Source organism: Solanum dulcamara, chromosome 9 (genome assembly GCF_947179165.1).
Source record: "Solanum dulcamara chromosome 9, daSolDulc1.2, whole genome shotgun sequence".
In the NCBI taxonomy this organism is placed as follows: Eukaryota; Viridiplantae; Streptophyta; class Magnoliopsida; order Solanales; family Solanaceae; genus Solanum; species Solanum dulcamara.
The window spans coordinates 36656705-36728793 of NC_077245.1; the positions used below are offsets into that span (position 1 = coordinate 36656705).

The 72089-nt window shown below is 36.5% G+C and overlaps 2 protein-coding genes across 7 annotated transcripts; one reads left to right on the top strand and one right to left on the bottom strand.

The window, feature by feature from the left end:
* The first annotated feature begins 25583 nt into the window (after positions 1 to 25583).
* LOC129903651 (uncharacterized) lies at positions 25584 to 26051 on the top strand. Its single transcript, XM_055979197.1, has one exon. It carries the CDS (start codon positions 25584 to 25586, stop codon positions 26049 to 26051), a length of 468 nt encoding a protein of 155 aa, XP_055835172.1.
* A 6281-nt stretch (positions 26052 to 32332) lies between these two features.
* LOC129904565 (uncharacterized) lies at positions 32333 to 37681 on the bottom strand. 6 transcript variants are annotated; one of them, XR_008770451.1, is made up of 8 exons: positions 37499 to 37681; positions 35774 to 35997; positions 34518 to 34757; positions 34235 to 34437; positions 33949 to 34036; positions 33761 to 33862; positions 32979 to 33546; positions 32333 to 32629 (listed from the first exon to the last, which is right to left on the bottom strand). XR_008770451.1 is itself a non-coding variant. In XM_055980123.1 (7 exons), exons 3-6 carry the CDS (start codon positions 34270 to 34272, stop codon positions 33193 to 33195), a joined length of 582 nt encoding a protein of 193 aa, XP_055836098.1. In that variant the 5' UTR covers positions 34273 to 34437; positions 34518 to 34757; positions 37499 to 37679; the 3' UTR covers positions 32333 to 32629; positions 33153 to 33192. The 6 variants fall into 6 exon arrangements, 1 of the variants encoding a protein (XP_055836098.1); XR_008770452.1 differs by lacking the exon at positions 35774 to 35997 and adding an exon at positions 36338 to 36496; XR_008770453.1 differs by lacking the exon at positions 35774 to 35997 and adding an exon at positions 37157 to 37208.
* Positions 37682 to 72089: the final 34408 nt, after the last annotated feature.

The following is a 72089-nucleotide window of genomic DNA, read 5'->3' on the forward strand; positions in this document are numbered from 1 at the left end:
CATTCAAAGCACTAATGCATACTCTTTTTCCCGCATGATATACCATGTAGGGACTGACATTGCTCCACATTCACCTCCTCGTAGCTAGTTTGAGCATTGAAGGCTACATAGTTGGTGAGTTCCCATGTTTCAGTAACAATAATCCCTTTTCTTTTCTAGCTCATGTTATGTAAAGACCTTTGGATCCCTTTTTGGTACTTTTGACACTTATTATGAGGGTGAGATAGGGACATGTCTTAGTCCCCGCCAAGTCTATGATGTAGTGGTATTGTTGGACATGTAAGAGCAAAGTTTGACTATTTTTGTTATCATTTAAATGTTTCCCTTAGTACCATTTTTGCCTTTTTCTTCCTCTTATTCTTGAATGTCATTACCTATATAAATCTATGTCAATGCTAAGAGGCTTGGGTTAGGTACCTCCGGATGTCTCATTCGCCGTATCGCATCTAGGCCCTAAGCTTGGGTCATGACCTTGATTTTACAAGAATACACATTGAGTTGGAGGTCAATGATTGGGTGTATTTCAAAGTTCTACCCATGAATAGAGTTATGAGGTTTGTAAGAAATGGGAATTTTAGTCCACGTTACATTGGTCCTTACCAGATATAAAGAGGATTGGCAATGCTGCCTATGAGTTAGAGCTTGCACAAGAATTAGATGCCTTTCATCCAGTGTTTCATATCTCCATGCTTAAGAAGGGCTTAGGAGATCCTTCACTCATTATTCCGAAAGAAAACATTGGGGTGAAAGATAGTTTATCCTCTGAGGAGATTCTTATCCAGATTCTTGATTGTGAGGTTCATAAATTGAGAACCCAAGAGGTTGCTTCAGCCAAAGACTTGTGGAGAAACTAGTTTGTTGAAGAGGCTATGGGAGCTTGAGGAGGATAAGAAATCCAAGTAACCGCATCTATCCATCCCACCTAGCATAGATATTGAAGGTAATACTCATATTCCTATCTTTGATGTTAGTTCCTTTTTGAGTTGAGCAGTTATCCTTGAGTTTAATGGTTTGATTTATTGCATTGCATTTCTTCCTTGAGTGAAATCGCTTGGTCATCATACAAGGATGAATGATCCCAAGGGAGAGAAATTGTAACTCCTCTAAAGCTCCTAGCCTAAAATAACTTTGAAAAGAGCTGAAGAAATGAAGTTGTAGGTAACGGGGTTTCACGGTCCCTTTTCACGAGCCGTGAAGGGAGACCAAAGTTTAGCACAAGTTGGAAATTTCCAAACAAAGGTCCACGGACCCCTCCACAGGTCGTGATGGTTTCCACGAGTCATGGAGTTGACCCTTGAACCTCACCCTCCCCAAGATTTAATAACCCCAACTTTACTCGTGCCTATATGGTTTGTGAAGGTCTATACAACCCATATAGTGCTCTATGGAAGGTAACATTCAAGAGACAATCTTTCCCTAATCTTCACGGAAACCTCCACAAACTGTAGAAGTCTTCATGGGCCATTGAAGAGTTTATGGACCTTGACCCTCAAGAACATTCTCCAATATCACTTCATGGACACCTTCACGGTCTATGAAGGGCTATATGTCCTATGAAAGGCCTCTTGTGAATTGCCCTGCCTAATTTTAATGAGAGGCATTCCAATTTTTTCTACCTTTTTCCAATTTAACCAAATACATCTACACGACAAGATCAACAAACTTGGATTTGATACAAGATTTTTCACGACCCTTACATGTTGTAAGTGGCACCCATACTAACACTCCAGTTTGAGAACCATTATCTAACCCAAATTTACCAAGCCAAGAGCCCAAACATGCATTTAGACAAATGAAAATAGTCTTTAACACTTAAAAATATTAATTTCCATAAACTCAAACAAGATATAAAGTGTAAAATACTGTGTATTAAAACTCTCTAGAATCTAAAAGTCATTGTACCAAAATTCTAGTGAAGTCTAGAAATAAAGGGATGCAACCCCAAAAGAAAACAATAAACTAAATGTCTGAAAGTCTATCTCCGCAAAGATGGATAAAGAACTAAGAGGAATCCATGGAAGCTTGAACAAATGGCTCACCCTTAGATTCAAGTAGAATAAATTGGGCTCATAGTTGAGGTCTTTTAGCAGTCACCTGAATATGCCCTTTAATCAAAAAAAATAGAGCAAGTGCAAAATCGGTACACAAACAGAGTGTGCTGGTAGAATCGCACGGCTAATTCTAGTAGATAAAATATTAATACGGAACCACAACTTAATAAATAATATAAAACATAATTACATCACAAATATAGAAACACCGGACTCCCAATACTTATATTCAATTTATTATACACAATGAGTATGATCAATCACAACACAACAACTAATTCATTCGCTCATGGAATCCAAACCCAAATTATTAGTGTACTAGCATGGTGCCCATTCCATTGTTAGTGTACCGAGGTGGTACGCATTCCCAAATGTTAGTTTACTAGTACAGTACCCATTTCTAAAGGTTAGTGTACAGACGCGATACCCGATCCAATAGGAAATCACATATCACAATCACAACCACAATGAATATCAAACACATTTATAAAACCAAGTAAAGTATTCTTGCATATAGTTTGATCAAAATTACCATTTCAATTCATGTTCTTACCTTTTCCTAATTATATATCATGTATGCAATATTAAAGAAGTACTTAACAAGCACATATAACATAAATGGGAAAAACCCAATCATCACCTACCTAGAATCAAGCCTGAATGCTCTAAAGAATCTGGGCCTTCCCTTTTTTAAGTGCCTTAGCTTGTCCTTAATCTAAAACAAACAACGAATACAAAAAAAGCAATGAACAATGCCTAAATTACATGAATTATCACGACCCAACCACGTAGGCCACGACTGGGGTCTAACCTGGACCCCCCCCCTATGCGTATCTATCAGCTACACCTAAGTTGAACCATGTGTGATGTGATACTATACCCAAAAGCCTCAATAGTTGAAAACTTTTTCATGTACATATAGCCTCTTTCATTTGTATTATATCATGAAAGGGCACGCAAGCCGACGAGGCTGTCATAACATAAAAACATTTACAACCTGCCGTATAGGCACAGTTGAGACAAACTTATAAACAACCTACATATACATATGTCTATAGACCTCTAAGAATAGTAACAGCAACATATGGCAGGACAGGGCCCCTGCCGTACCCCTGGATAATTAAATACATATATATTACATGACTAGTATCAAAAGTTAGGCTCCAGAACAGTGGAGAGCTCCCAATATCATTGAGTGGAAACCCTAAGCTGGCGGATCTCCAAACTGAAAATTTGTACCTGCGGGCATGAAACGCAGCCCCCCGAAGAATGAGGGGTTAGTACTATATATGTACTGAGTATATAAAGCATAAAAATACATAACTGAGCTGACAACTAAAGTACGGATGCAGGAAACAAATATAACAGTTAACGAATTTCTCTACCTATATCTTATGACATGAGAGCATGTAGACCTTCCTTACATACCATACATGGCCCGCTATGGGACTTGGTGCTACAAGTGTGTAACTATATTTCCCCATGCATTCCTACAGACTGTATCCAGCCCTTCAGTGAGGGACTCAATAAAGATGTCATTTCATCATTTATCATGCCTGGCCCTTCATGGGACGCGGTGAATGATCATTGCATCATATATCATGCCCGGCCATTCATGCGATACGGTGAATAATCATTTTATCATATATCATGCCAGACCCTTCATGGGACACGGTGAATTTATCATTTTATCGTTTATCATGTCTGGCCCATCATGGGACGTGGTGAATTTATCATGCCTAGCCCTTCATGGGATGCGTTAAATTTATCATGCCCAGCTCTTCATGGGACGTAGTAAATTTATCATGCCTGGCCCTTCATGGGATGCGGTGAATAATCAATCCATCATATATTATGCTCGGCCCTTCATAGGACGTGGTGAGTGATGTATTAACAGCCTGCACGAGTAGAGTAATGAGGAACTATATGCAATTAGCTCATCATTTAAGACTCGGTATAACAATCGTCATAGACTATCATTTGAGGATCGAAATGATCATCATCTCACGTATCCTCAAACTGCCATTAGGGGCCACATCGACGGAGTCTCAAGAGTTCTAGACTTTTATTAAGGTAATACCAAACGGCTTATGCAATCAGAGACACTTGTCATTATAGAGTTCTTATGAATGGGAGCTCATACATTCAATTAATATTCATCATACAGGGACTCGAGGGTAGAAGTTCAACTACTTCAAGAACTTTGATATTAAGAAATGAATAGGAGTTATAGTTCATGCTTCCCATACATCCGATTACTATTTTCTGTATAGAAGGCTCAAGGATGATAGCTCAGTTACCTTAAGAGACTTAGCATTTAGAAGTGAACATGAGCCAATAGGCTCTACATATATTACATTTTATCCTATAGAAGCCTTAAAAAGGCAATATCTCAACTATTACAGGAGTTCTACCATTACGAAGTGGATAAGAATTATGGACTGTACTCGGAGCTTTACGAATGGAATTATCCCCAAGTTCCATATACAAACCATTCATAACTTATATCTAAGACATGCTAAAATAAAGAAGAATAACTTTACATACTTATGCCAAAGACATGCCAAGAGAAGGAATAAGCTTTACATACTTATTCCAAAAACACGCCAAAAGAAAGCTTCACATACCTCTTACGGCTCTTTATCTCATTCGTCTCGTCGTCCTCTGAACCTAAGTAATATAAAAGCAACATGAATATTAATAACCCTTGGCTTTCCATCATCTTAGGTTATGTATGAGTATTCATAGAACTCAACTCTTCGCTCGCCTCCTCAATTAGTTCTTTAACTAGTTTAAAGAGTTACCGGAAATTGGGCAGCATCTCCCCTATAATATGCCCTATCCAAATTCCCAATTACATACCTAATTACTACATCCAACCAACAACAACAACCTGCAGCTCATATACAAGTAAAACATGGCAACATTACACAATATAAACTCTACCCAACTTGCTGAAAATTGTAATACCAAATTAGGGTTTTTAGTCTTTGTTTCGCAAAACCTTTAATTATATGAAAAGAGGGATCGTTTAGCTTCAACCAGCAGCATCCACACCCCTTTTAAAATAAATTTAGTCCCTGCAACACATCACCACACACCTGCAGCAGCACCCCACACGCACAACATCCTATTTTGTCTATAATTTAACTACGACGACTTCACTTTCGATTGTTTCTATCGTCAAGCATCTCCACGACTTTTTTTATACTTCCATCAGTAAAAAAGGTATATAATACACTACATAACAACCTCATAAAGTCCAAATTTAAAGGATAAGTCTTACCTTACCCGAAATCAGCCAAAACACACCAAAACTTGCCTCGGAACTTCTCTAGTCGCACTGAAACTGTGTGGACTGTTTGCTGTCCGTTTTGGCTGCACCAAGTCATGATTTTATACTTCTAATACCTCCATATAGTCGCGGTATATGCTGGATAATTAATTTACGGAACAAAATTGGGACTTACCTATTTTTTCCTCCTAGCCGCCACACTTTTCTCTCTTAGCTTAGGGTTTTCATTTCTTTGTGTTGCTGAAGTTTTTGGTGCTTTGCTACAGGTTTTTGGATAATTAACTGAAGCTAAGAGTCATTTTAACATGTATATATGGACTGCCTTGGAGGTGACATGTGTCATCCCCTTAGGGTGACACGTGTCATCCCCTTAGGGTGACACGTGTCATCCCCTTAAAGGTGACACGTGTCGAGCCATAATTGGCCACCGTATCATGCTGCCAACTAGGGGATGCCACGTGGTAGTGGGGTCCACCCCCCCAATCAGCTACATCACCTACTTGACCCTAAGTAGGTGCATCACCTGCTTGCTTGAGGTGCTGCCACGTGTCTTCATTTTCCCTTCCTCGTGGGTTCGTAATCTCATCTTATTTTAGGAGCCTATGTAATCCATGCTACGTAATCTTGGTATGTCCTTAAGCAACTCAAGTGTATAAGACTTCTAAATTAGTAGCTTACGTAGGTAAATCGATTCCTACAACTCATTACTTGGCCTTCAATTCCTTCCGGATTCTTATGACTCTATTTCCAACCTTCTCTACTATAGGGTATCACATTCTCCTTTTCTTGGAGTCGTTTGATAGTATCGTAGCTTATCCGGCTCACATGATGCCTTCTAAGAACCTTAAAATCCTTCCCAGAACTTAGGAAGCTTACGAAGCATTCCAAGGTACCAAAGTACGGGTGTAACATGAATTATACTCAAATCGTAATCCTTGGCCAATTTCATGATCATTCCACTCAACTAGGGCTTTTACCAACATTAATTTCAGGTCAAAAACCCTCCTCTAAGGTAATCCCCATAGATCCTAAGGTCCAATAATCGAATTATAATTTATAGGAGTAATCAACTTACCTTTACCGAAGGATTTGGTAGAAAACTAAAGAAAATAGGCCTAAATAATATCTTGCTCTCCAAGAATGAAATTATAGAAGTATAAATCATTTTAGGACTTTTTCTAACTTAAACCCGTGATTGTCCTTCTATAGAAACCACCATCCAACTATAGCATCCCTATCATAGCGGCTTGTAAAGAGTCAAAAACTCCAAAATCCTTCTTCAAATCCTCATTTTGCAACACAACCTCAAACCTTAACATTCTAAAATTACCCCTTCATGCCAGGTTTGATATCCGGGAGTTATACTTACCCGAATTCACTTTTGAATAGCCCTATAGACGTTTTAACATCTTATCTATCATAAAATCAAACCCAATCTTAAATATTATAAGGCTGAAGCCTCGAACGATGTGATCACAGATACGATTTTACTAACCATCACACCGCATCCATTTTATTTGATCTCGAATCCACATATTCTTATATATTTATATATGGTGTCCCTCCAATGAGTATGAGTATGGAGCCCTTAGTTGAGCCATTGCGTGTTTTGACCCGGTAGGTGATTCTTTAGTAGTGGATCAGGTCTTTAGATCTGGTGTGGTGACTATCTAGGGGCGTGACACTAGGGTTGATCTCATCTTTCTTGATATGGTGGATTTTGATTTTATTCGGTACATGGAATGGTTATTCCCTCATCATGCGGTCTTGAATTGCTATTCCAAAATCGTTACCTTAGCCATGCCTGGTATTCCGCCGGTAGTGTGGCAGGGCTCTTGTAGTCGTATGCCGATTAGGGTGATCTCTTTTTTTAGGCCTAAAGGTTTGTGGCTAGCAGATATTTGGCATACTTGGCTTGTGTTACAGATGTGATAGGGAGGGCCCTATAGTTGATTCAGTACCTACAGTCTGAGAGTTTGCAGATGTGTTTCCTGCTGATCTGTCTGGACTCCCTCCTAACCGTGATATTGACTTCGTCATTGATGTAGAGCCAGATACTCATCCTATTTCCATCCCACCATACCATATGGCCCCCGTAGAGCTCAAGGAGCTCAGTGTTCAGCTTCAGGATTTCTTAGATAAGGGATTCATTTGGCCTAGTGTATTGCCTTGGGGTGCCCCAGTCATGTTCGTTAAGAAGAAGGACGGTACTCTGTGGATGTGTATTGGTTACAAGTAGTTGAACAAGGTGACGGTAAAGAACCGTTACCCCATTCCTAGGATTGATAACTTATTCGACCAGCTTTAGGGTGTCGTGGTATTTTCTAAGATGGATTTGAGATTTGGCTAGCACTAGTTGAGGATTAGGGTAGAAGACGTCCCTAAGACCTTATTTAGGACTTGTTACGGACACTATGAGTCCTTAGTGATATGTTTTGGGTTGACTAATACCCCAACCACTTTCATGGACTTGATGACCTGGGTGTTTATGCTGTACGTGGGCTTATTTGTCATAGTCTTCATTGATGATATTGTAGTATACTCGTGGAGCCGGGACGAGCATGAGCAACATTTAAGAGTAGTACTCCAGACTTTGAGAGATCAGCGACTTTATGCCAAGTTCTAAAAGTGCGAGTTTTGGCTGGAGTCTGTATAATTCTTGGGGCACGTGGTGTCCAAGGATGGCATTATTTTGAAATAACAAGCTTAAGTTCGACAAGACAATTTATCATAATTTATGTTAAATTTCATTGAGATGTTTGGAGAATAACGGAAATTTGGTGGTTATATCAAGTAATAACTTTATAATTTCAATTAAAATTATTTGACGGAAGTTAGAGGCCAAGGGGTGCCTTGAAACAAAAATCTTAAGTGGCATATTTATTGATAGAAAGTTTTGATATAATCTTTTTTATATAATGACTTGGGAGGACCATACCTACCAATACATATGGAGTTAGGGGTCCTATTACACATCAAATAAAATAACTATAAGTCTAGTTTTCTATGCTTAAAACCGCCCATCAATTCAATGTTGGAGTAAAAATGTAAGACCATTTTACCGCAGCCTGTTCGGGCAAACTAGGTCACGGATCCGGGTCAGGTTTGGCCGACTTTAAAGGTGATTTTACTTTAAAAAGGGTCAGTTTAACATTTTCACAAAGTTAAAATGTCAGCATCCATTGAAGAGTTCTCTAGGACCTTTGAGGTAAGAAAACACCCTCTTCTAGCTTGATTCTTCATTGGCTCAATTCAAAGAAATGTTTTCCTCATCACAAGTTTTGTTTTATGCTATTTCTTATCATTTTACATTTTGGTTGAAGTAATTTCTTTTGTAATCTAGTTAATTTAATTACATGGTTGATCTACATTGTGGTAAGGTTCTGCACCTACTTTGCTTAGAATCTCATGGCTTAAAGTTGGAAATCGATCCTTACGACCTAGGATTATTTTTGTGTATTTTCTTAAAGTTGCGGAGTTAAGATGGTGTTGAAACTTTTAGGCAAATTTTTGTGCTCAACAAATAGAAAAATTTTGGTTAAGGTAAGTTTCTTCCAATCACCCCCCTCGTGTTTTTACATTTTTTTTCATTTTGTCAATTTTGAGCTACGAGGCAGCGTTTGAGTGTCGTGTTTCAAGGAAGCCTAGTTTTTGTGTTGTTATGAGCTATTTTGATATATATATTAATGGTAATAAAGTTATGGGAGGATGGATAATTGGTGCACAACTTTTTGGTGTTGCATACGAAGTTTAGTTGGAGCTGCATAGAAGTGGACCTGGGTAGCTCTACCCTACGCATCGACTCTCCCTCCTAACCTACCTCATAGGGGACCTCCCAGTGCACCCTAATGAACCCCCTGCGGTCCTGGGCCTGGCTTCTGCCTCTAAATGGAGGTACTAGTGCTGCCGCATGTCTAGCTACTTGTGGAGTTGGTAACACTAGCCTGCGGTTAGGGTAATCACAGGACCAATGATCTAACACCCTACACTCATAGGACCCCTATGAATGTCAGCTAAAAGCTGGGGATCGACCACCATGGTCAGAAGAACCCGTCTGCGAACTACCTCGACCCTGACTTGGACCTGCACTAGATCCAACCTGACAGTATTGATCACCCTCTAAAGTCTAAAAAGAGTCCAGGAAAAGGCAGTTGGACTGACCCGGCAGAAATCCCTGGCGAGATCTATCATAGGACTCCCTTGGTAGAAAGAGGAGCCCATCATGGCTATCTTCCTACCTAGCTCTCTTTCCACTGTCCCCTTGGGCCTCGCGAAGGAGTTGCTCGAGCGTGTGGGTATGGTCTACCACCTCTAGAAATGAGTAGCCCACTAAGACTAAAGAATGGCCTCAATCCATAGCTGGAGCCTCAATCCTCTAATAAAGCACCAAACTCTCTCCTTCTCTATGGGTAAGATCATGGTGACATATCTGGAGAGCTAATAAAATTAGCCCTCATACTCCGATATTATCATGGAGCCCAGCTCCAACCGTGAAAACTGATCTCAGAGCTGATCTCTGATACTTCTGGGAATAAACCAGTCCAAGAAAGCCTCTAAAAACTCATCCCACATCATCGATGGGGACCCAGCTGGCCTAGTCTCTAAGTATGTATGCCACCACTGTCGGACAGGACCGTCTAGCTGATAAGCAGTAAAGTTGGCTCTTCTCAACTCCACTAGACCCAGGTCTGCAGCTACTCTCGGTAAGTGAGTAGAAACTCATGGGCATCCTCACCCAGAGCCCTAGAAAACCTCAACGGTGATAGCCTAAGGAACACCCCGAGTATCTTCTGCTCTCAAAGCAGCATAATGCCCTCCAAATCATTAGGCTCAGCGGTGGGTGCCGGTGGCTACTGAACAAATACTACCATTGGTGTAGGCTGATCCTGCGACACTAGAGAAATGAGAGTTGAGGCCTCCTACATACCCCCAATGGCAGCCATAATTAAGGTGAACATTGCTTGTAAAGCTGGGATGGTCCCTGGCCTACCGCCTGCAGATGTACTGGAGCTACTGGTAGCTCCAACTCTAGCTTGGAAGTCTGCTCTCAGTTCTAAGCTAGTATTGCAGCCCTGGCACGACCCCAAGGTCGGCCTCTACTTATGATGCATGTACAAGCCATCTTATAAAAAAAGGGTACAAGTAAAACTTTCAAAAACAGATAAGACAAAAACTGCACGATAGGGATACAAAAGCTACACGCTTCTAAAAGCATCATGTAGCCTCTAGAAGATAAGTCACAAACATTTCCACGCCGATCTGCAAGAATCTAACTAAATCCGTCGGGCTCTCATGAACCCGATAGGTATGCTCGTGCATAAGTATAAGGTAACCATTCGCACGGACTCCCATAAGCTCAGAAGGTGCAAGAAAAGCTGAAGTAAAATAAATGGAGCCAAAAGGATTCTAATAATATCACAATTTCCTAGACTTGAACTGAACCATTCTCAAACTCTAATACCTCAACCCAAAGTTGAGGGCAGATGACTTGAACCGAAGATTTATCAAGAAATCAAAAATTGAACCACGAGTAAGCTGGACTACATACTTCAATCGAGTAAATATAGCTAATGAGTCGATACGAGTAAGCTAAGCCACAAAATTTAACCCGGTAACTATAGCCAAGGGGTCAAACACAGGTAAGCTAGACCACGAACTTCAACTAGGTAACTATAGGTAAGGAGACTAAACACAAGTAAGCTAGACCACGAACTTTAATTGGGTGACTGTAACCAAGGAACCGGACACAAATAAGCTAGGCCACATGTTTAACCTAGGTATCTATAGCCAAGGGATCGAACCAAATTAGAATCAGCAACCAACTGAGCGTCAAGGGGAGTACTCCCAAACTGAGTGCCATTAATATATCACTCTAACCCGAACAATATACAACTAGAATCTCATAAAGACTCCCAAAATCAAGAAACAAGCGATATAAGACCGATAGGAGAATAAGGCAAGATGGAGGTAAGGTCACAAACTATGTTACTGCCTAGCTAAAGCTTAGACTATCAGACTTAAGTTTGTTATATCAGTCTACAGGGACTTAACCATCTGAAAAGACGTCAGAGAAGTTTTAAGGCCCAACGGTACCAAAATCGTGCAAGTCTAAAGCAATCACCACTCTAAGCCTAGAATAAGGCCCAACATGCTTTGAAATATATAACCACGGGCAAAGCATACAACACAAGGTGGGGATGAATGACAATATTAGGAATCATGCTTAAATAGTCCAACAAATTTCCCAAAATAGCACCTAGGATATGCATTCTAGTAATTTAGCATGCTCGATAACCTAACCCCTCCAACTCATACAATTTAGGATACAATTTCCTAAAAATGCTGAATTTCACGAGGGAAAACCATAGCCTACCTATAGGCCAACCGCGCATGCTCCAACACTGGAGCTTTTCCCTTCTGAACGGCCTCCAAATGCTACCACGCTATCAATAATAGAATCATAATGTAAATATGGTCATTATGAAACTATAATTATCAAATTAGGAGATGGGGTAATTTCAGAGTTAAAAATTAGGAATTATAGGACCCGCTCTGTAATTCGAAGAATTGACTTCGACAATAGGCACTAACTACTACCTCCAACTCATGTTCCACAAGGGAACACAATTCATACACCAAAACAGAAAACCTAACATGCATAAATGATCAAATTCTTGGTCTAAAAACTTAGAAACATAGGGGGAAAAGGGAATTTTACCTCAAAGGAAGCCTCAACTCCTATTTCTGAACACACCACTAGGTTTCCCTCAAACATTTACACAATTTAACCTTTTGATTCGCCCAAGAATTGAAGGAGAAAACAAGATTTAAATCTAGAGGGAAAATCTAGAAAATTAGGTCTTAAGAATGACCCTCCGATGTCACTTCAACGACCCTCGATGATCGCTTAAGAGACACCACCTAAAAATCGGGCATCGCTTTAGAGACACCTGGTCACTTAAGGGTGGTGAGACTTTACGGAGTTCCTATAGCTATTATCTCTAACGAAGGAACCCGAGTTATAGTTAACTACTGAAGATCAGTCCAAGAAGAGATTGGGAAGATAGATAGGTCTTTGTACACCATTGTACCCTCATACCGAAGGACAGACTAAGCTTACTAGCTAAATTCTAGAAGAGGTGTTGCGATCCTATACGGTTGACTCCAAAGGTAGCTTGGATAATTGCCTACTACCAGTCAAGAGTATTTACTATATCAACTATCATTCTAGTCTCCAGATGGCCCCGGAAGAGACTTGGTATGGCAAAAAGAGTAGGTTGTCAATTAGTGGGTTGATGTTCGTAAAACGCAACTAATGGGCCCAGGCGTGGTTCAATAAGACATCGAGAAAGTGAATCTTATTTAGGAGAGAGTGTTAGCAGCTCAGAGTCGACAGAAATCATACGTAGGTAATCGACGTCGACTTCTAGAGTTTCAAGTTAATGATTGGGCATTTCCGAAGGTACCACCTACAAAGAAAGTAATGAGATCCAGCAGGAAAGGGGACCTTAGTCCCAGATACATTGACCTTATCAGATCCTCCGCCGAATAGGCAAGGTTGCCTATGAGCTGGACTTACCAGCGAATCTGAAAACGGTACATCCATTCTTTCATGTATCAATGCTTTGCAAGTATGTTGGTAATACAACCCGTGTATATCCCGTAGAGGGTATCCAGGTCACAGAGGCGTTATCCTACGAGAAGCAACCTATCGCCATCTTGGGTTAGCGAAGTAGAAGATTGTGAACTAAGGACTTAGCTTCCGTCAAGGTATTGTGGCAAAATAAAAATTGTGAAGAGATGACCTAGGAAGCAGAGAAGGAAATAAAACACAAGAATCCATACCAACTCCTTACACTACAGGTAATCCCAGTCTTTGGTACTCTGATAGTGATAGCTTGATGAAAGTATATGTTATTGCAATAGACAGGAATTTCCATAAAATCTGTATAAGATCTTAAGGAAGTTTTTGGTTCATATTCAAGGATGAATGTCCTAAAGGGGGGAAGGATGTTACACCCCATACTTTTGTACTATGGAATGCGTTCTTAAGTCTCTTGAAAGGCTCTTAAGTTCTTGGAAGGATCGTAAGCCTCCTAAGTTTCTTAAGGTTTCCTAAAGTTTCTTAAAGCTTTTTAAGTCTTCTTAAGAAATCTTAAGCTTCTTAATAGTTACCATGTGAGTCGGGTAATCTATAATGCTATCAAACAACTCTAAGGAAAGGAGAATGCGATAACCCATAATAGAGAAGATTGGAAACAGAGTTATAAGAAATTGGAAGAAGTTGGAGACCGAATAATGAGTCGTAGGACTGACTTATTTACGTAAGCTACCATCTTGGAAATCTTACATACTTAATCTACTTGAGTGTATAACAAGCTTATGTAGCAAGGATTACATAGGTTCATAAAGTAAGATGAGATTATGAATCCACGAGGGGGAAAAGAGAGTGCCACATGGAAGCATCAGAGAGTTCCAAGTGGCAGCAGCTAGAGAAAGGGTGGTGGATCCCTACCTTCCATGTGGCATCCCATGGTTGGAAGGCATGGTGTGTTGGGCCAATAAGGGCTTGACACGTGTCACCACTTAGGGGTTGACACGTTTCACTCCCCCATAAGGTGGCATATATTTATATATATTATAAGTCATCCTTATCTCCAAAAAAAAGTCATTCTTCCACAAAAATATCTAGGCAAATGAAAAGAGAAGAAAAGTCTAGAAAGAAAAAGAGAGAAGAGGAACCTTAAACTTGAGAAACAGAGCCACGGATTTGGAGCCAAAAAGGTAAGTTCTCCAATTTCGTTCCATGAATTAATTATATAGGGTATACCAATATATTATTAAGGTTTTATTAATGAAAATATATGGTTTATAGAAGCACCAAAATGTTAGAAAACAGCCCCAAAGTTCTAGCCGCGCTAGGAGAGCTTCCGAGGCGAGCTTTGGCAAATTTTAGCGAGTTTCAGGTAAGGTAAGGTTTTCCCTTTCAAATTGGTGTTATGATATTGTTATTTAGTATATTACATGTCTTAAACATGGTTGTAATTTGAAAAATATCATAAGGATGGTTGACGTTAGGAACAAACTAAATTGAAGTCGTCGTAGTTAAATCGAAGTCGAGTAGTGTGTTGCGATTGTGGTGCTGCGGTTGCAGATGGTTGGATGGAGTGTTGCAGGGATTTAAAGTGTTCTAAAATGGTTGTGGTTACTTCTGGTTTCATCCACACGACCCTCCATTTTTTATTGTTAAATATTTTGCGAAATAAAGATTAAAAACTCTATTTTGATATCGTATCTTTGGGCGAGTTGTTTGGAGTTTGTATTGTGTAATGTTGAAGTAATTTACTTACGTATATGCTGCTGGTTGTTTTTTTTAGTATGGTTGTTGACACGGTGGCCGATTTGAAATCTCGGGGATGTTAAAGTTATAGGGGAAATGTTGCCCGATTTTCGGTAACTTTGGAACTAGTAACAAACTAGTCGAGGGCATTGGATAAGGAAATAATTCCTATGGGTACTTGGTTATAGAGTTGGAAATTATCAAGTGAAAAGTTATTAACCTTAGTATTAATCTCATGTTAATAGGTCAAGGAGATAACGAGGCGATCTGGGTTACAGTTAATCCACAAAAGGTATGTGAATCTTACCCTTTCTTTCTTTTGGCATGTCTTAGCCTTAAGTCATATATATATATATGAAACTTGGGAGTCATTCCATTCAAAAAGCTCTGAGTATGATTCAATACCCTTGTTCACTTCTGGATGTTAGAACTCCTTCACTAAGTGGACTCATCGCCTTTCAAGTCTTCTGTAGGATGAAGAGTAGTACATATAAGGCCTATCTCCTTCTTTCGTTGAAATCGCTTAGGGTAAGTAAAATGATGTCTAATATGAGTTTAGAGGTAATTCCATTTATAGGTTCCAGATATAATTCGTGACTCATAGTCACTTCTGAATACTAAGGGTCCTAAAGTAGTTAAATTACTACTCTCGAGCCATCTATATGTTGAATAGTAATTGGAGATATAAGCTCCTATTCTGAAAGGCTTTGAGAGGATAAATGTCTCTGATTGCATAAGCTGTATCTCTGATTGCATAAGCTATGTGTCTGATTGCATAAGTTGTGTCTTTGATTGCATAAACTGGGTGGCATTATCTTGGTATACGCCTATGGTTCTTGAGGCCCTAATTGATATAATCCCTAATAACATCTAAAGGGTACCTCGGAGAATTACTTTCCTGGTCTTCAAGTGATGGTTCACTTGACTATTTCATTGAGTCTCAAGAGATAATTTAGTTGCATATGGTTTCTCACTACTCTACTCGTGCATACGGTAACCCTTCTTTCATCGAGTCCCACGCGGGGCTGGGCCTAATATTGTCATAGCTTTACTACTTATTTCACCAGTCCCGGGCCAGACGCGATATGATACCTTGATGTGATGGGTGATGCCACATATGAGAAAGGGATGCTATATATGGTGATAAGATGATGTGACGATATAACAATGCGACAACGATATGAGTATTCACCGCATCCCAGGCCGGATAAAATATGATGATTATGACACTGAGTCTCATAATGGGCTAGGTACAATATATAGTGATATAAAAAAGGAACACCGAGTCCCTCACTAGAGGGACAGGTATGATATCTATATATACGAAGTGGGTATGCTATAGATGTACCCTACTCTCTTCACTGAGTCCCTCACTAAAGGGCTGAATACCGTAGGTAGGCATGCATGTGTAAATATAGTGATACATTTGTGACACCAAACCCCATAATGGGCCAGATATATTATGATATATATATATACGATGAGGTTATACCGTGTATGATGGTATGATGTCCTATATGATGATATGATAAAGTTATATATATGATGATATGATACTATGATGAAAATTATTTTACTGCATGAGATGCAGGCACGGTAATGGGTTAATTGTTATACTTGTCCCATACATCCCTGTTCCAACTGTAATCTCATTATGGTGTTTTATGCTTACCTACTCAGTATATATTTCGTACTGACCTCCCTCTCTTCTGGGGGCTGCATTTCATGCCCGCAGATACAGACACACGACTTGAGGATCCACCAGCTTAGGATTCCACCCAATGGGTTTAAGAAGAGCTCCATCGTATTGGAGCCTAGCTTTTGGTACCGACCATTGATGTATATATTTGTGTATTCAAGGGTACGGTTGGGGTCCTGTCCCAGCTTATGTTTCTGTTTCTTTTTACTCTTAGAGGCCTGTAGACATGTGTGTGGGTTGTATATGTATGTGTAAACAGTGCTGCCTATATATTATGATAGCCTCGTCGGCTTATATATATTGTCTTGCCTGTTGGCACGCTATAACTCAAATAGGAGATAGGTTTCCTTATAGTTAGCTAGGGTACACGCGAGTATCCAGTTCAGGCATCCGTCATAGCCTACGGGGTTGGGTCGTGACAAAAGTGGTATCATAGAGGTCCTTCCTGGGAATGTCTCCAGACCGTGTCTAGTAGAGTCTTGTTTATTGTTGTGTGTGGTGCACCACATCTATAAATATGAGGCTACAGGACATATAGGGAGTTACCTTTCTCTCTTGTCTTACATCATACGATAGAGCTATGTTATTAGGATGATCTCTCACTGTCATACTATTGTATTTACAGCAATGCCTCCAAAGAAAGCAACAGCTGCCTAGAAGTGCAAGTCAGTAGCGGATGGAACAAGTCAAGCCCTGGGAGTTATTAGGTCTCGTGCCCAGTCTATGCCGAGAATTGTGCTCCAGTCGGCGAGCTTCACTACACCGCCACCTCCGGAGGAGCTTAGAGAAGTAGTAGCTATGGGCCTCGAGACCCTAGTGCATAAGCCTCCAGTCCCACAGCTAGGGCCAGAAGATAGGGCGATGAGGGATGCAGTTCAACTATTAACCAGGTTAATGGCAGAACAAGTTCAAAGGCATGGGCTGGGATTAGGAGGCGGTACAGTGAGCGACAACTCGATAAAGATTATGGTAGAGACCAGCATAAGAAGGCTAGAATGGCTTGTGATTTGGAGGAGTTTCAAGGCAGACAGCCTTACCAGTGTAGTATATACACTTCCCAACCAGCCTGGAGGGTACCCCCCTCAATTCCCAGGTGGAATATTCGATAACACAGGATGTCCAGGAGTCGGTCCAAGCTCCAGGGTTTCAGGTGCACCAATGAGAAAAGGGTCGCGACAGTCGAAGACACCTTTACCTCAATGTCCTGGCAGTGGTAAGGTGCATTTTGGGAAATGCCTTCTTGCTACAGGTGCTTGTTTCACCTACGGCCGTCAAGGCCATTTTGTGAGAGAGTGTCCATTTAAGAGTAGACGGAAGGGTGTAGCTCAACCTACTGGATCAGTTGTTGGAGTTTCTTTTTCGTTGGCTACGCGCCCTATGAAGTAGGGTATGCATACCTCAGTAGGCCGTAGTAGAGACCGTGGTGGAGTTCCTCCAGATCAGGAGTCGTCATCAAACATGGTTACAGGTATACTATTAATCTTCCCCCAGGATGTGTATGCATTGATAGATCCAGGCCCTACTCTATTATGTATATATCTCATTTTGTTACCGATATTTGGCGCCCTGTGTGGCTGTGATAGACTATGATATGCATATATGTGTTGGCCTTGTGAGGCATTATTGGTATTTCCTAAGTGCAGGTTTGGGATAGTAAGGAATATAGAGGAAACTCTGCTGAAATATTTTTTGGGATAGAAAGAGAATGAGATATACGATTGTAACATATCTTAAGATATCGTATCCACGGTAACGATAAGGATAAAAGATCATGAAGTAGAGAAGGGTATTGTGTATATGTACCTCCACTTTGGAAAATAGTGGGATCCCTCGAAGATAGGGAATAGAAATTGCAAAACAACTGAGGCATGGTGAAATTATCAAACGAACAAGTGGTATCCATTAGAAAAAAAATATGATAAACAAAAAGTGAGACACTTGTCATCAAAGTATAAGTGCCCCGAATGCAGAATAGGACACAATTATAAGCTCTAGTGACGTACTGATTGGGATGAATGAAATGTGGCTTTGGCTAAACTACTACATTAGTTATATGACTCGAGTACCAGTACTTGGACTAGATTGGGTACTAGTTATTGAGAATTTTGAGCACCCCATGGTTATATTAAGGTTTCTTACAGGGGCAACCTAAAGTATAAATGAGTAAATAGAAGTGTAGACATGGTGCAGTATGTCAAATATGTTGGAACAGAATCATATGTGTATGAATAGTTGAAAATAAATAGAGGATGACATGGGTACACCCTAAAGGGGGAAAGTGGACAAGAGAAATACAAGCGTGAGAGGAAATCAACTGACACTGTCACATATTGACAGGACCACTTAAATTTCAAGAGAGATCCCATACTGGCATGAGTTAGCAAGAGCTCAAGGCCAATAATAAATAGATAGAAGCCATGGTATTTGAGACCATGTGAAGAATCATGGGTACCTACAAAAGGGGTGAATACGATAAGAGAGTAGGACTGAGCAAACTAAGGGTCGTGAAAAGGGTAGTAGGGCCTTATTGGAGTAAATATTAAGATATGGCAACAGCATCATTGGTCGCTGATATCGACACATATAAGTAGCAAGGAGAATAGAAAATCTCCTACGGTAGGAAATGAGGAGACCAAGGAGTACATAAAGGAAAAAAAGAAAGAAATAGGACTAAATAGAGTTAGCAAGAGCAAGTCCTAGTGTGAAGTCGATATGTAAAGCAAGACAGGCCGGAGATGAAAAGACTGCATTTATGTCATACCAGTAGTATAAGAGTAGTTGTGCAACCTATGAATAGTTATATACAGCATAAGACCAAGCGGAGGAGTACATGATGAAAAGGAGTTATGATATTTTAGAGACGTTATAGAGGAATATGAAGAGAAGTTAAATCAAATGGCTAAAAAGGACACAGTCATGGTTGAATTAAAGATCTACCCCGACACCAGTTGTAAGAGAGAAGAAGAGAGGGCAAGGCAAAACATGAAGACTAGCGAGAAGACGCTAAGGTAAATCTTAGGCTAAGATAAGTGCCTTCACACATTATTGCAAGGATGGCAATGGAACGTGACACGAGGACTTCCCAAGGGGGTCACCCATCCTTATACTACTCTCGCCCAAGCATGTTTAACTTTGGAATTCTAGTAGGATTCGGTGCATTAGTGCTGCTATGATTGCACGAGATAGGAGAATTCGAACTAGCGGCGAAGAAACGACATGAGATTATGTACCTAGAGTGTTATAAGTTATGATAAGGGAATTGTAAAAGAGCTTAAGCAAAACAAGTAGGATTAGCCAATTACTAACAAATGACGCACTTGTATGCCACAGTTCTTCAACATAATACTAGGTAATGATAAGCTAAACCAAGGAACGGCTATACAGGTCATTGTGTGAGGGGACTTTAGCACAACTTGGTAACAAACTCTAATGGGCAAAAAGCAAAATCCAAAAGGCGAGGGCACCAATTGATGTCATCTAAAGAAGGAAAGAAGTAATATACGAGGTCAAAGATTCAACAATACGACCTTCGCTACAAAACCCACTTTGCACTCCCTGGACAGATAATTCTATATGGAATATTATCCACAGATTAACAATATCAGCCCATGTTCCTTCAATCAAGGACTACCTATCCAGTCGAGATTGTGTAAAATTATAGGTCAAGAGGGTGGTGAGACTTTACAGAGTTCCTATATCTATTGTCTCAGACGAAGAAGCCCGAGTTACAGTTAACCACTGAAGATAAGTCCAAGAAGAGATTAGGAAGACAGATAGGTCTTCGTACACCATTGTACCCTCAAACCGAAGAACAGACTAAGCTTACTAGATAAATGCTAGAAGAGGTGTTGCGAGCCTATACGGTTGACTCCAAAGGTAGCTTGGATAATTGCCTACTACCTGTCAAGAGTATTTACTACATCAACTATCATTCTAGTCTCCAGATGGCCCCGTAAAAGACTTGGTATGGCAAAAAGAGTAGGTCATCAATTGGTGGGTTGATGTTGGTAAAACATGATTAATGGGCCCAGGCGTGGTTCAATAAGCCATCGAGAAGGTGAAGCTTCTTCAGGAGAGAGTGTTAGCAGCTCAGAATTGACATAAGTCATACGTAGGTAATCGACGTCCACTTCTAGAGTTTCAAGTTAATGATTGGGCATTTCTGAAGGTACCCCCTACAGAATAAGTAATGACATCCAATAGGAAAGGGGACCTTAGTCCCAGATACATTGACCTTAGAAGATCCTTCACCGAATAGGCAAGGTTGCTTACGAGCTGGACTTACCAGCGAATCTGAAAGCGGTACATCCAGTCTTTCATGTATCAATGCTTTGCAAGTATATTGGTAATCCAACCCGGTTATATCCCGTAGAGGGTATCTAGGTCACAGAGGCGTTATCCTATGAGAAGCAACCTATCGCCATCTTGGGTTACTGAAGTAGAAGATTGTGAACTAAGGACTTAGTTTCCGTCAAGGTATTATGGCAAAATAAAAATTGTGAAGAGATGACCTGGGAAGCGGAGGAGGAAATAAAATACAAGTATCCATACCTACTCCTTATGCTACAGGTAATCCCAACCTTTGGTACTCTGATAGTGATAGCTTCATGAAAGTATATGTTATTGCAATAGACAGGAATTTCCATATAATCTATATAAGATCTTAAGGAAGGTTTTGGTTCACATTCGAGGATGAATGTCCTAAAAAGGGAAAGGATGTTACACCCCATATTTTTGTACTTTGGAATGCGTTCTTAAGTCTCTTGAAAGGCTCTTAAGTTCTTGGAAGGATCGTAAGCCTCCTAAGTTTCTTAAGGTTTCCTAAAGTTTCTTAAAGCTTATTAAGCCTTCTTAATAACTCTTAAGCTTTTTAAGAGTTACCATATGAGTCGGGTAATTTATAACGCTATCAAACAACTCTAAGGAAAGGAGAATGTGATACCCCATAGTAGAGAAGATTGGAAATAGAGTTATAAGAATCCGTAAGAAGTTGGAGACCGAAGAATGAGTCATAGGACTGACTTATTTATGTAAACTACCAACTTGTAAATCTTAAATACTTAAGCTACTTGAGTGCATACCAAGCTTATGTAGCAAGGATTACATAGGTTCGTAAAGTAAGATGAGATTATGAACCCACGAGGGGGAAAAGAGAGTGCCACATGGCAGCATCAGAGAGTTCCACATGGCAGCATCTGGAGAAAGGGTGGTGGACCCCCACCTTCCATGTAGCATCCCATGGTTGGAAGGCATGGTGCGTTGGGCCAATAAGGGCTTGACACGTGTCACCACTTAGGGGTTGACATGTTTTACTCCCCCATAAGGTGGCATATATGTATATATATTATAAGTCATACTTATCTCCAAAAAAAATCATTCTTCCACAAAAATATCTAGGAAAAGGAAAAGAGAAGAAAAGTCTAGAAAGAAAAAGAGAGAAGAGGAACCTTAAACTTGAGAAAGAGAGCCACGGATTTGGAGCCAAAAAGGTAAGTTCTCTGATTTTGGTCCGTGAATTAATTATATAGGGTATACCACTATGTTATAAAGGTGTTATTAATGAAATTATATGGTTTGGATCATCACCAAAATGTTAGAAAACAGCCCCAAAGTTCTAGCCACGCTAGGAGAGCTTCTGAGGCGAGCTTTGGCAAATATTGGCGAGTTTTGGGTAAGGTAAGGTTTTCTCTTTCAAATTGGAGTTATGATGTTGTTATGTGGTATATTACATGTCTTAAACATGGTTTTAAGTGTAAAAATATCATAAGGATGGTTGACGTTAGGAACAAACTAAATTGAAGTTGTCGTAGTTAAATCGAAGTCAAGTAGTGTGTTGCGATTGTGGTGCTGCGGTTGCATCTGGTTGGATGGAGTGTTGAAGGGATGTAAAGTGTTCTAAAATGAGTGTGTTTACTCCTGGTTTCATCCACATGACCCTCCATTTCATATTGTTAAATATTTTGCGAAATAAAGATTAAAAACTCTATTTTGATATCGTATCTTCGGGCGAGTTGTTTGGAGTTTGTATTATGTAATATTGAAGTAATTTACTTACGTATATTCTGCTGGTTGTTTTTTTTAGTATGGTAGTTGACACGGTGGCCGATTTGAAATCTCGGGAATGTTAAAGTTATAGGGGAAATGCTGCCCAATTTTTGGTAACTTCGGAACTAGTAATAAACTAGTCGAGGGCATTGGATAAGGAAACAATTCCTATGGGTACTTGGTTGTAGAGTTGGAAATTGGAAATTGAAAGGTTATTAACCTTAGTATTACTCTCATGTTAATAGTTCAAGGAGATAACGAGGCAAGCTGGGTTACAGTTAATCCACAAAAGGTATGTGAATCTTACCCTTTCTTTCTTTTGGCATGTCTTAGCCTTAAATTATATATATGAAACTTGGAAGTCATTCCATTCATAAAGCTCTGAGTATGAGTCAAGACCCTTGTTCACTTCTGGATGTTAGAACTCCTTCACTAAGTGGACTCATCGCCTTTCAAGTCTTCTGTAGGATGAAGAGTAGTACATATTAGGCCTATCTCCTTCTTTCGTTGAAATCTCTTAGGGTAAGTGAAATGATGTCTAATATGAGTTTAGAGGTAATTCCATTTATAGTTTCTGGATATAATTCGTGACTCGTAGTCACTTCTAAATACTAAGGGTCCTAAAGTAGTTAAATTACTACTCTCGAGTCATCTATATGTTGAATAATAAGTGGAGATATAAGCTCTTATTCTGAAAGGCTCTGAGAGGATAAATGTCTCTGATTGCATAAGTTGTATCTCTGATTGCATAAGCTATGTGTCTGATTGTATAAGTTGTGTCTTTGATTGCATAAACTGTATGGCATTATCTTGGTACACTCCTATGGTTTTTGAGGCCCTAATTGATGTAATCCCTAATAACATCTAAAGGGTACCTCAGAGAATTTCTTTCCTGGTCTTTAAGTGACAGTTCACTTGACTGTTTCATTGAGTCTCAGGAGATGATTTAGTTGCATATGGTTTTTCACTACTCTACTCGTGCATATGGTAACCATTCTTTCATAGAGTCCCACGCGGGGCCAGGCCTAATATCGTGCGTAGCTTTACTACTTTTTTCACCGAGTCCCAGGCCAGACACGATATTATACCATGACATGATGGGTGATGCCACGTATGAGAAGGGGATACTATATATGGTGATATGATGATATGACTATGTAACGATGCGACAACGATATGAGTATTCACCGCATCCTAGACTGGATAAAATATGATGATTATGACACTGAGTCTCATAATGGGTCGGGTATGGTATATGGTGATATAAGAAAGAAACACCGAGTCCCTCACTAGAGGGCCAGGTACGGTATGTATATATATGATATGGGTACGCTATAGATGTACCCTACTCGCTTCATTGAGTCCCTCACTAAAGGGTCGGATACTATAGGTAGGCATGCATGTGCAAATATAGTGATATATTTATGACACCAAACCCCATAATGGGTCGGATATGTTATGATATACATATACGATGAGTTTATGTCGTGTACGATGGTATGATATCGTATACAATGACATGATGAAGTGATATATATGATGATATGATACTATGATGAAAATGATTTTACTGCATGAGATGCAGGCACGGTAATGGGTTAATTGTTATACTTGTCCCATATATCCCTGTTCCAACTGTAATCTCGTTATGGTGTTTTATGCTTACCTACTCAGTACATATTTCGTACTGACCCCCCTCTCTTCAGGGGGCTGCATTTCATACCCATAGGTACAGACATGCGACTTGAGGATCCACTAGCTTAAGATTCTACCCAACGGGTTTAAGAAGAGCTCCATCATGTTAGAGCCCAGCTTTTGGTACCGACCATTGATATATGTATTTGTGTGTTCAAGGGTATGGTTGGGGTCCTGTCCTGCCTTATGTTTCTGTTTCTTTTTACTCTTAGAGGTCAGTAGATATGTGTGTGGGTTGTATATGTATGTGTGAACAGTTATGCCTATATGTTACGATAGCCTCATCGGCTTATATATATTGTCTTGTCTGTTGGCACGCTATGACTCAAATAGGAGATAGGTTTCCTTATAGTTAGCAAGGGTACACGTGAGTGTCTTATTTAGGCACCCGTCATAGCCTACGGGGTTGGGTTATGACATAGGAAGACCTCTAGCATGGGAATTCTTGCAGCTATTCGAGCTGAGGAGAAACCCTTGGCTAGAGATGTTCATAGATTAGCCAATGGGTTGGTTAGATTATAGCTTTCTGATAAGGGTCGAGTGCTTGCTTTCATAGAGGTCTACTCTTCTTTGGTGGATCAAATCCGAGAGAGGCAGTTTGAGGATGAGAAGTTATGCCTCATTAGAGACAAGGTGATGAGAGGTGAAACTAAAGAAGCAATGCTTGATTCTGAGGGTGTATTAAAGATTGGGAGTCGCATTTGTGTGCCAAAGGTTGGTAAGCTGGTCAGACTAATACTTGAGGAGGCCTATTGCACTTGATATTCTATACATCCGGGGACTGCAAAGATGTACCATGACTTGAGTCAACACTATTGGTGGTGTGGTATGAAGAATGACATCATTGAGTTTGTGTCTAAGTGTTTAACATTCTAGCAAGTTAAGTGTGAGCACCAGAGGCCCAAGGGTGAGTTTAGAGTATGCCCATTCCTACTTGGAAGTGAATGAGGATCACCATGGATTTTATGGTAGTATTGCCTACTACCGTGGGAGGATATGATTCCATTTGGGTTGTGGTCGACCGATTGACTAAGGATACTCATTTTATTTCGGTTAAGGTTAATTTCATGATGGAGAGGTTGGCTCAGCTCTATATTAGTCAGATTGTTCGGCTTTATGGGATTCCTCTTTCTATCATATTGGATCGGGGCTCAGTGATCATATCTCACTTCTCAAAGGTCGTGCATATCTGAGTACTGCATTCCACCTTCAGATGGACAGACAGTCTGAGAGGAATATTTAGGTGGTTGAGGATATATTATGGGCATGTGTGATTGATTTTGGAGCTCGATGGGATCACCACTTTCCCTTGGCGAAATTCGCTTACAATAACAGTTACCATTCCAGCATGTAGATGGCTCCTTTTGAGGCCTGTATGGCCGAAGATGTAGATCATCCATTAGATGGTTTGATTCTGTGGCGGTGGATAGCCTAGACACTGATTTTCTCTAAGATGCCATGGAGCGGTTTTGGTTGATTCTGGGTAGGTTGTTGACGGCTCAGAGTTGCCAAAAGAGTTATGCTGACAAGCGGGTTTGGCCTTTGGTATTTATGGTCGGCTACCAGGTATGGTTGAGGGTCTCGCCCTTGAAGAGTGTCATGAGGTTCGGGAAGAAGGTCAAGCTCAGCCCTAGGTTTATTGGTCCTTTTGAGATCCTAGATCGAGTGAGGGAGGTGTCTTTCAGACTTACCTTGCCACCTAGTCTATCCTCTGTACATCTTGTATTTCATGTCTGGATGCTACGGCGCTACATTAAAGATGAGTCTTATGTGATTTCCCATGATTCGGTTGAGTTGAGACCATATTTGACATATGAGGAGGAGCCGATGGCTATTTTAGATTGGCAAATCAGGAAATTGAGGACTAAAGAGATAGCTTCGATGAAGGTCCAGTGGCGGCATTGGCCCATGGAGGAGGCTACTTGAAAGTTAGAGTAAGACATGCGGGCCCATTACCCCCAACTTTTTTAGACTTCAGGTATGTCATTTACTTTATGTTTGAGGACGGACATAGTTTTTAGTAGTGGATGATGTAATAACCCTGAAGGTCATTTTTGATATTTTTGATAAAATTATTATTTTACCCCTCCTATTAGTTTCCCCGAGTCACTTTTGGGGGAGTCTAAAAGTTAGTTTTTAGAAATCTTGTGAGTTAGTTTCTGAAAATCTTTTGAAAAGTTGAGGTTTTGCTTGAGAAATGGGTTTTAAAGGCTTAAGTTGCCAAAATTTTAAGTTTTGGAGTCATTTGTATTTTTGGATCTCGAAATGGAATTCCATGGATTTCACCAGTTCCGGAATATGGAAATTGGTCTAGGAGAGTTGTCAAAATCACATTTGGAGTTGAAACGTGGATTTTAGGTTTGGAGTTGGGACTTGAGTTAAAGTTTGATCCAAGTTTAACTTTGGTCAACATTTGGAGTTCGAGTGCTCGAATTGGATTTCTGATGATTCCAATAGTTTTGGGAGGTGATTCTAACGCTAGAAATGGCTTCGTTATAACTTTTAGAGGTTGCAAGGGTATTTTGGGTAGTTCAAGTGCCAAAACTAGTTTAGTTGCGACTTATCAAATTTCAGGTCAAGGAGACTTCGAATTCGAATTCTGATAGTTCTACTGAGTCTGGAACGTTAAATTTAGTAGGGTTATATATATGGTTTGTGAATAAGGAATTCTGAACAAATCTTGAGGATCCGATCAGAGGTTTGGGTTATGACTTAAACCCATTTTGTGCTAGTGTTGATGTAGGTTCCGCTTAAGTGGATCCATCGCTTAAGCAAAGGGACTCACTTAGATAGGGTTTACGCGAGGTTTAAGGTGTTTTCACCATTTTTAATATTTTCAATCTCGGATTGGGCAATTTCTTTGAGGTTTTTCACTGTAAAAACCCTTGGGTAATGTATTTCTAACACTTTCCCTTAATTTCCATTGAATAATTTTGAGTTTTAACTTCAAATTGTAGATTTCAAATTGGAGATTTTGGATTTTCTTGAACATGAACTTTTGAAGGAGAAATGGGGATTTTGAAATCATTTGACCTCGTTTTTGAAATTGCTTTCACAATTAGATTGCTTATTACTTGAGGAACATCTAAATAAAAATCAGATTTCGAGTTCAATTTCCGATATGGAATTTTTAACCATTTTCCCCTTTTCACCCGAATTGCTTAATTTTAGTGCCAATAGCTTTGAAATGTAATTGTGAGTCTATATTTGATTATATTTTGGTTATTTGGAGTATAGTCAGAGAGAAAAGGCGGTGATTTCAGATTGTTCATGACTTTTGGCTAAGGCAAATGGAATTGTAACATTTGTTAAGTATATTGAACCTTGTATTTTCCTATGTGAGGGGATTAGGGTGTGTTGGGTCATTAGATTGAATTGAATTATATTATTTGAAGTGTGATAGTGGAATTCAGATAGGGGTAATTGTCTAAGTGTTATGAATTACGAGATATTGACTTATTGTGTGATTGTGGACTATATGACATCTTATGCGAATATTTATCCTATTTCACTCATTACTTGTGCATATACTTATCTTTGATGAATGAGAAATGATATGAGTGAGGTATTGGATATTGGGATCGAGGTTTTTATCGGTCGAAGTGATTTGTTGAGGTCTATTTTATTGGTCGAGGTCTTTTTCGGCGGATATTATGGCCAAGGTCTCTTTCGACAGATATTGGTCGAGGTCACTTCTAGCAGATACATGGTCTATATGAGACCTCCATGGGTTTCGATCTGAGGTGATCAGCGGATGTATATCATACGAAAGACATGCATCACGATTATTTGATATTGCATTTGCATCTATTTCATCCTGTGATTGATGATGATTGAGATTTCCTATGTATGTCTGAGTATGGTGGTGAGAACGTATATATACTTCCTTCCTATGGACTGTCTAGTATTTTGGTATATTTGTGATATAAACTGTATAAATTGGGTTGTCTGAGTACAGGTGGTAGTTGTGGAGGATTGTGATTAGGATGTTAGGAGTACCTATGTTCCGTATTGCTTTATTTAGGGTTTAGTTTCCATTTTGCTGAGTATCGTGTTATTGGTGCTCACCCCTTGAACATTTATGTAGGATTTGATCCCGGCACCTCCTACGCTTAGTCCTTTTGTCGATTAAGCCGAGCTTCTAAACGGGTGAGAAATAGCAGTTTGTCTTCTTCGGCAGACCCTCACCGCCCATTTACTTTATGCTTTGTTTTACTTGAGGAATAAGACATATAACTTGTACCTTTTTTATTTATGTTGAAATAGTATCTTGTACATGTGACACCAAGTCTTGGGTGGTTTAGAATCTATTTTTCCTCTTATCCTTATCTATATAGTGTTAGACTTTACTTTTCCGCTTTTATTTTTATTTATTTTGAAGTGTTTGGACTCTTAGGCTGACTCGCCTTGATGGGTTAGACAAGTGCCATCATACCCGATTTTGGATTGTTACACTAATGCATTTAAATATCTATTTTGAGATTGAGTTGAGAAGACAAGCTATGTTTTTAAATGCATTCATTGAGTTAAGATTATATCTATTTTAAAGAGAAGAGTTGGATTTTGAGACAAGTCCAATGAGGCTAAATGATTTAATTGAGTACATACATTCACTTGAGATATGAGCATAATTAATATATTTTGGGAGTAGTATTGAGCACCAATTTGGGTAAGAGCATAGAACAACTTGAACCTCATAAACTATGTAGCCAGTATAGGATAGGATCGTGCCTTCATTCGGGCGACTCCTCGTTCCAAAAGAGGACTTTTATTGAATCCATGAGATGAGTTGTGTCCCTTACCCTGACAAGGTATTGGATGATTGTGGAAATGACAGTAGTTCATTGTATCATCACATAGCTCATAAGTGATGATTGTCGGTTGAAAAAACTCTCCAAGAGTAAAACTATTATTTTATAATAAGTTGCATTTATTTATTCATATCTTTTCAAGCATTGCCTTATTTATACATATTGCATACATTATTGAGTTGAGCTATTTCAGAGGTGAGTTAATTGAGTATCTACTCTATTGAGTTGATTATTCTTGAGTTAGTTTCTTTTTAGCTATTTTACATACCATATATTCCATGTACTAACGTCATTTGGTGCTGCATAGTTTTATGATGCAGACACAGGTGATAGAGATCTTCAACAGGAATTGAAGATCAGTTTCTCATCCATCCATTGGTAAGACCTCTTTGCATTTTAGAGGAGCTCTTAGTCTTTCCTTTCCCTTACTTATTAGTGTTTTGAGGTAGTCGTGGGCCTGTTCCGACAACTGTTCAAAGCCAGTTTAAAAGGCTTCATAGACTAGACATAGACAGAGTTGAGTTATGTGTGATATGATTGATGATAATTAAATTATCTAAGATAGCATGACTTGACTATATTGATACGACTTATTGGTGAATACGATGTTCATTTTACATTACTATACATGTGATTATGCCAACATTGTACTGATTTTATGGCATATCTGAAATGATACACTTGTGAAAGAAATGAGAAATAGGAGATAAGACACAAGCTCCGTGCGGTAATTATGATGAATAGGGGTCGAGCCATACGCTTTGTGGTGGGTTACATGGACAGATATATCCTCCATGAATTTTGGACTGAGATTCAGTGGATATGTACCGGTAGGACAGACATGCATCATATTATCTGATATTGCATTGCATCATATTGCACTTCATCGATTGTTGTGGATTTGTATTCACCCTTGTGATAATTGTGGACTATTTTACCCCTGATATTCCCCTGATCTAGTTTATTGAGTGTTTTGATTCAACTAAGATTTGAAGTGTACCGTTGTTGAAATATATGCACTTATGCTTTTAGAACTTTAGACTCGGCTAATTTTTATGTAGGTTGTAGTTTGAGGGGTTTGGTTGGTATGACAAGAGTACTTATATTCTGCTAGCTTTGCTTAGTCTCAGTTGTTCACTTGTTGGGTAACGTGTCGGTGGTACTCACTCCTTGCTATCTATACTTGTGTAGGTTCCAAGCCAGGACAATGACCCAGTTCTCTTTCTTTTCATCCTTCGGAGGCGATTTGAGAGGCAGATGTTGATGCAGGCGATCTTTCTTGTTCCTCTTTACTTTTACTTTGTTCTATTCGAGAGACAGAGTTTTGAGACTTGTATTTATTTCAATATCATTATGTTTAGAGAATTGTACATGTGACAACCAATTCATAGGAGATTTTGTAGTTGACTAAGATTCTCTTTTGCCTTTTAATTACTTATTTTAAACTATTTCCGCATTTATTTCTGGAATTGTTGGGTTTAGGCTGACTTGTCTGGTGAAAATTGATAAAGTCTCATCACACTCAAATTTTGTGTCGTGATAGATTGGGAACCAACAATGATTTCTGAGTGTTGGTCACGTCCATAGTATAGACTTGGGGCATAACACTAATCTGGAACAAACAAAATTGGTCATGTAAAACAAAATAAGGCAAACAAAGATAACAATATTGTTGAAAATATTGATGGGATTAAAGCAACCCTTGCCCAATTGAAAAAGGAATTAGGACTTTGATGGAACTGATGTGGTATTCCTTGCAAAGAAGAACAATGATATATTGAGAAACATATTTTTGGTTGTCCGGCTACAAACTTAAAATGGTTCATCTACTTTGAACATGTCCCCAACGAAAAGTTGCAAATGATATTTGCTTTCTTTTTTCTTGTTCAGCTTTTGTGATGGACAAAGTTTTTGCAGTAGTACCATGCCAATAGTTGCTAATCATAAGGAATAATGGGTTAGAACGTATCTATGATGTTCTTGGAGATACTAAAACAATTCCTATATTTTGTAAGGGTCAAACCCATCGATGGCCCCTTAAAGTTGGCACCAAATTTCACTTAGACATCTTAAGTGGGCGTTGTTCACTTTAGACACCTCATGTAGGGTCCCGCTATATCATTTTAATATTTTTTACTGACATGACAAAGTGAGTTTGATACACTCAACAATAGCGCATGAAAAGCTTTATTTAGCCATTTTTTATTTTATTTTCTCTTCTTCTTCTCCATTTCTCAAGCCATAATCTCCCACCATTTTTTCAAGCTTAAACTCCATCAATGGAGGTCAAAATTTTAATTCAAATCCATTTCCAAGCTATTTTTTTCTTCATTGTATTGCTTTTCTAAATCTGCGATCACCTTCCTCCACTTTTTCGCCTGAAAAATGGATACCAACACCATATTTCTTCTCTCTTTATTTCTTCTTCTCACTCTTTTCTTCTCACCATCGCCGTTAATTTCCTCACTATCGTAAGAATTTTTTAATTTTAAACTTTTTTCAAATTTGAAAATCGCACCCACTATCATCTTTTTCTCCTTTCTTTTATTTAGATCCAACAATTATAATTATGAAAAAAAGTGAAAATCTAAATCTAATGAAAATCCTAAAATAAAATAAAAAACAGAGAAAAAATTGGGGGTTCAGGGAGGTCCTGGGAAAGTTTAGGAAGAAAGGAGGAAGGAGGGGTGGGGTAGTTGTGGTGGGGTTTAGAAATATGTATTTTCTTTTATTATTTATGGCTGAAATTTAGTTTTTTTCCTCTAATGTATTTTTTAAATATTACTTTGCACTCAAATGCCACGTATTTTTTTTAATTAGTCGAAGTGTCAGGTCATTCGCGAGTATGTTACACACACTCTGTAATTTTAGCTGATTGTTAAGAAGGTGTAAAAATGACACAGCGGGACCCTACATAAGGTGTCTAAAGTGAACATTACCCAGTTAAAGTGTCTAAGTAAAATTTGGTGCCAATTTTAAGGGGCCGCCGATAGATTTGGCCATTTTGTAGGTATTATATCTTATAATGGCTGACCGTAATAATTGGTAGATACATTGTTCTTACGTTGTATGGAGAACTATCTTATTGTGCACAAGAAATACAAATAAACTCTTATTAGTTCTGAATATGTATTTGTATTTCTATACGGAGCACTATACTAATGCTGCAATCAAAATATTTGGAAAAAAAATTCCTCAACTTGAGCACGGGCACTGCCTTTCTAGTTTCTACTATATAAAGCATGAGTAGGATTTACCGGTAAAAATGTAGTAATTGCCGATAAACAAGGCCTATTTCAGTGGAAATTATTATGGCAACTAAAGTTGATCATGAATTCACCTTAATTTATATATTTAATAACTAGAGAAATCAATTCAAAGATAATAATAGAAGAATTACCAAACCCAAACAAATCATTCATATTACACAAGAACAATCAATACATCAACTTTCTTGTCTTCCGGTGGTTAAAAAGTATGAATTATCTAAACAAAAAGAATGTGTTAAAGTTATAAAAAAAAATAAGAAAAAAAAAGGAGAGAAAATGTGTTCAACAATGAAAAACTAGGAGATTGAGCCATTATTTCTTTTCCCCGGTGAAACTATGGCAGTTTGGATCACGACCATATGCAATATCGGAGGATCTTTAGTAGAGCCAACTTTATTTGATATCTGTAGAAAAAGTTGTTGAGCTGCCAGATATAAAGGAGAAAAATTAGTCGATCGAACAATCAAAATATAAAGCTAGTAAAGTATATAGCATGAAGAAAATACACAGCACATGTATGATACACCCTATACAAGTTGCAAGTACCAGAAAACTTCTGAATCTAACAAATGTAAATATTTTATCAAGCAAATGTAAACATAGGCTTTGAAACAAGCAGTCTAGTAAATTCTGTGGTAAAGAATCAATTTTGTGCATCTAGAGTCTAGATAACATATAATTGCAAGAAAACAACCAAAGAAAGAACCAGACGGGAGAGTTGATCAAAAGAAAAAAATAGTGTATATGCACTCATATATGGTAAAAGAGATTACCCTGGAGGAGAGAGAAAGAAGTTGCCACTTGACGACTTGAGCAGTGCTTATATTGCTTGTTCATTGCCACTATTGGCATCCGAAACTTAGTAAAAATCAACACACTAGATGACATAATTTTCTTGTAAAGCTAAATTTTAAGTACAAAAGTTAAAAACTTTGAAAGCAGATAACCTGTATAGTAGTGCTTCCATTGTTTTGAGGCCTGCTTAATTCAGTAGAAGCATATTTCCACATGACTTGTCTCATCCATGATAATTCTGAAATTAGCATTTCTTGATTTTTTTCTCATCAAAATCACTTCTTCATCCTGTTTTTTGTTCAACTCCTTCATCTCTTGTTCTAACTTATGTGCAGCCTCATTACATAAACCATCAACAGAAATATTTCGTAAGAAAGATTTACAGCCCCATAACAGAGAAGGCATTGGACCAAGTCCTAAAGCACGAACATAACCACTTTTTTCATTTCCCAACACTTGAGAACACACATCTCCTTCCCAAGCAACACTGCCATGAGATTGTTCCTTAGGTGTCTCGCCATTACTCAACTTCTCTTTCATCGTGTCCTGAGAATAATTAAGATTATGATTTATGACACCATAAATGTTATTTCAGTCATGTGCCTTGTGAAAATCAGTGTAATGAAACTTAGAAGCTTCAGCAGATTAATTGCAGCTCACCAATTCCTCATATTTTAACCTTGTAAGCAGTTTTTCCCCAATCAATTTTCAAGTTAAGAATTTTCACAACTGAAAGATAAAAGTGCATAAGAAATCTTACAACAACATTTGAAGACTCCCCATCCAATGGTCTACCATCTCTACACTTTGTATGAGTTAATATGTAGACTTTTGCACGTGTAGGCTCTATTCCATCTATAGCCTATAAAGTTAAATTGATGCAAAATAAAGTAGGCATTATCAAAACAAGTTGTACAATCTTATAGTAAGTAATTTATGCATGACTACCTGTTCATTCATCAAGGTAGCTATGCTTTTGGATCCTCCCATGTGAGCCATTTTTTGCTTAGCTCGGCTAATGTGCTTGACTATGCTTCTAGAATGAGAAAATAAAACATCAGTTCTTGCTAGTATAACAGAGTACTAAGTTCTTTGAAAGAACAAGTGGAAGAACTATGTAAAATGAATGCAATATTGAAAGCACAACTTTTGACTAAGAACTATTACTGCTACTGGTAGTAGCAGTAATAGTGGTTCAAGTAGTGGTAGTAGCAGTAATAGTGGAAGCACTAACCTTTGCTTTTTAAGAAAGACAATACGAGACAAGACCATTCCAATGATCCCTTGGTATGTGATTTGGTCTATTTTTCATCAAGGCATCTTTGGTCTTATATTTGGTCACATACATAACCTTCAAGTCACATTTATAGTCCCTCCATTTTTTTCCTATTGATTTTTCACAAACTCTTCTCCGCGTATCGGAATTGAGAACTTTCTCTGAAAAGATAGACAAAAGTTAACAAGATAATATCATGTATAAAAAGAAATGATACTTGTTAAGAATAATAATCTCATACCTTTACAAACTCCACCAACTTTGTCTTTTCTGCTTCGTCAAACACTCGCCAATCAATTACATTTAACGGTGTCAAATCCGGGGTTCTAGCAATGACGCCTAGAAAGCTAGCAAGTTTTCGGCCCTTTTCCCATTGATTGATTACGACTATTAAACGGCACAACAATTGTCTTCCCCGACGGTAGATTCCAAACATCTTTTAATAAATTTGGTCCACGAACTTTACTTGTCTTTGAAGGACCTGAAATAAATTCAGAACTCACTCTGTGACAGTCATTAGAGAAAGAATAAGTACAAGTCAACAATCAAGCTAAACAGTGCAGGCGCTCCAATAATGATGGAACAGGGAGGAATTAACACAACAATAAAAAATATCTGCAGCTTCCCATTAGAAACCCTTTCTTTGCTAGAAAGATGGGACTCAAGTATTTAGAATCAATCTAACCAAAGGTTTTTCGCAGAAAATTCAGTGAAGCAAGAGCGTAAGAGAAGATGTGCACCAACAAGTGTAGCAATCGGGAGGTTGGGCCAGTGAGAAGACAGGAAATAGGCAAAATGGTGGTGCCAAATGGACAACAACTTTTCTTGTTCATCTTTTTGTTCTAATGTCTCTAACATCTGCTCTAATACTCTTTCAAGCTCAGCCCTTTCACTAATGCTCAAGACTAGAGTGTTTGTACCATCGCTTGCTCGACATAGCAATGTAAGCCATTACATCAGTTTGATCCTTTATAAGATCAAACTCCAGGAATTGTTCTTGGAATTTCAAATTCCATAAACTTTTCAAACTCCAGTACATTCTACTTGTCAAAGTTTTGAACTGTGACAACACAAATAATCAATAAATAAAAGATAAACAAGAAGGAAAAGACTATTACTACCATATACATTCTCATGTATTTAGATCTTATTATGCAGATTATCTATAAATTCAAGTTTCAAAAAATAATCTGGCTCATTGTTCAGCTCAACAACAGTGTCAATGGCTTGAGAGCAGCCCGGAGGTTTCATTAATTGCTGAATATAGAATCGTACTTCTTCATCATGTCGTTGTTCAGTTACCAATCTGCTACCAACTCTATTTCGCATTTTCGTTCTTCAAAATTAACTACTTATCTATTTTCTTCAAACATGTAGAAGGAAAATTAAGAGTAAAGGTTTGAAGAAAAGATTCAGAGAACAAACACCATCCTTATTCAGATTAGAACTCAGAAGACTCTCCATGACAAAATCAAGTGTTATATGATGGCATAATACCATTAACAACGAGATGATCATATGCCATTGCCCGATTTACTTGATAGTATAGCACACATTTTGTATAGGGGCATGAAATTGTTCCTCCCATTATGTTTTTCACAAAATGTGTGGTTTAAAAATATTTCTACTCCATCTAAGTACTTTGTATTGACACTACTGTAATCCATCCATCTTCTATTTCTAGATTTCTCCATGATTGTTCAAGAAATTTGTTACTAATTCTGCAATTACCAAAAAAAAATTAGCATAAGAGATAAAATAATGAACATAGAAGTTATAGATAAAATATACATCATTTAGCTAGATACAAACAAGGTCACAGTTATAATAATCAACAAAAACAAAGACCACAGTTTATTATAATTATAAGTTGGCAATAGGCAGTCAAATTCATCAAGTTAGAGTACTAATGGATATTGAAAGTGATTAATAAAAGTGATACTGGGAAGTAGGTTGCTAAATACAGATATACGCTACTCCTCACTTAATCTAGGTTGCAGAATAAGGGGGCTTCTACTTAATAGCAACTCCAAAGATCACATTCTACACATATATACATACCAAATTGATTGATGAACATCATTGTAGTGTACACAAGTTAAGTTGAAATCCCTCATAGAGAATTGGTATCCAAATAAATTGATGTTACTCCTCTTGGCTCTTGTCAACAATCAGACGAATTGTCACCACACAGTGTGATAATACCTATCAGTTTACACTCTAGGCGAATATATTACAATTAGCGTGTTGAAAATATTGTGCTATCATATACTTTAAGCTAGGCAAAGAAGCTCACAAAATGTCTTTATTAAGCAAAGCAATATGTAATAACTACATAAAAGTTAATTTTACCAGATTCTATTATATTAGCAAAAAGAAGTCATCTCTGAACATTTCATTATCTCAACACACTAACTTCGCCTCTGCTCATGGCACTTCCTTATAAAAGTTTGATCAGTCGTTTTCCTTGAACTAGGGGGTCAATAACAGGGTCATCAAAAACTATTGTATCTTTTCTAAAGCGGCATTTTCCCTTCAGGTGATTTTTCTTTGCTTTGACAAATAATAAGATATTCTTTTTCACAAAATTTTCTTTTCAACAGTCCAAAAATTCTCAACAACAACAACATACTGGGTAAAATCTACTGAATAGTGTGAATGAGCTTTGGACCTCATAATTAGTGAAAAAAGCCATAAACAACTAATCCTCTTTTTCATTCACCATCTTCAATCATATGTTAGTTACACACATAAACCAAATATTTTTTCCTACAACTATACTAAAAAGGAAAACTTCTCCTATAACATCCTCAAGTTTCAAATATAGCAGTTTATACTGAGCATAAGAGACATATGAAGAAGAGACTTCTATGTTCTTACCTCACCTCGAATAGTGATCCTGAGATAGAGAATTTCAAATCGTTTTCTCGAGCTAAATATAGAAGAAAACAGAATCTGATTAATATACACAGATTTTTTCAGCTATGTTTTCCTCAAAGCTATAATACACTAAATGCTAATCAAATAAAACTCAAGTTTACCGTATAAACGAATTTAAACAAAATTATAAGAAAATTAAAGATAAAAACATAATTATAAGTTGATAGCATATGCATGTAAACATTTATTAGAAAAATACAGAGAAAAAGAGGATTATCAACGAGAAAGAGAGATTGAGAGATCGAGAAAGAGAGATCGAGCTAAAAGAAAAAGAGAGATTACCTCTTGCTGCGTGCTTCACATCGAGCAGCAAGAAAGTAAAATTGATGCGTGCTTCAGATCAAATCCATCGTAGCCATGGAAGGAAGCTTCAAATGAATCCAGCGTTTCAGATGGAATGGAGAAAGAGAGATCGTATTTTGGGAATTTGAGAATGAAATGGAATTTGACTGAAGAGAATGTTTTGGGTATTTGAGGATAAAAGAGTGTTTCTTGGGAAAATAAGGTAAAAGGGACTTCGAGACTTAAATGAAGGATAGGGGATTTGTATTTTTTTTTAATTTTTTTTATTATAAATTTTTAATTAGATGTTAATTATGAAGAGATGGGGTTGAATTAGAATATTTAAAAGTTTAGGGTAAAAATTAAAAATTAAAAACTTTTAATAAAACCCTAATTTTCATTCATTTACTCCACTTTTTAAACTTTTCTCTATTTCCCTCTTCTCTTCTCTCTTCAGTTCTTCATTTCCCTCTTCTCTTCTCTCTTCTGTTCTTCATTTCCCTCTTCTCCTCTCTTCTCTTTTCTTCATTTTTTTAACGCTCTTTTTTCTTTTTCTTTCATTTTCTTCTTCCTTAACTTCTTTACTTTTTTCCTTCTCTGTTTTTCCCTTTCTGTTTAAACTTTTTGTGTTTTCATCTTCTTCTTCTTTGGATGTTTCATTCTCATTTTTTTCTTCACTTCGATTTGATTGTGAAAACTATATTAAAAAATTGATGAAAAGAGATGAGAATAGAAGAGATGATATGTTGTAAATGTTTATATAAACATGAGTTGTTCAAGCAACCAAGAAGATATTTAAACAACCAAAAGTTGTTTAGTTCAAACAACCAGAAGATATTTAAACAACCCTAAATTGTTTAGTTCAAACAACAAAAGTTGTTTAAACAACCAAAAAATATTTAAACAACCAAAAGTTGTTTAGTTCAAACAATCAGAAGATATTTAAACAACCCTAAGTTGTTTAGTTCAAACAACCAGAAGTTGTTTAAACAATCAAAAGTTGTTTAGTTCAAACAACCAGAAGATATTTAAACAACCCTAAGTTGTTTAGGTGTTTTTTACAACCCTCTTATATGTTGGACCTATTTGTAAATAACAAAACTTTGGGGTGTATAAAAATATTCTTTTTTAAATTAGCATAACTCATTAATAACTAATTATACTAGAGTCCCTTTTACCCAATTTTTAAAACTTGTGTCCTATATCCTCAAATAGATAACTCAAAAGTCTCTTTTAATTAAAATCTCCGTGTTTCTTTCTGTTGGCTTTTAAAACTAATTGTTATTAAGGGTTACGTTTCAGTGCCTTAAGGTTAATTGCCGGTAAATATTGACTTTAAACTATTATTTAGTGGCAATTATATTATTATTGCTAAATAATTGTCACTAATTCCTCTTTTGTTGTTGTGTATATGTACAAATTCAAAAAGAAATCACTTAAAGATTTTTTAGATCAATTGAGATTTTTATTTCAATTTTCTCAACTAATATGATCACGTGATGAAAATTGTTTCACTTATGTATGTAAAAATTAAAAGACAGTCAGATTTCATAGAATTGGTATCCCATATTAAATACAATTCTTATTCAAGAAAATGACTTAATTAAAATTATTAAAAAATTTCAGCAAAATTGGGCAAGATCTCTTATACATATTTTTTAGTAGGCCACTAAATTACCTGTCCATTCATATTCAAAGTGAAAAGAAAAAACACAAATTTCAAATCACCATGAGAATTCACATAATATCAACAATATTAATCAGTAGACTACAATTTATTTATTCATTTCTAATTACTTTATCTAGTCTAAAAATGAGGTATAAAGTCTTCTTACCACACATTTTTCTCCTAAAGCTTGAAAATTTTCAACTATTTGATTAGCGAGCTCTCTACAATAAACAAAGCAAAAATATCATCGAAAAACTTTTATAAAAAAATTACCTGGTAATTAAAAAAAGGGGACCATAAAGCACACTATTGCATATTTTACTTCAATTTCAAATCCTAAAAGCTTCATATTCTTAAGTTATTTGAATTGCAAACTCACTAAAATACGAAAAAAAAAGAAGTTCAATATAAAAGATACTTACTTCAAAAGATACTATTAAATAAGTTTGATACACATCAACTAATCATTTACTAATTGTCTAGGAATTAATTTTTAAAAGAACTTTATATAACATAACAATTGAGGTATATCTAAAGAAAAAAGCAGAGTAAGTTGACATTTGCATCAACTACTTGATCAAAATTCTGATATGAAACTATCATACATTAATGAAAATTCATATTTTTATCCAAGTCAACCACGGTATTTTCTCTTTTATTCATTAATAATACTTTAAAAAACAAAGGTTATGTAACATCACAATGAGATGAAGCAAGATAGAAATCAATACCTTCTCATTCGTTGATGATCAAAGGATGAAAAACCAAAATAATGTTGCGTTGTGTTGTCAAGGCATTAACAACTAATGATAAAGAACATTTGTAATATTGTAAATATGTGAAACTGGTTTGATTTTTGACAAAAATAATTTTCTTGAGCAACACATATTTTGAAAAAAAATCACCAAAAGAAATTAGAATTTTGACAGCAAAGTGAAGATTTGCGTAGAATTAAGAAGTTGTTTTTGCTGAAAAATCTTTAAAGTGAATCTCAATTGCATATATTTTGTGCAAAATGAAAATAATGTGTGTGGAATTTCATTAGATATATTGTTGTAGTTGAAAATAATGTGTATGCATTTATTAGGGTGAGAACGTGTGGGAAAAAAGGAAAAAGAAAAAATAATTGCAAACTGCTTCATGCCAGTAATTTTTATTCACAATGCAAAAAATAAATGTAAGTAAAATATAAAATTGTTGATAATCGAACGTTTTGACTATTTTATACTTTTTATGTCAAATAATTAAGTAGTTCTTTTATTGTTGGAGCTATATCTTAAATTTACTAAAGTGTACATTAATAAGTCATTTGGCTAATTCTCATGCTTCTGCCCCTGCTTTAATACAGAATATAAGTATAGATATAGATGGAAATACATAGATACAAATTTGTGGTTAATGCCTATCGCATAAGCCCTAATTTGATCCAAAAATTTCTGATTTCATGGCCTTTTCGGCACTGGTCAGTGATCATAGGGCTGGCCAGTCGTCCTTGTTACAAGAATCTTCGTTCCCTCCTTTTAGTAATAGTATGTCTTCAACTAGGAACCCTAGTTTGCCTATCGTGCTTAATGACTCACCTAATGAGGGTGGTAAGTGTAGTACGCCAAAAGAAAAATATGCTAATGTTCTCAAGAATCCTAATCCAGTGGTTCCTAATGCTATCTCATGGGTTGAGCCTATTTTTATGAAGATAGTCTCGTATGTCAATGGTATTCCGAGAATTGTATGGACTAAAGATGAAGTGAAAAGAATGAATACCATTGAAAACCTCCAATTTGCAATGATTGAAAAGTTTTCATATGGATGGCCTGATTTAGAAGAACTTAGGATGATTATCCCTCGACAATGCAACATCAAAGGAGATTGTAGAATAGTTTATTAAAAAATCGTCATGTGCTCACAAGGCTCGATCAACAAGAGGATTTTATAAATCTGATGTCAAAAAACATCTATTATATATTGGCTAAGGACGGATATTTTTATTCCATGAGGCCGCTAATATATGATGAGAAATTTAAAGTCAATAAGGAAACTACATAGGCTATGTCTTGGATCTCCTTCCTTGATCTCAAGCCAATATATTTTGTTAAAGAATCTATTTTCTCCTTGGCTACAGCAGTGGTAAACCTTTACACTTAGATTCATCCACAATTAACAAGATCAGACCAAGTTGTGCAAGAGTGAAAGTGGAAGTTGATCTTTTGTTTGATTTTCCAAAGTATGTGGAGATGAAAATTGTGAATGAAGGGGCCAAGAAATCAAGAATCGAACAAGTAAAGATTCATTATGACACGGTCCCTTAGTATTGTAAACATTGTAAAGTACAAGGGCATGCTAATGAAGAATGTAGGAGTTTACACACGGAATTAAAGAAAACAGCTGAGGTGACAGAACAAATAGGTGTAAAAGAATTAGCACAAGAAGAAACAGTCAATCTAGAGGAGGATAAGGAGAAGGGGAATAACCAAAGGAGGAGGAAGAGAATTATAAACAGATACTGGAACCCTAAAGGCATAATTTTCAATAAAGAGACAGTGAAGGAGTCTAATCAAAGTGAGAATGCCTCAACTCTCATCAATGTAGCTACGAATAGGAATCCATTTGCTATCTTAGCAAAAATGGATAATAAGGCAATCAGTCAATCAGTTCCAAAGAATGCAGAAGTAAGGCAACAAGGTAATACACATACAGAAATAGAATCAAAAAAACAACACAATCCAGAGATTATAGAAGAAGAAAGTCGACAAAATCATCAAAAGAAGTCCACCAAAGATTGGGTCACCAAATCTTTTGATGTTCCACAAAAAAAGTTGAATGCGTGTACCAGCAACAATACTATAGAGCAGCAAAAGCTGCATGATGACACTGATACTGGAAAGGGAAGGGGGAAATCAGTTGAAGAGAGTTCCAGAGTTGCTGTTAGCTGTAATCTACAGAGGAATGCATATGTAAATCAAAAAGAAGTAAATCAGAATAGTTATGTAGCAAAAGATATGTCTGAAGATAATGATGATAAAAATAGAGAGGAAGATTTGAATACATCAATTATGAGTAGTGATAATCAAGGAGGTTTTGATACTAAGGAGATGTTAAGGAATGCATATTATGAAGAACCTCTTCAAGTTGTGGCTTTGCTGGAAGGAAGATTTCCTTCTAAAGGGGAGCATACTCAGATACTATAGATAGAAAATGGAACTGGCAAAACAGATGAAGTGGTACCTACTCAGGAACAATAATTAATCAGCACTATAACTAATGCTTCTGTAGCTAAAAATGGGATACAAAAATCAACCCCTATTGAGAAGTTACATTCTATAGTTTCACATCAAAGTATACAGAAGGAGACAATCATAAACACAAAAGGTGATACATAAATTGTGAAGGATACTGATAGAATTTTTATCCGAATGTGTTTTCCAATAATGTTGACCAAAGTCAATTCTAGGCCAAACTTCAAAGGCTAAAACACCAAATGGCCCCAAACTTGCACTGAATGCCTCGATACTCATGCCAATTGTGCTACTAGCCTAATTTGACCATTTTGGATTTGATGCAACCGTCATAATTTCATTTTGAGGTGTTTTACCCATTGTTATGACCAAAATCAATTTTTCAAGTTTCAAAAGCTCCAAAATAGGGAAACGGGCATAAAACCCAAATGAACGATCAGACAACCGAATAGTCAATGCCAGAAAATCATAAATGACTTGGGGCCGCAACAAGAATGCTCTAAATGAAGAAAAGAAGGCATTAAGGCAAAAATGACTTAGAGGTTCATTACATCGTTACTAAAATTGTCTACGGTAAATGTATAGAAATCTCATTCATCATAAGATTAGGATCAATTCCTTGGTATGCAATTGTATTAGTTGTGAATTAAGGTGGTTCTATGCTCATATCTCAAAGTTAATTTGAAAGTGTCTTTCCGATTTAGTTTCAAACTTAAGTTTATACTAAGGTCAACTTCAAATGACCATAACTCTCAAACTATAATGAATTAGGTGGCTCATGACCTATCAAATTAAAAGTATATGAGTCTTCTTTTTATTTCTACCAATTTTGCCTCATTTGGAGTTTGAAGTAAGACGTTATGCCTATTTTACTAAATATTATCCGGGCTAAGGTGCCATGTCAGAATTCGACAGGCCAGAATTTAAAAGTGGCATATTTTTACTATCTCATTTTTCTCTTAAGTTCTAAAATAGAGAGGGCTACCCTAGAAATCACCAAAAAACTTCTCTAGGCTTGGAGAGAAGGGAAGAAGGGAGTTCTAGCACAACAAAGGCTACAACCCATGGATTTTAGGCCCGTGTCCATAGTTTCTCCTTCTGAAAGTCAGGGATCGTACTCTAAGCCTTTGACAACGTCTTAGAGTCAAAGTAGGCTAGGTTTTATCAATTTCGTGGTTATATATTCATTCCCATCACTTAATATAATGTAGATTGACGGGAGATTTCATGTCTTGGCTTTCAGGCATGGAGTCTAGATAGTTAAATAATTGTCAATTGTTGTTTAGAGTTGGAATTTATGATGTGGGTCATGAATTATTATATGACTAGTGATAAAGGTCCAATCTTTAAATGTTAATCTTGGTAAAATTATTTAGAAAGCCAATGACTCTTGTGAGATTATGTGTAGACAACTGTTGGGTTATTATGAGATCCTGAGACTTGTGGGTTATGGCTATTGGGTTGCATATGGGGATAGGCTTAAATAACAAGGGGTCGTTTGGTAGAGTATATTAGTAGTACCTTATTTGATACACTCTATTGTATATTAAGGTGTGTATTACTAATACCATGAATTTCTAGAGAAATGCAAGGTGATTTAATGCATGTATTAACATGATTAAAGATCCAATTACACCTCAAAATCCTTTTTACATCTTTTCCACCATAATTGTTGAGAATATATTTATAAATAAATATTTTTTGTAACACCCCAATTTATTTCTAAAAATTATTTATTTATTTATTTTAGTTATGTTTTTGGATGATCTGACTTCAGGAGGACATAACCCTATCAAAATTTGAAAATTTGGGAAAACCCATAAAATTAAAGTTGTTGATAATTGAAATACCTTTCCAACCATAGGTCATGGGCTTATATATAACATCGGAATAAAAAGTTATTGACATTATAAGGCAGAAGGGTCAAGATGGGCAGAAAGTTTAGCCCAACCCAATTCCAAGTCGGGTCAGCCCACATTTCTTACCATGTAAGAGATAAGTTCAGCCTTATCTCTTTCCTTTCATTCAATATACTTCCAGAACACCATAGAGATATATATATAGAGAGAGAGAGAATTAAAAGTCATTTTTAACCCAAATTCGAGTCCCGATTTCCGAAGCTCGTGAAGAGAAAAACGTTGCACGTTGCGTTGTCTTCATTTTGAGCTAAAAATCAGATAAGAAGGAGTGTATTAAGGTGGTTGACTTATACTTCAAGGTAAGATTGAGGTGTTGTTTTACCTTATTATCAAGCTTGTTTAGAGATTTAACGGATTAGAACGGAGAAAATAGTGTTATAAACTTGTTTGTTGCTTTGTTGGAATTTATGGATTAGGGGATGTTTTGGTTGGATTAAATGGGTATAATTAGTTAAGTTATGAAGTATAATGATTGTTTATATTGTTGTTGATGTTCTTGATAAGTTGTTGTCGAAATTGGGGGAATAAACTTTGCTTGCAAACCCGTTTTTGGTTGGGACTGCTGTTAGTAATTGTAGTATAACTCCTTGTGTAAAACTTAGTTTTGAGTGATTCAAGATGTTTTGGAAAGCTATTTCATAGGGATATAACTTTTATTTAGTATCTAAAATCCAGTTTTGCTTTTATTGACTCGAAAAAGGGTGATGAAGTACAGGGGAGGTGCTGCCCAGATTTTGGTCTAAAAATCCTTCATGGACTGCTGTGGGTATTTTGAGCATATCTTGTTGTAAATAATTGATGTATGGGTGATTCAAAGTTATATATGACCCTAAGATATATATCTATAACTTTCTTTGAGGACAAAAAGCCTAATTCCCCTATTTACCCCTTCGAAACTGAGCAGCAATACAAGACAGTAGTGCTGCCCAGAATTTCCGTTTTGATACTTTGGGTTGATTTTCAGTGATTTTATGTTTAGTTTTGATATGCTGGAACTTTTAAACGTAAGTAAATATTTGATTGTGTATTTAAGGTGTACATTCTCTTATACAAGCTAAGAGGAACTGTTTGACGAAGTGGATTTTGGTTGATCTATGACATAGAGAAATTGAACTCCTCGAGTGGTGGTAGAACTTGTTGTGTTCTAAAATGACAAGGTTCGTGTATAAACTTGAACTTGAAATATTTTATTTTTCTAAAATTTGAAGTATTTTGTTGGGTTGTTTCCTTACTCCTTGTTTTGTATTTTGGTATGACTATTATCTCAAGTATTGCAAAACTTTCGCTGAATTGCCCACTTGTACGAATTGCTTGATCATTTTGCATTTTTGTTGGGAATTTGTCCTTCTTGTTACGGTGACTTGTCATCGATATTGGCATGCCTCTCGATTCAGATCTTGCCCATTTTGACTTTGGATTTACATTTCGTCTTGACGATGGATTTTCGTCCATTTTTTAGTACGAGTGAAAAGCCACTTTCAACATGGTCTTTGATCTTCTTAATATTGGGTGACGACCCTTCTTGATATGGACACTTCTTGATTTCGGGGCTTCGGTCCGTCTTGATATTGATTGTGCTTAGTGTGAAGGCATGACGTACATATGGGGTGAAATTGATTATTTGACTACTCTTTTAAATTAAATTATAAGCATCCTTGGTATTTAAGCCTTTGAATATTAGTATTGATATTTTGAAACTCTCCAAGATTTGTATTCGATACTTGATATACTTGTTCACTTGGACTTAATGCTACCTTATTAAACCGCTTATGATGAAAAAGGAAATTTGAGAATTTTTAATGGCTCTAAGTCCAAAGGTTATACACCACTAAGCTTTATGCTTAGCGATAGTTGTTTTCTATCGTAGGTGATGTGCGAGACGGGATATGAAGATGGCCGTGTGGAGTAGACTTTTTGAGAGCTCTTTTGAAGATCACATATGCATATACATCTAGATTTTGTATATTATTTTGGGGACTTGTACATGATACATGTGTGGCACTTATGTATGAAATTTTGAAGGCTTGTAACTTGAACCAAGTGACTAATTTTGTTATTTTAGAGTGTGCTTTTAACTCAAATTATGCAATGTACTAGGTTATATTTTGACTTGTCATTATGCACGAAGGAAGATAATATTTTTGTGATAATTACTTATTTGAAGTTTTGTGTATTTATGGACCTGCAGTATTGTTGAATTGGAAATTATTTTTTTTAAAATAAAACTCCTATATCGTATTTCAATAAGTTTTTTTAGGGTAAAAAAATAGTAATAATTAGTTTTTGTTTCGTAAGTGGTATTCTCCTAAAAGGGGATGCTACAAGAGTTGGTATCAGAGCCTAGGTTTATAATTCTAGGACTTTTGTTGTGATTTGTTGGCATACTATTTTCTTTTGTCCCGTATATTTTTTTCCTATATATAGCGCATATGCATCATGTGCATGTCCCTAATGCAATGTGATCTTCCCTTATTTAGGAGTCAATTCGTGGCATCTTCTACTTCTAATAGACTTATGGAAGCCGCTCGTGAGGGGGAAAATAACTCTAATGCCCAACCTCACCTACAAGAAGGGGTTGGAGAACATTTTTCTGATCCTAATCCTCTTAGCACAAGTGGATCTAAAGCGGGAAATAATCGGGGCACAAGAGTTGGGCCACACCCCCAAATGAGTCATAGTGCTCCTGCTGCTGATCCTCTTTTCAACAAATGGCTGATTTCTTTCATCACATGGCTAGAAGAATGCCTGACCCTGATAAAATGAACTATGAGAAAATGAGAAAAATGGGGGGAGTTGAGTTTGAAGGAACTGTTGACCCTACCGATGCCGAGCAGTGGTTGGAATGAATTGAAAGAGTATTCGAGCGGTTAGAGTGTTCAGACACTTCCAAATTTAAGTATGCTGTCTCACTGTTACAAAAAAATGCCTATGATTGGTGGATAAGTGTACCGAATGCCAGGGCAAAACCTCCTGTTCTTACTTGGGATGATTTTGTGAAGGAATTTCGTAAGAAGTATGTCCCACCTGGTTATCACGATGCAAAGAAAAAAGAGTTCTTAAATTTAGAGCAAGGGAGCATGTCTATCGCTGAATATCAGCAGCAATTTCTCAGGCTGTCCCGCTATGCTGGGGGTATTATTAATGATGAAAAAGATAAGTGCAGGCGGTTCGAAGATGGTTTGAATGATTCTATCAGAAAATATGTAGCGGTCCTACAACATGAAAATTTTTGTAAATTAGTTTCAGCTGCTCTTACTTGGGAAAGGATCGACAAGGAACAAACTGGTAGAAGTGAACACAAGTTCAGGAAAGCTTATGCAGATTCAGGAGGTCCATCAAAAAGAGGGAGATTTGACAGTTCCACAGCTAATACTTTTCGTAAGATAGCCCAACATAAGCAGAATAGATCAAGTTACTCTACTGCCAGCACTCCAAGCTATGGTCAAGGCAAGACTCATATACCCACTTGTGCACAATGTGGAAAAAATCACTTTGGTACTTGTAGAAGAGCTTCTGGCGCTTGTTTTAATTGTGGGAGCTTCGATCATAAAGTAAGGGATTGTCCTAATCCTAATCCCATTTCTTCTCCGCATATGGAAGTCTCTGTTCAGAAACCTATTACCACTCAATCTCAAGGGAATAGAGGTGCAAGATCTAGAAACACACAAGCAATAGGTGCAGGTGGATCCAATCAAGCGAGTGGATCAAGAGCTACAGTACGAGCTTATGCGATGAGACAGATGGATGAACAAGATGGAGCAGATGTGGTTGTTGGTAAATTTCACTTATTCGACTTATGTGTCATTACATTATTTGATCCTGGTTCTACACATTCGTATATTTGTTCATCATTGGATTTTCCTGAAAATGTGAAGCCTGTGAGACTCGATTATGGTGTGCTTGTCCAAAGTCCTTTGGGTCAACAGGTTGTTTGCAATCAAATCTATTGAGGTTGTCCCTTCATGATTCAAAACCTGGTCCTTCCTGCTAATTTGATTGAAATGCCTTTCCATGATTTTGATATTATTATCGGTATGGATTGGCTTTATAAATATCATGCAGTAGTGGATTGTAGGTCTAAGCATGTGACTTTTAAGGACCTTGCATTTTCACACATTATTGTGCAGGGTAAAAGGTCATTGTCCTCTAATATTATTTCTGTGGCCTTAGCAAAAAAGATGATTCATCGGGGTTGTAGTGTGTATCTTTCTCACATAATTGATACACGTATGGAGAGTCCTATTCTTAAAGATATACCTACTGTGTGTGACTTTTCTGAAGTGTTTCCAGAAAATCTTCCTGGGTTACCACCAGAAAGAGAAGTTGAATTTCCGATTGAGCTCATTCCTGAATCTACTCCTATTTCTATCACTCCTTATAGGATGGCACCAACAGAATTAAAGGAATTGAAGACTCAATTGCAAGAACTTCTTGAGAAAGGTTTCATTCGTCTAAGTGTTTCTCCTTGGGGAGCCCCTGTGCTATTTGTGAAAAAGAAAGATGGTACTCTTAGACTTTGTATTGACTATAGACAATTGAATAAAATAACAATCAAGAACGGATATCCATTACCAAGAATTGATGATTTGTTTGATCTACTGAAGGGTTCTAATTTATTCTCAAAGATTGATTTAAGGTCTGGGTATCACCAACTGCGTGTTAGAAAGGAAGATGTTCCTAAAACTACTTTTAGAACTCGATACGGTCACTATGAATTCTTAGTGATGCCATTCGGATTAACTAATGCGCCTGCAATATTCATGGATTTGATGAATCGAGTATTTAGGCCTTATCTTGATCAATTTGTGGTGGTATTTATAGATGATATTTTAATATATTCCAAGAATGAAGAAGAGCATGATAAACATCTTCGAATTGTTTTGCAAATTCTGCAAGAGAAGAAGCTTTATGCTAAGCTTTCTAAATGTGAATTTTGGCTCGATGAAGTGGCCTTTCTGGGACATATTGTGTCGGCCGCAGGTGTGAAAGTGTATCCTGGTAAGATTCAAGCTATTGTTGAATGGATACCACCTAAAAGTCCAACTAAAGTAAGGAGTTTCTTGGGTTTAGCGGGATACTATAGGAGGTTTGTCAAAGGCTTCTCCATTATCGCCTCCCCTTTGACTAAACTTTTGAGGAAGGATGTCAAGTTTGTATGGGATGACAAATGCCAGGAAAGTTTTGAAAATCTCAAATCCTTATTGACACAAGCTCCTATACTTACTCTACCAACTGAAGGTAAAGAATATGTGATATATAGTGATGCTTCTCATCATGGTTTGGGTTGTGTACTGATGCAAGAAGGGAAAGTGGTTGCATATGCTTCCCGAAAATTGAAACCACATGAATTGAACTATCCTACTCATGACCTTGAGCTCGCTGCCATAGTGTTTGCCTTGAAAATTTGGAGGCATTACTTATATGGCGAAAAGTGTCACATATTTACTGATCACAAGAGTTTGAAGTACTTGGGTACACAGAAAGAGTTGAATTTGAGGCAACGTAGATGGCTTGAACTCATTAAAGATTACGACTGTACCATTGACTATCATCCTGGTAAAGCCAATATAGTTGCGGATGCTCTAAGTCATAAAGCCTTTGCTAGTTTATCTATTAATCCTCTGACTTCATTTCTTGACTTACGAGCCATGAATGCTTGTCTTGCATTTAATTCTGATGGCTCTATTGTTGCTAGGTTGCAAGTCAAGCCAATTCTACTTGAACAGGTGAAAGAAGCACAATAGTTAGATGAGAAGCTTGTAAAATTGATCAAAGAAGTTCAAACTGGATGAAAGCTTGATTTTACTTTAGGGGAGAATGGTGCTCTATTTTATCATAATAGGTTATGTGTTCCAAAGGATGACAACTTGAGGAAAGAGATTTTGAATGAAGCACATACGTCACCATATGTAATGCATCCTGGAGGGACCAAAATGTACCAAACCATCAAAGAACACTACTGGTGGAATGGTATGAAGAAGGACATTGCGGAATATATTTCTAAATGCTTAGCTTGTCAACAAATAAAGGCCGAGCATCAAGTCCCAGCAGGATTATTACAACCCCTATCAATACCTGAGTGGAAATGGGAAAGAATAACCATGGACTTTATTTCTGGGCTTCCACGTACCCAAAGAAATCATGATGCAATTTGGGTTATAGTTGATAGGCTCACTAAAAGTGCTCATTTCTTGGCCATCAGAATGGACTACCCACTTGAACGTTTAGCAGAATTGTACGTTAATGAAATTGTGAGGCTACATGGAGTTCCTGTTTCTATTGTATCTGACCGAGACCCGAGGTTTACATCTAGATTCTGGACTAGCTTGCAAGAAGCTTTGGGCACTAGGTTGAACTTTAGTACATCTTTCCATCCTCAGATAGATGGTCAATCCGAGAGGGTGATTCAAATCTTGGAAGATATGCTTCGAGCTTACATTATGGAATTTGAAGGTAGTTGGGACAGACACCTAGCCTTGGTAGAATTCGCTTATAACAATAGCTACCAATCAAGCAATTGCATGCCACCCTATGAAGCCTTATATGGGAGAAAGTGTAGAACTCCTCTTTGCTGGAGTGAAGTTGGTGAACGAAAACTGGTTGGTCCTGAGATTGTGCAACAAACTGAGGATAAGGTAAAAATCATCAAGGATCGTCTAAAAATTGCTTCAGATAGACAAAAGTCTTATGCTGATCTTAAGAGGCGTGAAATTGAATATCAGGCAGGAGACAAGGTATTTTTAAAGGTTTCTCCATGGAAGAGAATTATGAGATTTGGCCAAAAAGGGAAACTTAGTCCTCGATTTGTTGGACCATATGAAGTACTTGAGAGAGTTGGTCCAGTTGCATATAAACTAGCGCTTCCACCGGAGTTAGATAGAATCCACAATGTCTTCCATGTTTCTATGCTTAGAAGATATCGCTCAGATTCATCTCATGTTCTTCCTGTTGAATCCATTGAGGTCAATCCTGACTTGACATACGAAGAGGAACCTATCAAAATCTTGGAGCATGATACAAAAAAGCTTAGGAACAAGAAACTCCCTTTAGTAAAGATCCTTTGGAGAAATCATTTTGGCAAGGAAGCTACATGGGAGAGAGAAGAGGATATGCGACTCCAACATCCACAGTTGTTTTGAGGAGACTATCAGGTAAATTTCGGGATGAAATTTCTTAACGGGGGTAGAGTTGTAACACCCCAATTTATTTCTAAAAATTATTTATTTTATTTTTTTAGTTATGTTTTTGGATGATCTGACTTCAGGAGGACATAACCCTATCAATATTTGAAAATTTGGGAAAACCCATAAAAAGAAAGTTGTAGATAATTGAAATACCTTTCCAACCATAGGTCATGAGCTTATATATGACATCGAAATAAAAAGTTATGAACATTATAAGGTAGAAGGGTCAAGATGGGCAGAAAGTTTGGCCCAACCCGATTCCAAGTCGGGTCAGCCCACATTTCTTACCATGTAAGAGATAAGTTCAGCCTTATCTCTTTCCTTTCATTCAATATACTTCCAGAACACCATAGATATATATATATATAGAGAGAGAGAATTAAAAGCCATTTTTGACCCAAATTCGAGAAAAATATTGCACGTTGCGTTGTCTTCATTTTGAGGTAAAAATCAGAGAAGAAGGAGTGTATTAAGGTGGTTGACTTATACTTCAAGGTAATATTGAGGTGTTGTTTTTCCTTATTATCAAGCTTATTTAGAGATTTAACGGATTAGAACGGAGAAAATAGTGTTATAAACTTGTTTGTTGCTTTGTTGGAATTTATGGATTAGGGGATGTTTTGGTTGGATTAAATGGGTGGAATTAGTTAAGTTATGAAGTAGAATGATTGTTTATATTGTTGTTGATGTTCTTGATAAGTTGTTGTTGTCGAAATTGGGGGAATAAACTTTGCTTGCAAACCCGTTTTTGGTTGGGACTGCTGTTAGTAATTGTAGTATAACTCCTTGTGTAAAACTTAGTTTTGATTGATTCAAGATATTTTGGAAAGCTATTTCATAGAGATATAACTTTTATTTAGGATCTAAAATCCAGTTTTGCTTTTATTGACTCGAAAAAGGGTGATGAAGTACAGGGGAGGTGCTGCCCAGATTTTGGTCTAAATATCCTTCATGGACTGTTGTGGGTATTTTGAGCATATCTTGTTGTACATAATTGATGTATGAGTGATTCAAAGTTATATATGACCCTAAGACATATATCTATAACTTTCTTTGAGGACAAAAAGCCTAATTCTCCTATTTACCCCTTCGAAACTGAGCAGCAATACAAGATAGTAGTGCTGCCCAGAATTTCCGTTTTGATACTTTGGGTTGATTTTCAGTGATTTTATGTTTAGTTTTGATATGCTGGAACTTTTAAACGTAAGTAAATATTTGATTGTGTATTTAAGGTGTACATTCTCTTATACAAGCTAAGAGGAACTGTTTGACGAAGTGGATTTTGGTTGATCTATGACATAGAGAAATTGAACTCCTCGAGTGGTGGTAGAACTTGTTGTGTTCTAAAATGACAAGGTTCGTGTATAAACTTTAACTTGAAATATTTTATTTTTCTGAAATTTGAAGTATTTTGTTGGGTTGTTTCCTTACTCCTTGTTTTGTATTTTGGTATGACTATTATCTCAAGTATTGCAAAACTTTCGCTGAATCGCCCACTTGTACGAATTGCTTGATCATTTTGCATTTTTGTTGGGAATTTGTCCTTCTTGTTACGGTGACTTGTCATCGATATTGGCATGCCTCTCGATTCAGATCTTGCCCATTTTGACTTTGGATTTACATTTCGTCTTGACGATGGATTTTCGTCCATTTTTTAGTACGAGTGAAAAGCCACTTTCAACATGGTCTTTGATCTTCTTAATATTGGGTGACGACCCTTCTTGATATGGACACTTCTTGATTTCGGGGCTTCGGTCCGTCTTGATATTGATTGTGCTTAGTGTGAAGGCATGACGTACATATGGGGTGAAATTGATTATTTGACTACTCTTTTAAATTGAATTATAAGCATCCTTGGTATTTAAGCCTTTGAATATTAGTATTGATATTTTGAAACTCTCCAAGATTTGTATTCGATACTTGATATACTTGTTCACTTGGACTTAATGCTACCTTATTGAACCGCTTATGATGAAAAAGGAAATTTGAGAATTTTTAATGGCTCTAAGTCCAAAGATTATACACCACTAAGCTTTATGCTTAGTGATAGTTGTTTTCTATCGTAGGTGATGTGCGAGACGGGATATGAAGATGGCCATGTGGAGTAGACTTTTTGAGAGCTCTTTTGAAGATCACATATGCATATACATCTAGATTTTGTATATTATTTTGGGGACTTGTACATGATACATGTGTGGCACTTATGTACGAAATTTTGAAGGCTTGTAACTTGAACCAAGTGACTAATTTTGTTATTTTAGAGTGTGCTTTTAACTCAAGTTATGCAATGTACTAGGTTATATTTTGACTTGTCATTATGCACGAAGGAAGATAATATTTTTGTGATAATTACTTATTTGAAGTTTTGTGTATTTATGGACCTGCAGTATTGTTGAATTGGAAATTATTTTTTTTAAAATAAAACTTCTATATCGTATTTCAATAAGTTTTTTTAGGGTAAAAAAAATAGTAATAATTAGTTTTTGTTTCGTAAGTGGTATTCTCCTAAAAGGGGATGCTACATTTTTATGCAATGCATACTATTTTAAATACACTAAACCAAACAATGCATAAGAAATATTCTATCTATAATTAATGCAAGCATAACTTATACAAACATTACTAATACGCTCTATTTAGCATTATTTTAATACACTCTAACAAACGACCCCTAATTGTGTATTTTCATGTTAATTATTCCGTGTGAATTACTTGAGTAATGTACATCATGTAATAAGCTTAATGAAATGATTTTTGAGATCAATTACATGCAATGAACCTGTTACTTGACTGTGCAAGTATGTAAAATATTCATTGTGGTTTGTGTTGTGATTGTGGTTGTGAATGATATATATATATAGATCGGGGTGTCACATGCAGACATATATATATATTAGGGATCAGGAGTTACGATCTGATACACATACATACACACATACATATATATAGGTATCGAGTGTGATGTGCCGACACATATACATATAAGGATCGGGTGTCAAGTTCCAACACACACGTATATATAGGGATCAGTGTCATGTACCTAGACATATACATATTGGATCGGGTGTCACATTCTGATGCACATATATTTATATATAAATATTGAACCGGATGTCATGTTATGACACATACACTAACATTTTAGGTATGGGTTCCATGAGAGGATTAAGTACATGTTATGGTTCTATGAGAGAACCAATTGATTATTGTAACTGTGATTAAGCATACCCATCATATGTAATAATTGTCATGAAAGGACCGAAGGTCCAAATATTTACCATGTTGACTGTTATATGTGAGATTGACACTGTAAAACTGTATATTGCTACTGAATGATAAATTGATAATGTGTTTCTATATATGCATGTTTGGATTATATTATGGTTGCTAGATGCATCTGTATTGTAGGTATGAGGTCATGGGTAAATAAGTGGAAAGTATTTAATGTGTTATTAAGTGAGATTAGTGACTTAGAATCAAATATTGATGGTTTCCTATTGATACATGTAAAAAGAGGGGGATTGGGAGACAATTAAGAGATTCTGTCTCTGGGTCGGCTACCCTGGTGGGAAGAATCCGACTATGGCAAGGACGCCATAACAGGTTAGGTCCCGCCATAATGGGTAGTACAGTTAGAAGATGAGCCTTAGTCCACCTTAGCATTTCCTCTTGCAAGTGAGAGTTATTTATTCTAGGATCAGGTATTGGTGTGAAAGCTTAAGAAAGTAGACTAGTTAGACAGTGTTAGTGGTGACCCATAGTTCAGGAACTCCTCTAGGGATTAGAAGGGCTAGGCTTTGATCTGTATTAGAGTTGGCAGTGGATCAACTAGAAGGGATACGCATTAGACTTGAATGATAGTAAGTAGGTAAATGGAAATGATACGAGTTGTGCATAGAGTTTTGCCAGTGAATTTTCTTAAGAGCATGTTTCCTTCTTGTTGATTTTTTATATTATCCAGTAGGTACCGGGTTTATCGATGATGCCCACCAATACGTATTATTTTTACTAATACTACTTTTGTTATGCCACTTGACATAGTTTGGTTGTAGGGTTAATGATATTTCTTAGGTGAAGACGAAGATGATTCTCCAACAGTTTCTACTATTCCTTCTATATGGTGGGAGTTATGTCATTACTCTATTTATACTCTATATCTTTAGAAGCTCTTGTACCTATTTATACTAGTATTCTTAGGAGTGTTAAAGTGTTTCTTGTAATCAATCTTGATATTTTAAAATTCAATTATGGTGTATTCCTGACTCTTTAAGCTATGATCTTGGTATTTTGTTAAACTTTCGCATATTATACCCTTTTAGGAATTGAGGGTTATCCTGCCTAGGTGTTAGAGTAAGTGCCCACACGGTCTAGTGGGTTGGGTCATGAAAAGTTAATATCAGAGCCTAGATTACCGATATTTTAGTACAAGAGCAAATATGGAATAGACTCCTGTAGATTGGCGTGTTGACGTCTACATCTAATCTTCGAGAAGCTATGAAGCATTCTATAAAGTCATTTTATTTCTTCTCTCCTTTCGTGCAGTTTGATGTCTGTAGTATGAATTGAGTCTAATTGATATCTCTGAATTCCAATTAGTATCTCAACAAAGTAAATCAGATGTCGTTGTTGGGGCTGTACAAGCAAGGGAAATTGGAACCGAGAAGGTTTCAATAAGTATCTGGCCGTAGAGGCTGAGTAAATGCATGGATGATCAACTAATGGTCATTAATAAAGTGAATTAAGTTAATAATTTTGACTTATTTGTGTGATGTAGCCTTGGAGTGTGATTATGTGTATAGTGTTGCCTGAGTGTTTGAAATTACGTGAGATATGATTGCATTCATTTTTGTGAACTTGTTTTCAGAAAAAGGGTCATAACTTGGTTATGTGCAATGGTCTAGTGATAGAGTATAATGTGAATAATGAACAAAGTGTTATGTGATATATTTGTGCGTGGGAATTAAACTCTTAAGTGTGTATGGACTTACCGATCTTGAAGATGGTAAGGGAAAGGAATGATTTGAGACTATAGAGAAACTTTGGTTTCAGGACAGTCGGAATTGATAGGGAACTATGTGAGAAAAGGGTTATTATTGCATAATAGCGGAATTATTGTTATAAAAGATTTCCTTATCATGTTTCATAACTGATTTCAAAACAATATGATGCTGAATTTTTGTCCATGCATTGCTTGGTTTGATCTTGAAATTATGTTAAAGGCCTTAATACGATTTTATGTGTTTACTAAGTTAAGACATGAGTCTGGAAATCCGGGCTATGTTATACTTATGATCATGATTGTTTTAACTATTAGATAGAGTTTATGGGGACTCAATGCTTTAGTTGTAGCTAAATTGTGTTTTTATCTGTCATAATTATTTTAGTTATTGGATTGAATTTTTGGGGACTCAATACTTTAGTTGTTTCTATTTATCATGATGTTATTGATTTAATGTGGGTGATGAAGATCTTTGTTATGTGCATATTTGTTTATGCTAAGATAATGAGGAGAAGTTCTTGTGTGTATACGGTTGGGTTCGAGCTTGGGGTGACCTCTGCCGAGCCTATCTTAGAGAGAGTTGATCTCTGGCGAAATTGTGACCCCGGAAGTCAATAGTGATCTCAAGAAGCAGGGAAGAAGGGAGAAAAACCTTCAAGAAATTATTCCCTAGAGACTGACCCTATAAAGGCCGTCATAGTAGAAATTGTTCCGCCATGGAAGGACAGAGCAAGACAGAATCTTGACCCCATATCCCCTATTTTTGCCCTGTTCCACTGCTCTACTCTGAGATGGGTAATGATTAATTCTCGTCTTCCAACAGTGCATAGTAATAGAGAGCATGTGGTTGTTAAGTTAGATAGATGATCGGAGGTCTAGTATATGGTTAAGTGTGTGACTGGTCATGATTGTCTAGTGTTTTTAGAACTTATTTGATAATGGACATATAGATTATTAATTTGATGTGGATAATGTTGCCTGATTTAGGTAACCTATATGTATATTCGTACATCAGACCTTATTTGACTTGGTGATTTTATCCTTGATTGTGTAACGACTTACGTTGTAGTGATAATATGTAGTTAATGAGAAACCACGAGATAGTGTTGGGACTAAGTCTTCAGGTATTGATGAAATTATGATTGCCCATTAATGAAAATAGTCACTCTCATAATATTTGGCAAAATAATTTATATTTGACTGAGTAGTGTTAAGCATTGGTCATAGGCTTATTTCATGAGAATGGTCATTGGTTGATAGTTGTCTTGGAAAATATATAGCAAAACATTTTGGAGAATCTGTCATAGGTTGGATTGTTCTTGATCATTGACCCTTAATGGTAAGGTCTATTGAGGGAGCGGGGTTAGTAAATAATTTCCTGATTAGTCATATTCCTCTGGTAGGTCATGATAATACTTTGTGGTTACTGCTACTGAATGGGGGTGATGTGCTCATTATAGCATTGGTTAGGGTGTAAGTGTCTGGGTAAAGTTTTCCCTAGTATGAGAATTAACAAGAATTCAGTTTAGAATAGATTCCAATGAAATTTATGAGTTGTGTGGTTTAGAGGTATTTGGTGTCTTGAGGTGTAGCGTTTGAGAAAAATTAAGGTGGTATCATGATATGTAAGGGACATAGTATCCCATAGAAACTTTCAAAATAGAATTCGGGGTTAGTAGAACTCCAGATATAGCATTTGACGTAAACGGGTTAGTTCGGATGTGCTTTCCCCCTAAGTTGTAATGATGTCTCATCATTGGTTTCAAAAATACTTAGATCGATTCATTCCCTCTCCTCCATGTTGTTATTCAGGGATGAATGAGGGGTAAATTAGTATCTATTTTAATGACTTATCCCATCGTTATTAAAAATATATACGGTAAAATTATACAAATCTCATTGGTCATAAGATTAAGATCAATTTCTTAGTATGCGAATGCATTAGCTGTGAATTAAGGTCGTACTATGCTCCTATCTCAAAGTTAAGTTGAAAGTGTCTTTCCAATTTAGTTTTGAACTTAAGTTTAAACTAAGGTCGACTTCAAACGATCATAACTCTCCGCCTATAATGAGTTATATGGACCATGACTAATCAAATTAAAGGTCTATGAGTCTTCTTTCCAACTCCACCAAATTTGCCTCATTTAGAGTTTGGAGTAAAAAGTTATTCCTATTTTACTGCTGGGATGAGGCGCCATGGTGGGATCCAACTGACCAGAATTAAAAAGTGGCTTATTTTTATTATCTCATTCTTTTCTTAAGTGTAAAAATAGAAAAGGGTTACCCTAGAAACTCTCTAAAAAGTTGTTCCAGGCTTGGAGAGAAGGGAGGAAGGAAATTTTAGTTCAAGGAAGTCTACAATCCACAAATTTCAGGCCCGTCTCTATAGTTTCTCCTTCTGAAAGTCAGGAATCGTACTCTAAGACTTCTACAACTTCTTGGAGCCAAGGTAGGCTAGGTTTTCTCAATTGCGTGGTTGTAAATTCATTCACATCGCTTAATATAATGTACATTGACGAGAGATTTCATGTCTTGGCCTTCGAGCATGGGGTCTAGATGGTTAAATGATTGTCAATTGTTGTTTAGAGTGGGAATATATGAGATGGGTGATTTATTAGTGGCTAGTGATAAAGGTTCAATCTGTCAATGTTAACCTTGGTGAACCTATTTTTAAGGCTAGTGACTCTTATGAGATTATGTGTAGACAATTGTTGGGTTATTATAAGATTTTGAGACTTGTGGGTTATGGCCATTGGGGTGCATATGGGGATAGGCTTAAATAATAATTATGTGTGTTTATGGCCATTATTCCCTGTGAATTAATTTAGTAATGTATATCATGCAATAAGCTTAATGGAATGATTTATGAGATTAATTACATGCAATAAACTTGTTACTTGACCATGCAAGTATATAAAATATTTGTTGTGGATTGTGATTATGATGCATATATATATATATATATATATATATATATATAATATATATATATATAGGGATCGGATGACACATGCTGATACATATACATATAGGGATTGGGTGTCACATTTCCATATGGGGATTGGGTGTCATATTTCCACACACACACACACGCGCACACGTGCTGACACATATACATATAGGGATTGAGTGTCACATTTCGATACACACACAAATGTATAGGGATTGAGTGTCACGTGTGGAGACATATACATATTAGATTGAATGTCATATTTCAATACACACATACACACATATACACACACACACACATATATATATATATATATATATATATATATATAAATAGTGAATTGGGTGTCACGTTCTGACACATATACTAATAGTTTGGGTATGGGTTCCATGGGAGGATAAAGTATGTGTTATGGTTCTATAATAGAACCAATTGATTGTTGTAATTGTGATTAAGCATGCCCATCCTGTGTAATAATTGTTATGAAAGGAACAAGTGTTTACCATGTTGACTATTATATGTGAGATTGACACTGTGAAACTGTATATTGCTCCTGAATGATAATTGATAATGTGTTCATGTATATACCTATTTGGATTATGTTATGATTACTAGATCCATTTGTATCATAGGTATGAGGTCATGGGTAAATAAGTGGAGAGCAGTTGATGGGTTATTAAGTGACATTAGTGACTTGGAGTCAGATATTGATGGTGTCCTATTGATGCATATGAAAAGGGGGGATTGGGAGAGAATTCAGAGATTCTGTCTCCGGGCAGGCCACTTTGGCAGAAGGAATTCCACTATGGAGAGGCATCTAGAGCGGGTTAGGTCCCTCCATAACAGGCCAGTACAGTTAGAAGATGAGTCTTAGCCCACCTTAATGTTGCCCTCTTGCAAGTGAGATGTTAATTATTGTAGGGCCAGGTGTTGGTGTAAAAGCTTAAGGAAGTAGACGGGTTGACAAAGTTAGTGGTGGCCCGTAGTTTGAAAACTTCTTTATGTGCTAGAAGGGTTAGGCCTTGATCTGTTGGCAGCGGACCAACTAGAAGGGATAAGTATTAGGCTATGACAGTAAGGAGGTAAATATAAATGATAAGAGTTTGTGCATAAAGTTTTGGTGGTATATTTCCTCAAGAGCATGTTTTCTTCTTGTTAATTTCTTTATATTATGCAGTGGGTATTGGGTTGACCGATGATGCCTACCAGTTCATGTTATTTGTACTGATACTACTTTTGTTATGCCTCTTGGCATAGTGTGGTTGCAGGCTTAGTGATGTTTCTTCAGTGAAGAAAATAATAATTCTTCAATAGCTTCTACTTTTCCTTCCTTATGGTGGGAGTTGTGTCATTACTCTATTTATACTTTGTATCTTTAAATGCTCTTGCACCTGTTTAGACTGACTTAGGGGTGTTAGAATGTTTCTTGTAATAAACCTTAAAGTTTTAAATTCAATTATGTTGTATTCTTGACTCTTTAAGCTGTGGTCATGGTATTTTATTAAATTTATGCATGTTACACATTTTTAGGGATCGAGGTTTTTTTAGCGTAGGTGTTAGGGTAGGTGCCTGCACGATCCGGTAGGATAGGTCGTGACATGATTTTAAGTCATTTATGACTTATTGGGACTGGCAGTTTAATTATTTGATCGTTAATTTTAGTTTTGTGCAAGCTTCTGTGTTATGGAGCTCTTAGAGTTTGAACAGTTGAATTTGGTCAAAACTTTATGTAAACAGCCTTAGAATGTAATCATGATGGTTCCATTATCTTTGGAACGTCGAGTTTGGTCTAGAAGGACCTTTAGTGTGGATCCCGAGTCTTCTAGGCTCATTCCAAGCCTTCTTATAGAAGTTAGCTTAAAATAAAGTTTGGGTGTAGGACGGGTGTAGGATCCACTTTTTGTCAAGAAAACCTCAGTTGGAAGTTTTGACATATCCGTTGAGTTTGAAATGCTTAACTTGATGAGGTAGCATATCTCATTTATGTGTACGGAGTTTCGAACCAATCTCGAGCACCCTAGTGGAGTCCATTAGGACTTAGCTAAATTCTTTGGTATACTATGTTGGTGCAGCCGCTCAAGAGGACCTGACATCGCTTAAGTGGAAGACGCTTTAACGCCCAGGATGTAGCTTAAGTGAGGCCTTCCAGCTCAGGGCTAGCCACTTAAACGGCCCTGGCTTTGCTTAAGAGGTGGTCGCTTAAGCGAGAGGGGACCGCTTTAGCGCTAGGCTGTCTACGTGGCTAGGCCGCTTTAGCGGTCAGGTCATCACTTTTGCAGCGTTGCTTAAGAGGCCAAAGTGATCGATTTTGTGATGTCAGCAGTGATTAAGCCCATTTTTGGGATCTTTTTCTCATAAGTGATTTTTGAGACTTGAGAGCTTGTTTCTGGGTGGGAATTGCTTGTTCTTGAGGGGATTGATTTGAGGATTGTTCGGGGAGTTTGGATGGCTCGCTTTTCTTACGTTTTTACTCGTAAGTCTCTTCCTTCTTCTCCATTTTAGCTTTAATGGTGAATTCTGGTTCTTATGAATGCATGGTCTGTTTTGGATCATATTAAAGCTTTCCCATTTTGGGGGAACAAGATCCTTGAGTTGGATAGGACACATTGACATAATTAATTTCAAAATTCTCGATGTGGGTCCCACAATTTTTTTTTTGACTCATTCTTTGGTCTGTCTCCAATTGTGTCAATTTTGATGTCTAGACGTTTATATTGACGTCGTGATCAATATTTTATTAGTGAGGTGTGTTGACACCCAATTTTGACCGACCTATAATTACTTTTCGAATCACTATCTTAATAAATAGACAATTTGCAAAATTATTTCTTTATCAAATAAATAAATTTATATTTAGTTTTGTCCAATAAATTATATGTTCTAACATTCATAACTTATAATATTTTTTTTGATAATAAATTATCAGTTTTATTCTTAATTTAAAAAATGAGTTTCGTACGTTCGAATATTTTTTACATATATTATATATGTGTGCATTTTATTTATATTAAAAAAAGGTATATATTACTTAACTAAATTTATTTTACAATTTACTTATTCATATTAATGTGTACATATTTCATATCTATTTTAATACGTCTTATACACATGTGCATATAAAAATTATTATTTAATTAAGTTTCTTATATATTTTAGTTAACTATATTAATTATACATCAATTTAGTACATATTATATACATACATACGTTATATATACATTTATACATATATTTACATAGTATATACATAAGTAGTTACTTTATATATAAAAATATTACTACTTGATAAAGCTTGCGATTCTACTTATTCAATATATATATATATATATATATATATATATACTATGTTATTAATTAGATGACAATCTATTTAATTTTTCAACTTTTTTATTTTAAGGATAGTCCTTTTTATCTAATTTATTAAAATTTTAGTCAATTCTAGCCTAATTGAATCTAATTTGATCTAATTTTAAATCTCATTTTCAATCTCATCCGTTCGTAGGGTTGATCAAACGGCTCTCATTCATTCTTATCTCTTTCCATCTCTAACCACCCTAAACCTAAACTAATCTTTTTATTTTTATTTTTGGTCATCTTCTCAAAAGAGAAGACAACAATCAGCAGCCGCCTCCCATCACCACCATAGCAACCTCTCTCTCCGTTGATCTCTTCTTCTCCGTCGAGCACCTCCCTCTCTCTAAAAAATGCTCTCTCTCTCCACCACAAAAACCACCACAGCCCCTCCCTCTCGCCGGTGAACAACACCACCAAACGACCCCTTACTGCGCTGCTGCTCCATCGCAGCAACACCTGCAACGGACAACAGTTCCTCAGCAACCATCGACGAACCACAACTCCTTCAGCCCGCAGCAGTTCCGCCACCTGCAACCAGCAGCCCCTCATGCTGTTTCTCTTCCGGTGAACAACCACTGGACAACAGCTCCACCTGCAATAGCAGAAATCGACAGCAACACCTGCTGTCCAGCGAGCAGACAGTAGCAACAACAGCAGGAGCTCAGCAACACTTCCAGCTCCAACCAAAAACTATGCACAGTAGTTTCCTCCGCTAGCAGCAACGCGAGCAGCGCAGCCATTAGACGAACAAGATGAGAGGTCGAAGACGGATTTTCACAGATCCGTCTTGGTATGGTTTCGTTTAGATCTTATTTACTATATATTATTATTTCTTTATAAATAGATCTAAAAGTTCATACTCTTTTTATGATTATTGTGTACATGTTAGGCTGATTATATTTTGCATTCGACGTTCTTGACAAGTTTCTTGCTCGAAAGATTTAGATCTTTTCATATTAGACTTCTCCTATGGATTTTTGTTTTCATAACAAATGTTGGGTTGATTGATTATGCTGTCCATTATTCTTAATCTCTTGCTTATAAGATCCATACTTTTCACATGTTGCTTCATTACTTTATTTTTGCTTCAAATGACTTGTTAAACTCGAGATTCAAAGATGATTGTTTGTCTTTAATCGATTAAGATGACAAAATATGTTTATATTTTTTTTGTCCATGCTTATGTTCATGTTCATGTCCTTATATTTAATTATGCACAAGTTTAGATCGTTCTATTAAAGACGGACCTTTACAAACCCTCTCAGGTATTATTATTCTAATCATTAGTGGTTTAAACTTTATTTATTGAAGATTGATTTGTCTACGGACCTAATATAATTTTTTATGGTATTATTTGCTATGTCAAGATCATGAGGTTAAGTTTAATTTGCCTATGGATCTAGTATGAGCTTTATGATGTTGCTTGTTATGTGGGAATCGTGGGAATCATGAAATTGGTAATTTTGCCTTAACAGTTCAATGATTTTTGTTTTAGCTGTGATATAGATCTATGAAAATCTGATTCTGAATTTTGTTTGAAACATTTTATGTTAAAACATGTAATATTTTATATTTTGTTTGGATCCATACGATTAAATTTATTTGCTTGAAAAATCTGGAGTATCATCACACTGATAAAAATTTGATTTTTTGTTTGAATATGTGGTTGAATAATTTCATTGCAATTATTATCGGTGGGTCCCTTCGGCATAACTTTTTGACTTTTGAAGCATATATTTTTGAAGAAATCTAAATTGAGTCTTGGAAATCAGATTTGTTTTGAAAATTTGGCATCTCCTTTAACTCTCATGGACTTTTGGGGAAAAAGTTTAAATGAGAAATCTTGACAGTTATCTAGGTTGATTTTACTGTCTTTGATTACCGATTGATTTATCAATATAAAGAGACAGACACAAAGAGGGAGACAGACAAGAACAAACACAGAGAAAAAAAAAATACAAGAACACAAAAACAAAAAGAAAAGAAAAGAACACTAGAACTCAGAGAAGCTCTTAACAAAATACTTAATTTCTTTCAAGTTCTTTCTTTGGCCTCTTTGCTACTTCAACTTGTTTGGATCTCGGATATTGCTACCGCTTTTTCGTTGGCATATTAATAAAACTCATATTAACCGGTTAGTACTTCTTTTCCTATTTTTATTGTATAGTCTTTATTTTAGGTTCTTACATATTATATCTTGTTAAAATAAATATATGAAATATCCAGGTTAGTTCCCACTTTCTTTGATATATTGATTTATTATTTTAAAATGTGTTCTTGCTTTGTTTGTTTGCTTTGTTGTAGTAAAAACTATGTAATCACGATATACCTCTACATATATTTGCATATTGCTTGTGTTTTCTTTATGATTTAGCAGGGTTTGAACTTCAAAGTTCAAGATACCAGGTGTTGCAAGCGAATTTATAAGATGCTGTTATTTCGTTTACATCTTTTGTATTATTTTGTTCATTTACTTTTATTTTAGTTTTGTAATAATCTTGTAAGCTCTACTCTGTATAATAATACATATTTGGGGACTGTCTAAAGGGGAGGGGAAGTCTACGTGCTACTTGTATTTATTTTACTTTGACATGATTTTATGTGTGTGCGCACTAGATAAATACGCCGAAAGGACCTAGTCAATTTTAATTATTAAAAGTTATACTTTAGCGATGCTTCGATTTAATATGTTAGTCACAAATTTTAGGATCAACCTATTATTTGAATATCGGTAAATTTGATATATTTTAATCAATCTTCTAATTTTAATATTTTTACTTATTAATATATATTAAATAACCTGTCCAACTCTCGTATTTTATTCAAACTATCGATCATTCTATTATTAAATATCATGTACATACGCTTTTGATAGATAATTTCTAGCATGTTAATTAAATCATATGTCATGATTTAAGCTTAATATTTTCAGCATATTAACTGAAACATCATCAATCTCTTGCATGTTAATTTATGTAGAAATCATGTTTAGGATTTAATAAGTTTTAATGGGTTACTTTAATAGACACAATACCTATAGGTTTGTCAACAAATATGTTATAACATTATGTCATATAGAACTATGTCTATAGGATTTAATAATATTGCAAACATATAAAATCAAGATTTTCATCGTGATAAACATACATAAATCATGTCTTTAGTACTTAATGAATATTTTTAGTATTTTATAGGAGTTAAATTATGCTTATAAGATTACAAATATTTTCATCATATTGACTCATATGGAAGTTATATCTATAAGATTTAATAAATGTTCCAATGCATACTTTATTTAGAAGCCATGGTTATAAGATTTTATAATTTTAATCTATTATGTGTATAATATTGTTAATTAATATTTTTAACATGTTAATCACCTAAATATCATGTTTTATAGAATTTAATATTTTTTTAAACATTTAGCAATCGTGTCGGTAAGAATATTTTGAGCCTATTGGGTCCATGGGTTCTAACAATATTTCTAGCATATTTTATCATATAACAATCATGTTTATAGGTATTATAATTCTAACATGCCAATTAAATAGATATTAGATCTTCATAAATGTTTTTTCATAACATTATGTGTAGAAGTCATGCCCATAGGGTTCTAATAAATATTTTGTCATGTTATTTTATTTTTAAAATCATGTCTATTTTAATAAATCTTCAGCATATTCTATTTTAAAAATCATATCTATAGTATTTTAATAAATTTTCAGCATGTTCTTAACTAAAGTCATGTTAATAGGATTTTATAAAATATTATTAGTTAATAATTAAAATTATCAACCATGCTCCTTTTATCATAATCATCTTAGTAATTAAATTTTCCCGTCATATTATTCAAGTTTGTACTCACACACACATAATCATGATGACCTTCAAAACTTATCTGTGTTTTCAAGTATGTTAATTAATTAATATAGAGGCTTATTTGAGCTTTTACGTGGTAAATGTCATCTTATTTATTTTGTTTGACGATGTGTCTAATTAGAATGCCTATATTTCCTTTGGTCTAATACCTTACCTATTAGTATATCCAATGCCTCTTGGATATTAAGTTGAGTCGATAGGCATGCTTTAGGACGTTAGTTCTTATTTCTTTTAGATCGCTCTAGGATTATAATAACAAATGAACATAGGAGGGGTAGGGGTAGTTAGGCCCTTCAAAAATGATGGAAGTCGACCTGAGCAAAAGAATGACAAAATCTTTATATTTTATCTTCCGATTAATGAGCTGGCGCTGATCCGAAAAAGATAAGAATGTAGATATTTTTATTTCCTGTCGACTTTTAAATATTTTTGTTTATATATATTTGGGGTAGTTTAATATTTTAAAACTCAATGATTTTTAGGCATCATTAATCTTATTAGAAATTTTACCCAAATTACATTTACGACATATTACACATCCATATATCTACACTTGTCTATTATCTTATTCACTTTTTATTTATTTATTTATTTATTTTTATCGTGCCTACAAATAAAGTAACCATTGCTAATACTAGACATTCATTTTAGTTACCATAAATTAGGTAAGCTTATTTATTCAAATGATTTTAAAATATACATTTGTATTTCCATACATCAAATTTTTATATATTTCTAATATATTATTTATTATTTATTTTTACTATATAATAAATATATTATTATTAAATTTGCTTCATTCATATATAAGACGTATATATATGACATACCTTATATTTTTACCATTTTCTCAAAAATTAATAAAAACCCTTCTTCTTAATATTTTCTAAAAACGAACAAATTGAATAAATATCCCTAATCATTTTTCTAAAACTAAGTTTAAGGACTATCTCCGGATAGGCTCTGAGGGATGTTTAACACCTTCTCCTCGAGTGACCAAAACCCTTAGAATCTCACAAGTTTCGCAAATCAAAACAGAGTTTACATATACAATGGTTTTCCTAATATTTTCCTTAAAATTAGGTGGCGACTCTAAACACTTTCAAATCAGAAGCATAGCCATTTTTTATGTTGTGAACTATTTCGACCCGTTCGAAAATAGGGTGCGACAAGGTGGTAATTGAAGGTGATTTGGAAAGTAAAAGTTTCAGCTTAGTGGATTGGAAGCGACCATATTCGACTTCGAGATAGGCTACGGTCTATCCTTTTTAATTGTGTTCTATTAGATGATGTGTAATATGAATCACATGTGAATGAGGATTGTATATGCATGGAATAGAATCCTTTTGAATTTCCATATTTTAATTCCCGTAGGAGTTTATGGCTAGTTTTGAGTTGCGGGATCCTTAACTTAGGCTACAAGCCCCTTCTTTTAGGTGTATTTATTGTGGATATACACTTTAGAGTTGAGGCTTAAGGCCTTAGTCTAGTTTGTGACTTAGATGCATTAAAATGTGTTTGAATGCCCTTTTAGCTATTTGTTGTCCTCTGTAGCAAATGCTTCGGTTTGGGTATCCTCCATTAGTGTGTATGACCTTAGTGTCTTTCCTTAGTTGTAGATTGTCATTAATTGTGCTCGGTTGATGTTTAGGAGTATGTGCGGAGTAAGGCATTGATCCTTGTGTTATTTTTCCCTTGTTGATTATTGAACTCTTCATTTGATTACTTTTCTTGTGTAGTGGTAAGCCTGCTAAGTTGTTATTATTGATATTATTGGCATATTGTTGGGTGTGAGTCCTTGGTCGAGGACCAGGACTCCAGGTTAGTCTTTTTGTGCTCTAGTAGCAGCGTATTTTTGGTTATGTACTTTAGATTGTGTGGATGTTATAGTTTGGATACTGGTGATGACATGCATTATATTGATACTCATCTTTCACATGTTTTGTAGTACGATCCCAGCTCATGCACTGAGTTTTCATTATAGTTTTTGAGAAAGACTGATTTTAACTTTTACTCTTTAAAAATTGATTTTGATGGGAGTCATACTATCTGGATCGCTTTGGCAACTGATTTTTGAGATAAAAAGGGCATCTTAGATGTGCTCACTTTTTACTTGATCGGACGGATGTACTATCGATCTTTTTCCTACCAAATGGATACTTATCTCCACTTTAATGGATTTTTGGATAAATAAACATCACATTTTTTCTCAATAGTGCATTAGCCATGGTATTTCAGGTCCGGGCGCACTACTATCAGCCATGTTTCGAGCTCCGGGATCACTATGATCTTTGAGATTTTACTCTGACTTTATGGTCCTATATACTTGTTTTGGTGGAGCTCGACTTTGGTGATACTAAAGAATTTTGGTTACATAACTCACATTCATATGCATTGCCTATCACCACTATAATTGGATATTGTTTGCATGTACCGTTCTTATGGGGGGCCGGTCTGGTTATGTTTGTTGTTGTGTACCTTTTGAAGTTTTAGAGGTCCAGTTAAGTTATTGTTTGACTATATTTTGTGTATTCTTGTGTTGAACCGATAGTTTATTATATGTGTGGTTCAGACATGTCTTAATGTTGATACTCTTTGATTTGGTAGAGTTGGATTAGACTCGACTACCCTTTGGGCTATTATAGTGAATAACAGTGATTACCATCAATATGTCTTTGGTTAGTTGACATCCATATTATGATCTTATCGTGATTAGGTTGTTGGGCTGGTGCCTCCAGGTATGTTCTTTCTTGTCGATCTCTGGTTCATAGGATTCTATTCCTTTCATTTTTTTTACCTATATTTTCAGGTGATATCCCTTCTTAGCTGTCAGTACTGTACATTCCTAACTTACTTTTTATTTATACTTGCATTGTCTATGGAGCTCAATCGGCCTATGTCTACTGAGTACCACTTGTTTGGTACTCATAATACATCTCTGTACATTACAGATCATAGTACAAGTTCTCGTCGTTGACTTGTGCCTCGTGCGAAGCAGCTTTTGGGATCAGGGATTGGGGTGAGCTCCTGGCGTTCGGAGCAGCCATTCTCCCTCTATTTTGGATAGAACAAGTCTTTATTTTGCATTCAGAGACTGTTCTGTATATATTTGTATTTGTAATGTCTTGTACTCCTATTTTGATTAGAAATTCGACTACCGACTAATGCAAGGTCTTGGGGTTGTTTAGTAAGTATCTATCTGCTTATTTCTCGATCTTCTATATTAATATTGTTATTTGTTTCCTTTATGTTTTCTTCTGTGTGATAGCCCGTACTCCTGATTTTTGGTTATAGAATTAGCTTACCTACTGGTGGGATGCAGTAGGTGTCATTATTAGTTGAAAAATTGGGTCATGACATCTCAGGTCATTTAAATTGCAAGTAAATGTGATGAATAAATTAGAATATCTAGTCCATTTATATATTGTCATGACATCTTGATAATTTTGTAACACATAACATATTTGTTTTGTGGATGAAGAAGATAGTTGTCACGATCCAACCCCGCGGGCCGTGACAGGTGTCCGAACTGGACACTCACGTGTACCCCTACTAACTATAAGTAACCTGCCTCCTGTTTGAGTTATAACGTACCAAAAGACAACATAAGACAACACAACGTATAAGCCGACGAGGCTATCGTAACATGTAGGGTCATTCCATAATGAACACACGCGCGAGCCGACAAGGCTGCCATGACAAAGGGAATGACAAAGGGAATGACCCAAAACATAAGACATATAGGCACAACTGTACACACGTACATATACAATCCACATACATGTCCACAGACCTCTAAGAGTAGGAACAGTAACATAAGACGGGATAGGGCCCTCGCCGTACCCGTGAACAAATAAATATATACATCAAGGGTTAGTACCAAAATCTAGGCTCCAGCATAATGGGGCGCTTCTGAACTAATGAGTGAGACTTCTACGCTGGCGGATCTCCAAAGTGTGTATCTGTACCTACGGGCATGAAACGCATCCCCCCAAAAAGAGGGGATCAGTACGATATGTGTACTGAGTATGTAAAGCATAAAATACCACAAGGAGCGCACAATTGACATAGGGATGCAGGGAATAAATATAACAATTAATAAATCACTGTAGCTGCATCTTGCAAAACGACGTTATGTATCTCAGTGTCATATTCCATACCCGGCCCGTTGTGGGACTCGGTGTTACAAAGGTATCATTATGTCATCATATGTGTATATATACCATACCCGAACCTTTATGAGACCCGGTCAATAATCATGTCATCTTACTATCGTATACATATATCATACCCGGCCCTTTATGGGACTCGGTCATACCTGACCCTTTATGGGACTCAGTCATACCCGATCCTTTATGGGACTCGGTGAATACTTATATCATCTTGTATCGTACTCGGCCCTTTATGGGACTCAGTCGTACCGACCCTCTTGTGATTGACTCGGTGGAAGATATATTAACCATATGCACGAGCAGAGCAGTGAGTAACTATATGCAAGCTAAATCATTATCTGAGACTCCATGGAATAGCCAAGTGAACCGTCACTTGAAGATCCGGGTAGTAATTGTCTTGAGTACCCTCTGAGGGTCATTAGGGATCATATTAAGTGGAGCCTTAGGTGTCATAGACGTGCATCAAGATAATGCTACACATCTTATGCAATCAGAGACACTCATCGCCTTAGAGCCCTTAGGAATACGAGCTTGCGTATCCAGTTACTACCCAACATATGGAAGACTCGAGGGTAGTAGTTCAACTGCTTTAGGACCTTTAACATTCAAAAGTAAGTACAAGCCATGGGTTACACCCAGAACCTATAAATGGAATTACCTTTAACTCATATCGTATACCGCTTCACTTACATTAAGCCATTTCAAGAGAAGGAAGGTATAGGTTTCACGTGTACTACCTTTCGTCATGTAGAAGACTTACAAGACAATAACTCAACTATCGCAGGAGTTCTAATATCAAGAAGTGAATAAGATTTACGAACCATACTCGGGGTTCTATGAATGGAATTATCCCCACAATACATATACCAACCACTTATGACTAAGATATGCCAAGAGAAAAGAAGAGATAAGCTTTACATACTCTCTACTTCCCATCATATAGTCGTCATACACATATGTGCCGTGGAACGTACGGCCCGATCCTTAGATAGTAACATATATCCTACTTGGCCCATCAAGAGAATCGGTACCATAACCATTTCATCATAACATCATAACTGATGTCAAAGACATATCAAGAGAGAAGAAGGGTAGCTTTACACACTTATGCCAAAAACATGCCAAGAGAAAGAAGGTAGCTTCACATACCTCTTATGGGTTATCCTTCACCACGTTCGCCTCGTCGTCTTTTGAACCTATTTAACATGGAAGCAATACTAAGATTAATA

Bases quoted from the DNA above. Each gene is read 5' to 3' on its own strand.
- LOC129904565 (XM_055980123.1), bottom strand. From the start codon at position 34,272: ATGGTCTTGTCTCGTATTGTCTTTCTTAAAAAGCAAAG. The intron at 34,037-34,234 runs GTTAGTGCTTCC...TTCTCATTCTAG, and splicing joins GTCTTTCTTAAAAAGCAAAG to AAGCATAGTCAAGCACATTA. The intron at 33,547-33,760 runs GTAAGATTTCTT...AATTATTCTCAG, and splicing joins GGGAGTCTTCAAATGTTGTT to GACACGATGAAAGAGAAGTT.
- LOC129903651 (XM_055979197.1), top strand. From the start codon at position 25,584: ATGGAGCGGTTTTGGTTGATTCTGGGTAGGTTGTTGACGGCTCAGAGT.